The sequence below is a fragment of the Erigeron canadensis genome, chromosome 1 (genome assembly GCF_010389155.1).
Source record: "Erigeron canadensis isolate Cc75 chromosome 1, C_canadensis_v1, whole genome shotgun sequence".
Classification (NCBI taxonomy): domain Eukaryota; kingdom Viridiplantae; phylum Streptophyta; class Magnoliopsida; order Asterales; family Asteraceae; genus Erigeron; species Erigeron canadensis.
Genome location: NC_057761.1, coordinates 53110490 through 53181111, shown reverse-complemented (window position 1 = coordinate 53181111; position 70622 = coordinate 53110490). Strand labels below are relative to the sequence as shown.

General features: G+C 34.6%; 6 protein-coding genes across 6 annotated transcripts; 2 read left to right on the top strand and 4 right to left on the bottom strand.

Annotated features, from left to right (window-relative positions):
* Nucleotides 1-20211: 20211 nt before the first annotated feature.
* Nucleotides 20212-26484, top strand: LOC122605662. The gene is made up of 5 exons (XM_043778620.1): nucleotides 20212-20431; nucleotides 22126-22440; nucleotides 23514-23715; nucleotides 24678-24906; nucleotides 26056-26484. The coding sequence occupies exons 1-5, from the start codon at nucleotides 20333-20335 to the stop codon at nucleotides 26297-26299; spliced, it is 1089 nt and encodes a 362-aa protein (XP_043634555.1). The 5' UTR covers nucleotides 20212-20332; the 3' UTR covers nucleotides 26300-26484.
* An 880-nt stretch (nucleotides 26485-27364) lies between these two features.
* LOC122580310 (adenylate kinase isoenzyme 6 homolog) lies at nucleotides 27365-29072 on the top strand. The gene is made up of 3 exons (XM_043752589.1): nucleotides 27365-27666; nucleotides 28178-28323; nucleotides 28661-29072. The coding sequence occupies exons 1-3, from the start codon at nucleotides 27484-27486 to the stop codon at nucleotides 28845-28847; spliced, it is 516 nt and encodes a 171-aa protein (XP_043608524.1). The 5' UTR covers nucleotides 27365-27483; the 3' UTR covers nucleotides 28848-29072.
* An 868-nt stretch (nucleotides 29073-29940) lies between these two features.
* LOC122585221 (tRNA ligase 1) lies at nucleotides 29941-40230 on the bottom strand. Its single transcript, XM_043757335.1, has 27 exons — nucleotides 40028-40230; nucleotides 38776-39168; nucleotides 38627-38677; nucleotides 38458-38540; nucleotides 38072-38171; nucleotides 37898-37976; nucleotides 37673-37796; nucleotides 37347-37453; nucleotides 36974-37099; nucleotides 36789-36865; nucleotides 36540-36704; nucleotides 35713-35876; nucleotides 35554-35585; nucleotides 34994-35169; nucleotides 34831-34910; nucleotides 34476-34541; nucleotides 34110-34390; nucleotides 33909-34016; nucleotides 33465-33562; nucleotides 33298-33358; nucleotides 32618-32694; nucleotides 32457-32528; nucleotides 32309-32385; nucleotides 31840-31920; nucleotides 31648-31750; nucleotides 31332-31490; nucleotides 29941-30691 (listed from the first exon to the last, which is right to left on the bottom strand). Exons 1-27 carry the CDS (start codon nucleotides 40205-40207, stop codon nucleotides 30299-30301), a joined length of 3513 nt encoding a protein of 1170 aa, XP_043613270.1. The 5' UTR covers nucleotides 40208-40230; the 3' UTR covers nucleotides 29941-30298.
* A 3150-nt stretch (nucleotides 40231-43380) lies between these two features.
* Nucleotides 43381-49131, bottom strand: LOC122585302. Its single transcript, XM_043757430.1, has 6 exons — nucleotides 48606-49131; nucleotides 46913-47104; nucleotides 46543-46782; nucleotides 45660-45877; nucleotides 44732-44986; nucleotides 43381-43963 (listed from the first exon to the last, which is right to left on the bottom strand). The coding sequence occupies exons 1-6, from the start codon at nucleotides 48943-48945 to the stop codon at nucleotides 43664-43666; spliced, it is 1545 nt and encodes a 514-aa protein (XP_043613365.1). The 5' UTR covers nucleotides 48946-49131; the 3' UTR covers nucleotides 43381-43663.
* Nucleotides 49132-57570: 8439 nt separating this feature from the next.
* Nucleotides 57571-60075, bottom strand: LOC122594949. Its single transcript, XM_043767236.1, has one exon. It carries the CDS (start codon nucleotides 60073-60075, stop codon nucleotides 57571-57573), a length of 2505 nt encoding a protein of 834 aa, XP_043623171.1.
* A 6789-nt stretch (nucleotides 60076-66864) lies between these two features.
* On the bottom strand, nucleotides 66865-68200 carry LOC122603648 (pentatricopeptide repeat-containing protein At4g01400, mitochondrial-like). The gene is made up of 2 exons (XM_043776417.1): nucleotides 67874-68200; nucleotides 66865-67196 (listed from the first exon to the last, which is right to left on the bottom strand). Exons 1-2 carry the CDS (start codon nucleotides 67951-67953, stop codon nucleotides 66935-66937), a joined length of 342 nt encoding a protein of 113 aa, XP_043632352.1. The 5' UTR covers nucleotides 67954-68200; the 3' UTR covers nucleotides 66865-66934.
* Nucleotides 68201-70622: the final 2422 nt, after the last annotated feature.

Here is a 70622-nt window from a genome sequence, read left to right as displayed (position 1 = left end):
ATTCTCTTTACATGAATTTAATTACATGTATGTTTGATTTGTTTTTGCTGAACTTAATTACTTGTATTTTTGATTTGTCCATCTTATATTTGTAGGCGCAAAGGAGGGGCGAAAGAAGAACAAGAACCTTAGCCTTAAGGCGGCACACAAAAAGTCGTCCAAAGAAGTCCTTGACATTGACTTTGAAAAAGGGCGAAGAGGGACCTACATTGCTGTTGGTGTTAACAGCGATAACTTCAATTCTCTGGTCGGGAAAATCATCTCAAAGATCCCGTATTACTTTCCTTCATGGGCGTCCATTCCTCCCCAGCATACCTGCACCATCTATGACGAGCTGCAGGTTAAGTGTTTTTAGTGCAATATTTGTTTTATTTTGTGAAAGTATAAAGTTGTCTTACTTGTACTTATATTTTTGTAGGCTTGGTATGATGTGGACTCCCATATCTATGGCCCGCAAGGGAAGTTCATCAAGATTGGATTGAATAAGTACTTTGCAAAGATATATCGAGATCAGAAGTACAAGTTTAGCCAAACCCACTTTGAGGCCAGAGGGGGGGTAAAGAATGGAGTTGCACTTAGGACATCACCTCCAGGAGATGTGTCTGCTGATTACTGGGAAAAGTTTGTGGACTTCAAGCTTTCGGATGCTTTCCAGAAACGGTCTGCTGCTAACAAGAAATGTCGATCAAAGCAAACCATTAAAGTCCGTCATGGAAGAAAGAACGGGGCTCAGATCAGATTCAATAACGTAAGTTATTTTGTTTTTACAGGATAGTTGTGACATTGTAAAATAAATACTAACCTTATATTTTTTTTCATGTATTTACAGAAAGGCGTTAGCCCAATTGATCTGTACAAACGCCACCGGACCAAGAAGGGTAGATTTACCGAGCCCGAGGCTGAGGAACTTCATGTATGTTTTTATTACTTGTATAACGTTTATGTTTAACATACAATGTTTGCATATTTATAACTTGGGGTTATTTTTGTCTTGTAACCATGTAGAGGCGGATGGAGGAAATGAAGAATGACCCGAATTGCATGTTGACTGAAGAGGAGATCATGGAGGAGGTGTTGCAGCCACGCCGTGGGTGGACCCGGGGGTATGGACCAAAACTCCCCCAGTCCGCCTTTGTATGTGAGGCCTCTTGTAGCCGTTCTCAGCGCATGTACACGCTTGAAGAAATGCAAGAGTATGTGGCAACTTACACCGCACCCCTTTGGAAGAAGCTTGGTATGGCCCCGTCGACCTCGAAGAATGCAAATGACGAGGAAGATGATTTGGAGGATTATGGGGCTAGTGATGACGAGGAAGATGATGGAGAGGAAAGTGATGAGGAGAAGATGATGGCTCGGCGGATGCTTGAGTGTAGGTTGTGAAACTTTGGAACTTAGTGCTTTTGGTAAAACTTTGAAACACTTTGACATGTTTAACTCTTTGAATGTAGGTTCCCCGTATGATCCTAGAACTTAGATCTTTTGGTAACACTAGCTTTTGAACACTTTAGTTATGGTAACTTAGGTACTTTTAACTTAGCGTAACTTTGTTGATGTTAGGATTGGTAATTTAGTTTGTTGTTGATGTTAGGATTGGTAATTTAGTTTGTTGTTGATGTTAGGATTGGTAATTTAGTTTGTTGTTGATGTTAGGATTGGTAATTTAGTTTGTTGTTGACGTATTTGGTAATTTAGTTTGTTGATGGCGTAATTGTTTTTGATGTTGTAGATTGCAAGTTTGTTGTTGTTGTTGATGATGTTGTAGTTGTAGTTACTAGAAAACAGGTGTTAAAAATAGGTTTTGGAAGCTGAAAATTGCCCGGAAAAACCGGGTGGAATTCTGGAAATGCAGCAGAATGCTGCCCAATTTTCTGCAGGATAGCGACGCTTTTTGTCGTCGCTAAGTTATTTCACAAATTGGTTTTATGCACAGCGACGTAATTAGTGACGCTTCTGGACGTCGCAAATCACTTAGTGACGACAAATTGCGTCGCTAATTTATTTTCGATTTTTTTTTCCTTTATTATAAAAAATACATGGCGACGACAATTGCGTCGCTAAAACCGTCGCAAAATTTTTTTAATTTTCTTTTCTCTTTATTTTTTAAAGCAGCTGGGTCCCATTTCTGGCGTCGCAGATGGCGTCGCTAAACGTCATAGGAGACGAACTTTCAGCGACATTTTATTATCGTCACAATTTGCGTCGCTGATTTGTTTTCCGACGACATTTTGGGTGTTTGGCGACGACATTAGGCGTCGCTAAATGCAATATTTCTTGTAGTGGCAAACTTATTCCCTCAGTGGCTATGGCTTCCATAGGTAAATACAGTAAGTATATATCAACGAGAGATCCAATACTAAATCAAAGCTCAAATATGTTGTTGGTAATTTATTTTAACTTTCTGTGTTTCGTCTGTGAAAGGAAAATGACAAATCAATTGCCATGAATGAGAGGCGTTATCTATATCTATATCTGAGGGTGTTTGGTAGGAGTGAATCAAAGAGAATGAAAATTTAATAGAGAATAAATATAGTAGGAAAGCAGATGAGTATGTGGAAAGAGAATGAATTCTGTCGTTTAGTACAAGAACATAATGAATATATAAAAAATACAAAAATTTAAATAATAATTAAATTTAATACATATATAACATCACTAAAACCAAAAAAATAAAATAAAAAAAATTTCATTTCCATCTATTCTCTACTTTTTATAGAGAATTGAAGGAATGAAATCGATTCTCACTTCTCGATTCTCTTTCTCATTCTCCATAACAACCAAACATGAGAAGTCTTTCTCATTCCCTTTCCACTCTTTCTATTTCATTGTACCAAACACCCCTCTATACTAATCTTATAAAACATATTGTCCTTTTTGAAAATTTCAATTCATAATTTGAACTATCTAAAATACCCCTCTAGCTTCTTTATATTAACAGATAAATATATTACCTCCAATTCCTCAGATTTAAAATTTGTATTTAAATTTCAGTTCCTACTTTGTAGTTAGTCAAAAATACAGATCCTACAATTATGGATGCATAGACATGTATATATTACTCTCTTTACAATGAATAAAAGTTAAGTTTTGCTTTCTACAATTTATATGGTATCATACGCCTAAAGATCCTCTTCTCTTTCTAAAATCTACAACCCTACCTCTGCAATCATGTCAACAGAGAGTAGTCAAAACAGTTCATCTGTGAATTCAATCCCCGTCACATCTTCCACTCTAACTCTCGTAACTCTTCCTTCTTCCCTAAAACTCACATCAACAAATTACTTAACATGGAAGACTCAGATTGAGGCTCTCCTCCATGGTCTTGACCTTTACAAATTTATTGATGGCTCTCACCCTGCTCCTTCTAAAACAATCACCACTAGCAGTGCCACTGGCAACACTACAAACCCCAATCCAGCATACAACATATGGTTTCGACAGGATAGACTCTTATTTGGTGCCCTCGTGGGCAGCTTATCATCGCCTCTTGTACCCCTTATTTCTAATGCTTCATCTTCTCTTGAAGCTTGGACTATTCTTAACAACACCTATGCGAAACCCTCCAGAGGCCATATTAAACAACTACAACACAAACTCAAAATGTGTATTAAAACACAAAATCAATCCATTACAGAGTTCATGCAAACTGTTAAAACAATTGTTGATGAACTCGGCATCCTCGGCAAAAAGACTGACCCTGAAGACCTTATTGATCTCATTCTCGACGGTCTTGACGCTGAAACCTACAAACCCGTCATAGATGCAGTACATGCTCGTGACACACCCATATCATTTAATGAATTACACGAAAAGCTAATCAACCAAGAATTGACCTTACTTCAACAAAAACCCGCTGTTGCGTCTCTGCACCAACCAGTCACTGCCTTTGCTGCTCAAGTTCGACATCCTTCTAAACCGTGGCATTCAAAGTCACCCACTACATCACCTGGCATCCTCCCAACGCCTTTCTTCACACCTTCCGCTCGCCCGTTTCTTGGAAAATGTCAATGGTGCTTTACCAATGGCCACTCCCTACATTCTTGTTCTAGCTTTCATAAGCTACACCCCCAAATCACACCACCCCAATACCCAAAACCAACGGCCTCTAGACCACAATTCAACATGGCTAGCGTTTCTCCTGCACAACAATCTGTCACTCCGACAACACCTTACAACCCAAATATGCCTTGGGATTCAAGCATGTGGGACAGTGGTGCTTCACACCATCTTACCGAAGACCTCAACGCCATGTCTTTGCATGTTCCATATGACGACACTGACGAGTTGATCATCGGTGATGGTTCGTCCCTAATAATTACTCATATTGGTTCTCACACACTTAAGTTTCCCAATCTTACTCTTAAATTAAATAATATCTTATGTGTTCCTTCTATCACTCGCACAATTATTTCTATTTCTCGCTTATGCATTGATAACCCTATATTAATTGAATTTTTCTCTTATCGTTTTCTTCTCAAGGACTTTCGAACCCGCCTGCCACTTCTTCAAGGCCAAGTTAATCATGGGGTTTACAAGCTTCGTTCAACCAAGTCGCCCCATGCCTTTTCTTTCCAAGTAAATAAAGGATCACCTTGGCATCATCGCTTAGGCCATCCACATTCTCAGATTTTGAATACTCTTGCTTCTCGTTTTCCTTTTATTTCGAAAGTTTCTGATTATTGTAATGCATGTTGCATCAATAAAAGCCATAAACTTCCTTTTCATGTATCAACTATTACTTCCAATGAACCATTACAACTGTTATATTCTGATGTATGGTCGTCACCCGTCCCTTCGTTTGATGGTTTCAAATACTACATTATTTTTGTTGATCATTATACAAAATATACCTGGATTTATCCATTAAAACGTAAATCTGATTCACTCCTTACTTTTATTCGTTTTCAAAAATTAGTTGAAAATTATTTTCAAACTAAAATCAAACAATTCTTCTCAGACAACGGGTGGAGAATATCTCAAACTTGCTGCTCATTTTGCCACTTGTGGCATCACCCATCTCACTTCTCCTCCCCACACACCTGAACATAACGGCTATGCCGAACGACGTCATCGTCACATAGTCGAAACGGGTCTATCTCTCCTCTCCCACGCAAGTCTGTCACTTATTTTTTGGCCTTTCGCATTCACTACCGCCACTTATCTCATAAATCGCCTTCCCACACCCACGCTCCAGAACGACTCCCCTTATTCTTGTCTTTTTCACAAATTACCTAATTATGACAAACTTAGAAGCTTCGGTTGTCTCGCTTACCCATGGCTTCGTCCCTATTCACCTCACAAATTAATCGCGAGATCTAAACCTTGCATCTTTGTAGGCTACTCATCCTCTCAAAGTGCCTATCATCTTCTCGACACTCTCACTAATCGAATATACACATCTCGTCATGTCTATTTCATTGAATCAATATTTCCATACTCCTCTCTAACTCAATCCTCTCATTCCCCTATTCCCACACCTGATGACTTACTCCATATTTCTCTTTTTCCACAACTAAATACGGACCAGCCCACTGTTGACCTTTCCCCACAAGCGTCACCTTCTAGCCTGCCTAATTCCTCTCCTATCTCCCTTCAGCCCGATTCTGCTCCTACCGCTAATAATGTCTCTCCCTTGCATGATTCCTCAACCTCTCCAACTATATCTCACCCACGCCAAACTAGAACTAACCATAAACCCAACTCTAAATATCATAACGATGACTATCTATTGTACAATGCTACCATTGCCTCCACCCTTGAACCTTCAACTATCATCCAAGCTCTCAAACACCCTCAATGGCGTAAAGCCATGCAAGAAGAATTTGATGCTCTCATTCGCAATCAAAAATGGACACTTGTCCCTCCCGACTCAATTCCAAATATTGTGGGTTGTAAATGGGTCTATCGATCCAAATATAAACTTGATGGAACGGTTGATCGCCTAAAGGCACGACTTGTCGCCAAAGGTTTCCATCAACGACCGGGTTTAGATTATGTTGAGACTTTCAGCCCCGTTGTGAAACCTGCAACTCTTCGCCTCATTCTTGCTCTTGCCACATCTCACAATTGGTGTCTTCGACAACTTGACATAAACAATGCATTTTTGCAAGGCACCCTCACTGAATCGGTTTATATGTCTCAACCTCCCGGGTTTGTTGATCCTACCAAACCCAAACACGTCTGTAAACTACAAAAAGCCATATACGGGCTTCGTCAAGCGTCTCGTGCATGGTATGAAGAACTCAAATCATTCCTTAACCAACACCAATTCAAAGCTACCATTTCTGATCCTTCTCTATTTGTCAATTCATCTCTTTCCTCACCTATCTACATTCTTGTATATGTAGATGATATCATCATCACTGGACCAAATTCTAAACAAATAAACTCATTCATCCTTTTTCTTGCAAAACGTTTTTCCCTGAAAGATTTAGGTTCTCTTTCCTATTTTCTTGGCATTGAACTAATTTCTAATTCCCATGGTCTCTTTCTCTCCCAAACAAAATATATTCTTGATATATTACACCGTGCTAATATGAGTAACTATAAGCCGGCTACTACACCGATGACTACATCAACTCAACTCAACAATGTCGATGGAAAACCCTTGCAATCTGCAACTGATTATAGATCCATTGTTGGGGCACTACAATATCTTGCTTTAACAAGACCCGATGTTTCATTTGCTGTTAATAAGCTTTCCCAATTCATGCATAAACCCACCGATCTTCACTGGGCAGCTCTGAAACACTTACTACGTTATTTACATGGTACAATTCATAATGGTTTACTTTTCAGACGCAATTCACCCTTGCACCTTCATGCTTTCACGGATGCAGATTGGGCCGGAGACAAAATGAGTTACAGAAGTACCACTGGTTATATTGTTTATCTTGGATCAAATCCGATTGCATGGACTTCAAAACGTCAAACAACGCTCGCCAGATCGTCCACTGAAGCTGAATTTCGAGCAGTGGCAGCCACGACTACTGAAATTCAATGGCTTCTTTCGTTAATGCATGAGCTTGGTTATCATCCATCGGTTAAGCCCACCATTTACTGCGACAATCTCAGTGCTGTGCATTACTCGGCTAATCCAGTATTTCATTCAAGAATGAAGCACTTAGCCTTGGATTTTCATTTCGTTCGTGAAAAAGTACAAGCTGGCGCTATTAGAGTGACACACATCAAAGGAGATGATCAATTAGCATATTTTTTAACCAAACCTCTGCTTACAGACTGCTATCGCACACTATTAACCAAGATTGGCCTTCTCTCAAGATCGTCCATCTTGCGGGGGCATATTAACAGATAAATATATTACCTCCAATTCCTCAGATTTAAAATTTGTATTTAAATTTCAGTTCCTACTTTGTAGTTAGTCAAAAATACAGATCCTACAATTATGGATGCATAGACGTGTATATATTACTCTCTTTACAATGAATAAAAGTTAAGTTTTGCTTTCTGCAATTTATACTTTATTCATTAATTTAAACATCTTTAGCTAATATACCGATAATACCCTTAAACCGTAAATCGATAGTTTATAAAAATTGTATGGGTGTTCTTAAAATTTCATGCTCTTTCATTAGAGATGTCATTCGATATACTTTCGGCGAATTGTATGGGTGTTCTTAAAAATTGTAAAGCTATGGTGAATGTTATTTATAATCCTTTGTTTTGAATACTCGACTTTCTGTACATCTCATTGTTCTGCCTTAGTTGGGGTGTTACATACGAAACTCACCTTAGCTTGTTTGACATTAGAAATAAGCTTAAGCGGGTGATCGGGAGCACAACGTTCACAACCTGTTACATCAACACTTTATCATCACATTGTATCTTACGTTAAGTTACAAGACACCCTAGGCCAAACCAAAACACCCCACGATCGATAAATGAACCATAAACGAAAACCGGAGAAACTGAGTTTAGGGGATGGCGTCTCATGCCGCTGGAAACCAGCGTAAGAGACGCTGGGCCATTTGGTGCTGGCGTCTGGTATGGTGGTAGCGGCGTAAGAGATGGTGAGATGACCGGATTTGTTGTTGAATAGTTAGTTTTAAAAGTGATGAGATGGAAGTAATATGACAAAATTAATTGTTCATGAAAAGTAATGTAAACGTACGTCACCATTGGAAGCCTTCTAAGGGCAACATTCAACAAATTTATCTAAAAGCGATACCCTAGCCTATCCCTATGTATCGGTTATCAAAAACATGATCTAACGAAAGAAAAGGAAAAAAAAAAGAGATATGGGAGATCATACCTGGTCAAAAAACTTGCGATCACACACCAGCAAAAGATGCAATGAGCGGAAAGCAACTAATAAAAAGAGGCTTCCTGATTGAGCTGATCATTCCCGGCCGTATCAAGGAGCTTAACATCAGTCTTTGACACGATTTTGTATTGTATAACCTTTCCATATATGTCTATTACGAGGAAAGAATCCTGCTCTCTTTCTCCCACCACAATACACATGACAGATATATAACAGCCGCCGGGTGGGGCTAACATCATAACCTCATCAAGTTCAACGACCTATTTGACGGAATACTCAAAACGTGCATCATCCGTCACCTCATAGACTCTTAACAACCACACGTTGTTTACAATAACACTACGACAAGCTAGCAAGAAGCAAACAACCATGAGACGATCAATAATAATCCCAGCCACGTCATTGAGGAGGATTCCCACAGGAAGTTCTATAGTTGATACATTCAAAGTATTGACGTCTAACTTGGAAATAACAATAATAACATGACCAATAAATGGCATCATTCCAATATACCCCGGAGCCAAAACGTTGGAAAGAGATGTCGTAACTAAGTTTACATAGATCTCGACTACAAGTGCTCCAATTGCCGGCCCGTTTCAGAAGATCGAGTAACTAAATATATGTACCACGTATTCATCAGTTAGCCAACGATCATCGGTTGTATCCACTCCAACGCAAATGACTATAGTGAGGTGATTTGGTAGGATCAAACGCTAATTTCACACCCATGATATATGTTTGACGGAATATTTACGAGGTGGAAGCAACTTAAAGTTCTTAATGATTGGACTGTAGACGTAATAATACTCGTATTTCTGTTCATAATTACGATGTCGCGTACTGCAGAGAAGCAGACATTGCATGCATGCAAAATCTCGAATCTATGTTCGAAATGATATCGACCATGATCTTCCTTGCAAAAAGGGAAGGTACGTGGTAGTCACATGCACAACCGGATTTCTGATATCAAACGAAAATATATCACATTTAGTACGTACAAAAATGTTTTTTTATGACGAGAGCAGAAGGAGGATCTACGATGGTTTTGTTACGGCGCAGAGTAAAACTAGGATTTTTAATGAGAGATAACCAGCATTTGGATACGGTTTTGAAGTCAATAATTGATGCAACAGGTAATCGGATTAAGATTTCAATCAAAAGGTCGTCGTTCGACATGACTGAACCCACGGATGATGAAGGCAGTCTTTTGGATATTACCACGGTGGCTTCCATGGGCCAAATTTAATATACTATCAACGACATCTCGATCGAGTACTAAATTAATACAAAACATATCGCGCGTGTATTACACAAAATATAATACAAAGACAATATAAAACGGATTCAATGCAAATTAAATCCGGTAGAGAATAAATAATCGTAGAATAAGGTGGATCGAGTGGATTGATCGATTATCTCGTAGCGGAACCACATCAACCGAAATTAGAGCATAAATATGTGCATTTTTTAAACTAACTTAAGCTTTAATTTGTGATGAAAACTTCAAACTTTTCTACTGTTACAACCAAGTTTTTTTTAGCTCGCTCTTTTTATTTTTGTTACACATCAAAGCTTCTTATTTTAATTTGTCCCCTACCAATGTTTTAATTTTGTATTTTGTCATCAGAGTTTTCTATACTATATTAATAAATAAATTATCATCTCAACTTTTTAATTCTTTACCTTTAAAATACCCAAAATATCTTTAACTTTCAACATATTCTTAAATCACATATTAAATCTACCTAATATATCCCTAAAATATTTTCCACCCATATTTATCCAAACTATCTATCTTCTTTATTCATTAATTTAAATATTTCCACAAAATATCTCTATAATACTCTTAATAAAGTTATTTACAAAAGATACATTCCATAACCATAAAATAATTACACTACCATTTACATCAATCACTTTTAGATTAATAACCACATCCTTATCATCACCTCCACCAGCACCGCCCGTTGCCGCCACCGCCCCACATTGCGTGAGACCCCATTTCGTATGTTTTAAAAGTTACTTTGCATAAGTGCATTGGTTGACCAAAACTACAATTACCGACCTGACCCTTTAAGATAATTCATTCATTTAATTAGTCTTCTAGTTACACCAATTGGTTTTAAACTAACTTGTACATTCAAATATACTAGAAAATTGCATGTATCTGTGACCATACAATTTATCTTTATGATTACTTTTTAGCAAACTTGTTCCCCCTGGGCTACGGGATCAAGAAAATGACAATCATGTCGATGATCGTACGTGGATGATCTTAATTAACGAATATGTGCAGAGTAAGGTGTGACATTATATATCTATATTGCTACCGGTGAGTTTGTCTACTAATTAATCATGTCCATTCAATCAATTTTACTTTGAATCTGAGCCGCATAAACTCATCCATTTAAAACGGATGGTTAGTTAAATGGATATTAAACACGTGGTAAAAAATAGTTTACAGAGTATGATGCAAGTATATCTACCAAAATCCTACTTTGCTCCCAAAATCCTACTTTACTGCCATGAAATTCGTACGGTGATATGCATCAATTATATATATGTATTGTTTCCCGTAATTAAACTTACAACAAAAACAGGGCTGTTATTTCCCATCACCACCGTTTAAAATCATCCTATTTTGGTGGACTTCATCTCATTGTTAGTTACTTCTAAAACTCCATGTGCATATTATCATAGAGTACATTAGTTGCAGATGAAACAGATGAGTAGTTAGTCATATATATGAACGTGGACGAAAGATAAAAGAGCAAGATATAGAACAACTAAAACTCCTAATTTTGAGGCATCTAATAATGTTTCCCGGTATATATTTGGAGTCTATCTTCATATCTGTATTTGTCAAATATTTGCTCTTGAGATCTTTAATTTCTTTTCTATTTTATAGACTTGGTAATCTTAACCCAAGTGCTACAAAGTACAAACATGTCGATTGAGTTAAAGCATTCAACCCTCTTAAGTTAATTAGCGAAAAAACTAATTAAACCATTCTAACCATTCAACCTTTGTAACAAAATCACTCCCTAGCTGAAGATACGTAAAAATCGTTCGAGCAACCTACTAACCGCTACAAACATACAACTTTCCGATCAGAATTTAGAAGTCACCATCACTACCGCCGTAGTTGGCAATTTCTGATCTCGGGAAGTAAATAGTTGACGCGCAACCGTTGTTATAGTAAACAGTTACCTCTTACATGTTTTTGAGGCTAGGATATGATATTGATGTTAGAATATGAACACCTAAACAAACATAATCACGAGTATGCGCAACGGAAGAAATCAAAACATATATACAATCAAATTAATTAACAAAGACTAGAATTGAGTCGTGTACCTTATGCAAGCTCCAATAAAGATAATAATAATAATAAGATTATTATTAATGCTTAGGGTTTAAAGCAAAACCCCTCTACGATCGCACACTAAACACCCGGAATAACGTATGCTAGTACTCGATCACAAACCAAACAAACCTTTTGCTTGAACCTTCAACTTCAAAGTCGAAACCCTTCAAAAGGAAGGATTTTCGGCCACTTCAAAGCAAGGAAGAAAAAGGAGAGAATTTGCTTATGTGAAAAAGTATATGAAAAACCAAGAATTAAGCCTCTATTTATAGGACTTAATTAGGGTTAACATATCTTGGAAAATAAGCAACATAAAGGCTTAAATGAGCCTTCATGTGGCCGTCCCCCTCTATGGACTTTAGGTCCAAGTCCATTTTCCGATTTTCACATTTTAATCTTCCTCTTTAATCAATGAAATATAACTAACCCTTTAATTATGTTTAATTAATTATTTCGTGATCAAACTAATCAATATATTACTTTAATATATCAATTAATATTATCGAGTTACCGTGTCATTTCGTGTGACCCCGTAGGCTTAAACTATTTCCGGACATACGATTTATAATAAAATGATCACACTCCAACAATTGATATGGAAGCAGGTTCTGTCGCCTGTGGAGTGAGTTCAAGCGGCTACACCGCCGGTATTGGGTTAACCTTGATAGGTACGGGTCAAGTCGGATCATTTAATTATTTCGGATTACAGTTCAACATGTCGGATATGGATCAACATGACTTCGTGATTACTATTTACAGAGTAAAATGGAATCGGGATCAGATGGAGTTGATGTCAAGACGTAACGATTGAACTTCGGTTGAGTATTAGCATTATAATAGGAAGTATTTTATTAGTTTCATGGATGTTAACTTCTGTTGTGCTATAAATTTATAAGAGGTATATCTATTTTGTATTTTCTCTTATAAGCAAGTTCCAGCACTAATTTACCTTTGTAAGTGAGTGTCTTTTGTGTGAGTTTGGGGCCTGAAACCTTCAGTCGCCACTACCCACAGATCCGTATAACACCAAAAGCTAGCCAAGGGAAGAAAAGTTGCGCATGAACCCTCGCTCAAAATGGCCACGTGATCGTTTGCTTACGTCTATTTAATATTTTGTTGTTGTTGTGTGTCTATCAACGGTTTATTTGGGAAAATAATTATATTTACCAAGCTTGACTACTTTACCCATCTTTACCATCTCAAAAAGCTCCAAATGATTTTCATCTCTTCGAAAAGTCTTTTATGACCCATATGTTTGTGTGATTAACTTTTTTCATGTATCAATGCTTGTAAATTATAAAGGAAGAGTGAAGTATTGTTTATAACTTTTCTTCGTGTATCACTGCTTGTAGATTAACTTTATATTTGGAATTGGTTGCTTGGTATTACATGTATTTCGTGTATTATTATTATACATATATTTGGTGTCTTTTTTTTCGACGTGTTTCAGAGTTTGTGTAAAAATTTGAGGGCGGTTTGGTTTTAGATAATTAATTTACCTTTGAATTGTATAAAGTTAGTACTCGTACAAGATAATGGGGTTTTAGCTCATAATATAGATTGAGTAATGTAAGCTAATTACCAATTAATTTATGTTTAACATATTTTCTTTTTCAATTCGTCTATCAGAGCATAGATTGAGTAGTTTAAGTTGTAAAAAGTATTTTATTAACCCGAACAACGATCGGATATTGTACTAGTTATTGTTGCCTTCAACAAAAATCTAGAGATTTATCTAGTTCAAAAGAGCAATATATATTTGGAGATTTATCTACAAATTTAATTATCTAAATATATAGCCCTAATTATCTGTTTCCAAAAACAAGATCCAACTAATAAAGAAATTATTAAATGATAAGAAAAAGACATATATAGGATCGACATATCATATACCTGACAGAAAATTAAACATATATGCGAAATTATTAATCATCGATCACACACTAGCTAGCAAAAGATGCAACAAGCGGAAAACAGGTAAAGAGAGCACTAGCGGGTGGGTGGTGTGGTCCCAGATCACGGAGCATAACGAGAGTCTTTAACTCGATTTTGCATATATTGTATCACCTGTGTACGTACTCATATCACGACGAAAGAATCTTCCTCATTATTTTCTCCCACTACAATACACATGACAGATCACATATAGGGGGGGCTACCATCAAAACCTCATCAATCTCAACGATCTCGTACTTGACGGCCCATTCAAAGCATAACAATGCACCACGCACCATCATCCGTCTTCGCCTCATAGACTCTTATCAACGGCCCTTGTCACGACAAAAGTCGTCTATACGAATACGACAAGAAAGAAGTAAACAACCACGAGACTCAAACAGCTGACGATCAATAATAGTCCTCGTCCCCTCATCGTCCTTCAAGATTCTCTCGGGAAGTGGTATACTCGATAAATTCAAAGTATCGATCGACGTCTAACTTGAAAACATGCACGATCATTATAACCTTCAAAATCAGACCAATAAATTAATGGCATCATCATTCCAATATACCCCGGAGCCAAATTGTCTAAAAGGCTTGAATGGATGTCGACGACAAGTGATCCAATTGCCTGTTTCCGAAGAGTAAGCTTGTATATATTGAATGAGACGAATTGGGATAAATATTACTCGGTATATAGCTAGAAAACTAATGACTTTATAGTGAGGTGATTTGGCGGGATCAAACGCCAATATCGTGGCAAGGTGGAAGCGATTCATCATTGGGTTGTACACGAAATAGTGATACTTGGGCGGTGAATCTCCGCAGAGAAGCAGACCATTGCATGCATGCAAAATCTGAAAATTTTGCTCCTTCTTGCAAGCTGGTCGTGACAACCGGAAATGATCTGGTATCAAGCGGAAATATATCACATTTAGTGGAGTAATCTTCTTTAACGACGAGAGCAGAAGGAGGATCTACGACGGTTTTGCTACGGCGCTGAGTAAAATTAAACTAGGGTATCTAATGAGAGATAACACCAGCGTTTGGATATATTTTGAAGTCAAGAATTGATACAACAGGTAATCGGATTAAGATTTCGATCAAAAGGTCATCATTTGACATGACTGAATCCACAGATGAATTGGATATTCCCACGGTGGCTTCCATTTATATCAACGAGAGATCTGATCGTGTATTAAGTTGATAATTAATTAATGCAATATTATATATGCATGCGAAAACACAGTCGTAACATAAATTATCAAAGCTAGATTAAGGTACGTACGTACGTAGAGAGGATGATAGCTAGATTACCTCGTAACGGAACCACATCAACCGAAATTAATTAGGGTTTATATTTTATAAAGTCATTTAATTGGACTTGAGAGCACAAATATTATTGTTGGTAATATTTTTAACTTTTTGTGTTTTGTATCTGAAAAGAAAATGACAAACTCCTTTAAACTTTAAGTATTTGAGAAGTCAAAAATTATTGTAAACAAGACTCAACATCGGATATATAACATTTAAAACAACCATATAAACACTCTGTTGTTAGTTTGTTAAAGTTTCTTCCACTAAATATATAATCTTACTTTCCTTTTAATAAAAATCTAAAACCTAATCTAACCCTTAATGAAATAATTACATTATCCATTTACATTACTAACTTTTACATACCACATTGCTATCGTTACCCGTTTTCATCATCGACGCCGCATTATACGGGTATCATTATTATACATACGAAAGAAAAACTTCTACTTTTATTCAACAAAACATGGCTATATATATATATATAGTCTACACATATCAATTATTGCTTATGTCTCCGAACAAATCCTAAAAATATGATTGATTTTTTAAATATGGCTAATTTTAAGATAAGTTGCTTTTTATCTTCTAAAACTAGGATTTTAAATTATTTAATTCCTTTTTCATACCAAAACAATCTAACATTAGCATTTTTATGTGAACTTCCACGGAACATAATTTTAATTAAAAGATGGCTATATATATAGCCTCCATGGCTACATATATCAATTATTGCCTATGTCTCCGAAAAACTCCTAAGAATATGATTGATTTTTTAAATATGGCAAAAAATCCTAAGAATATGATTGATTTTTTAAATATGGCTAATTTTAGGATAAGTTGCTTTTTATCTTCTAAAATTAGGATTTTAGATTATTTAATTCCTTTTCCATACCAAAACAAACTAACATTAGCATTTTTATGTGAACTTCCATGAAACATAATTTTAATTAAAAGAGATTACAATATAAGATGGTAACTAAGGGTGTGTTTGATTTATACTGAATGGAATCATTCAGCATGGAATGCTGATTCGGTCAGCATTCAGGGCGTTTGTTTGACACCTCTGAACAATATAATAATGTTGAATGAAACATAAATTATAGTGAATGGTTCAGTCTTAAAACAGCTCCTGAACCCATTAAGCATCCACATTTGTCTCTAATGCCCTTCTCTACATCCTTTCTTTTCTTTTAACTTCTCTCTTACCTAAAACAATCTGGTTCTCCATGGTTCTTCTTCATCATGATTCCATATAAAGTCAGTTTTTTTTTTTCTTTCATCTCTACGAATCTTTCATTTGTTTTTTACTCCTCTATTTCTAACAATTTTTTTTTCTTCTTAATTACAATCACAACAAAATATTAAATAACTAATCCTTTAAAACCCTTTAAAAATTTTGGATTTATATCTGATAGATAACTTGAAGTTTTTAATTTTTAAAAGATAATAATAACAATAATAATGATAATAATAATAAAAGGGCAATTGATGATTGAGTTTTGAGAATGACAATGGAAGAAATTATCCGCGAAAATGAGATTTTCACATCATTATCATCTACATTTTGGTGGTGATATGAAGCCTTAAAATCCTGTTAACAAATCTCTTTGTTCTTATATCCTTTTGTGGTGAATAGTTATAATTTTTTTTATTTCATTCAATAAGGTAATATGATATAATATAAATTGGTACTTGTGGAATAGATATACTTTATTTTTCTTACTGATTGTTCCTGATACCAATATTTTGGAAAGAAGTTTGTTATTAATAATAAATTGATTATTGAAGATGTTTTGATGATACATCGATGGAACTGTATTGATGGAGTTGATGATATATCGAACCAAATGGTTGAATCCATGTTTGTGATATTGTATTTTACTTTTAAGTTGTAGAGTTTATTTATTTGATTGAAGGGTAATATAGTAATTTTATGTTATTCATAGTGTTCATCCAGAACCATTATCAAACAACTTTTTATTATTCAAAATCATATTCATTCAAAGTTATTGAATCATTCAGTCACTTGAATCATTCAGCACTAAATCATCTTGGTTTATCAAACACACCCTAAATAAACATGAAAGCTATGTCGAGAACGAGTACAGTTTCATTGATTGCGACCGACCTATCAGCATTGTCCACATTTACAAGACTTTTTGGGATGCTCGTGTCCATTTCACTTCTGATGTGACGTTCACATCTTCGCCCTTTCCCAACAATAACTTCATCACTCGAATCTGAGTTCGGTTGTTCACCAAACTTATTACCATACTCGTATCTATTATCATTAGGGGATTGAAGCGGTATATTGTTTGTGAGATGTGTAGGTACATTTAGTGTCTTAAAATCAGGAGATTTTTCATGAAATGAAGACAAAGTAGAAGAATAAAAAGGAAATGTAGGTAAGGAACTAACTTCAAATTACCCATGAGAAGATCCAAAAAATGGTGATTGTTCATGAAAACTTTGCAAGAGACTCGAAAAACTTGTATTACTCGAAAACATAAGATGTATATATGATTACAAATGAAAAGAAAAATGACTGAAAAGTCAATGGTTGGTTGGTTTGGTATGAAAGAGGAATTTTTTTTTTGAACGACAGAGTTAATATAAATTAATATAAATGGCAAACTAGCAAGGAGCTAGTCGCCCGAAGAATACATTTATAAGAATAGTCTAGAGTAATTTTACAAGACAACTAAAACTCGAGACTCTACTCGAAACATTAACTGAGGAGCCGAACTCTATATACCAGATTCACTATTGAATCTATAGAGCTTCCAGAAACGAACAATAAAGCTAGGAAAGCATCCGAACAGAACCTGACAGTACGAGACAAGCAGCCAACCCATGAATACATGTAGTGACGAGTGAACTCCAATAACAATCTCATCCAATAAAAATAGAATTTACTCTCCATAGACTCCAATCAAAGTGATGTTTAAATAATCCAAAATCTTAATTTTAGAAGATAAAAAGCAACTCATCCTAGATTTAGTAATATTTTAAAGAGTAATCCTATTCTTAGAATTTGGTTCATGTGTCCTAATTTCCTGCCATACCCAAGTAAAAAAAGCAAACCAACTACTAATATCTTGCAAAATATAATCAAACTAAATACGGACTTAGACACATGGTAAATAAACGAAACACTCGACTTAAACAAGTAATTAAAACCTACTAAAATGACCCATATATGTCTGATATTAATCCAACATCTTGACATTTACCAAGTTGCCCCTACATTGTGGCGGGCCGATGGTGGCGCCCGATGATAGAGGCGGCATAAGCGGTACTACATAGGAGTTAGGGGTAGTCCGTGCTACGGGTCCGTTAGATTTACGTAGTTTAATTTTTTCCGAAAACTGATGTATTCTTTATTAATGTTACGGGTCAAATGAAAATGGGATACCCATCGATGTAACTAACTCTAAACATTCGATAGATTTTTCTAAAAAAAACTTATAAAGACGTGGTTGAGCAATTGAATGAGAAATAAAAACTACAAAAATTTCAAAAAATTGTTAAAAATGACCAAAAATCTTTAAAATTTACTAAAAGTCGTAACATCCATTCGTTATTGTTACTTTTTCTAGTGACAATAATAATGTGTGCTACTGGTGACTTTCAATCCTGGTTCCGTCATTGGGAGACATTTGTCAAAATCTAGATGGCTGTAAAAAAGGGATGTTTACGTCAAAGTGGTTGGTGATCTATTGATAAGTTTTTTGACCTTGAAATGATTCACTTGGGTTTTAGTCCCACTATTTGTGAGGGTAGATTTTGGGAAGTATTTCAGAAGTTCTAGATTGCATTTTTAGTATTTGTGCATTTTAGAAATAAAAGAATGATAGATTGTCGGTCTAAAAGAAAAGGGATGTCTATAAGGGGGTTATATAATAACTTGTACGTATTTAGTTAACAAACTTTTTTTATATCAAAGTTTTGTATTTTAGTGAAGTTTAGCTTAGTCTTTAAACTTTCGCCACCATTTTTTTTCCTGCTCTAGAGCCATTGGCAATGGACAAAAGATGAGATGAGAGAGATGTCATATCTCCGTGGAACACTACCGTTGTTCGTGAGTGATGAGTGATAGATAGTGGTAGATGGAGTTGTTAGATAAAGCTTCTTTTGTGAGAGATTGAAAAAATGACCGTTTATTTGTTCAAATCATGAACACCTCCGATTTTACATTAAATACCACACCGCTATCGCATCCACTCGTCGTTGCCGCCACAGCCACCATTAATCGCTGCCACCACATAAGCATTACGCGGCTACTCCTTCTAGTATATTGTAATGTATTGTAAAATTTTGTTAAACTCTTAAGTATTTTAGGGAGGATAGATATTGTAATGTGTGAAAAAAGATACTTTAGACATTTCAAATTTTTAAAATTTAAAAGGAAAGTACGAAATTTTTATAAGATTTGGTGGTCTGTTGATATGATATCTGACCTTGGGGAAATCTACCAAGGTTTGAATCATATTTCCTATATTATTTGGGTTGGGGGTGGGGTGGGGGGGTGGGGGGGTTTAAGAGTCATGTGTTTCATTTCAGGCATGCATGGTTCGAGCTTTGCAAACTGTCAAATTGGATGTTAATGTGGTTTGTGATGTCTTGAATGTTAATTGTTAAAAAAAAAAGAAAAAAGTAAACATATGAGACACTGTTAGATACTTAAATTTAGGTATGAAACCCCTCACATTAATTGTTTTAATATTTATTGTATAATGGATAAATGATTTAGTCCCCATATTTTATATGAATTAAAATATCAAGGTATGAAGAGTTCTATACTCAAGCTTATGTATTCAACAACCACATATTCTCATTTCATTATTATAAATACTCATCTTTTGTTTATCAAAAATTAAACTAAACAACCTAAATGACTTCATATTTATAAATTATTTTAAGCATCTCCATCTGATATACAACATTTACTTGTCGTCATTATCACCACCAGTCACGACCATCACCGTACCGTCGTTATCGCTCTTGCCTTCACATCGTACGGATATAATCCCAAAAGAAATAATGTTGTTAATGATCCCAAAAGAAAGTCGACCGTCGACACCGATATATATATAATTTTGGGGGAAATCAACACTAATGACTAATGAGTTTGCCTTTCAGTTTCAGTTTTAGTTTTAATTCAACTTTTATTTGGACGCGTGTGACAGCGAATAAGACGTACACCATATACACACCTTGTCGATATATACACATTACCTTTAATCGCATTTTTCAACAAACAAATCACGAAACTGAAGAAAACCAAAACCCACCCTTATATACTACTACTACTACTACTACTAGCACTTAAAATTAAATTTATTTTGTTTATTTAACAAAAACTAGGTCTAAGCTAAGCAAAGCATAACAAAAATTAAAAATTAAAAAGAAAGAAATCGTGTGACATGAAGAAAGCCGGAGCCGAGAAGAAACGGGCCCGGCGATCCTCCGCCGCCGTTAAAAACTCCGCCGGCCGCGATCCGAACACCGATACTCCACCCAGGGTATATATATTTACATAATCTATCTCTCTACTTTTAATGTCTCTATATATTATATGATTTTTATTTATTATTATAATTTCGTGTTTATACGCATTTCTAGATCTGTATGTATAAATTTGTACATTTTGATTCTTCTGCATTTTGTGTTTGTGACGTGATCATGATTTGAAGTTTGTGTTGGTGTGATAATTTTGTTATCATTGTGAGGTAGTGTAATTGTTTGTGCTTTGTGAATCTGTTATTCAAAAAAATTTTATGTTGAATGTTTGCCTAGGGTTTTAATACAGTTATTTCGTTAATTTTTATTTTTTGTGACGGAATTATAATCTATATATTTTCGACATTTATAGCGATTTTAAGATTGTAAGCGTTGTTATTTTTTTCCACTGTAGTATATTGTATCGGAATGTGTATGTTAGGATACATCGATCAAGTGAAAAAGGAGAAAGTCAAGTGGATCATAGTTACTTTGGAAGTGTCTGAGTCGGTCGACCTGGAATGTTGTTGTTACTTTGTGTTCTATTGCTACGTTTAGCGTTACAAACTGTGTTAGTTGGGTCAAATGTAGGTGTTTGGAGGAGCTCACTATCTTTTCTCTTGTTAGACGAAATGTTTTTTTCTTTTCGGTATGTTTGTATTCTTCTAGAGAGTATGGAGATATTTGGTCTGTGATTGGGATTTCATAGCCGTTGATTCAGAAAATGCATCCTTGAAAGATTAAAGATAGGGTATTTAGACACGAGACATCTTTGTTTTAGCTTCAATCCATAGTTGGAAATTAATAATCTGTGAGTATTGATCAATGGCACCAAAATATTTTTTTTTGGGAGGAGTCTGTCAGCTGTCTAGCTGTCATCGTTAATGTTTTTTTGGTTAGCTATTCTAGATTTTTCTTGAGACTCTAGAGATTTGTTATCACTCATAGGACTTTTCTAACAACTGGATCACAAAAGGCTTTCTTATGAGAGTGTGAGACTGTGAGGTGCAATGCTGATTTCAAAAGAGACTTCTGTTGCATTAGTCGTGGACTTTGCTATTCATTTTGATAGTTGTTAATTCAGTTGTTTGTCCTTTGGGTTAGATCTCTGTGTAGTTTGAAAGATTGCATTATTGATCATTGTAATGCTAAACTTGAATTTTTAGTGTCAGAGTTTGTAAGGTTGGTCGAGATTGAGACTATTCTGCTGCAAACAAGTATTTAGAAGTGGAACCCACAGTATTGTTTTGTAACAAAAAGTATTATCGGATAAAGCTTTATCATCATCGAGGCAAAGATTGAAATGTGTTCAAATTGTTTGCTTGGGTGCTAGTTATTGTATAATTAACAGCGAGTCAACGATTATGGTAGCATGCCAGCTTGTCAGCTTGTGTTAAAATTTTAGCAAAAGGATATGCACTATATATGGTTAATTGCTCAAGCTTGAGCTGTGCATGTAATCGAAATTTATTTATGCACTGTGATATGCGCTTGAAAGAAAACTACACAAGTAATTGTGTAGCTGTACTTACCTTGCAGTGTTTCTGTGAACTTTGTCAGATTGCAGTTTATAACCACGCTTGTTTACTTTTTGCTTACATCTGATCTGACATCAAAATCTTGACCAACATGTATTATGGATACTAACTGTTAACCTGACTTCAATACGACCAAAGTTACCCAGTTGAATAATGTTTTATCTTTTACTTTATTCCAGAAGCAAGCAAACAAGAAAGACGTTTTTCAGTTATTTGCGGAGAAAGTTAGAGATCATAAAGACTTGGTTTCTAGGTGGGCTGTATTGCAGGAGACCCGTGTTGAGTACTTTAGGGGAAAAGATTTTGTTACATTTTTGAAAAATCATCCAGAGCTCAAAGACATTTTAGAATCAGATAGGCATCTAGAAGTAGAAGATATCGTCAATGTGCTCCTGAGCAAGAATCTTTTAGTTCGTTGTGACCGTGTGGTGAAAACAGTACGTCCTGGGAAGAGAAAGTTGTCAACGTGGCCAGCACATTTAGAAATATATCCTGTAAGTTTTTATATTGCTTTGGTTTTTAACTATTTGTAGTTTTTCTTGGACGATATCTATGTGTTTAAAAAAAACCTAGTTGGGCATATTGTGTTTGCATTTGTATGCTTCCGCCAACAATATCTTTTTGGTTGTATAAACTCTCCATCCTAATGCTAATAAGATTAGGATCAGGGTATGTTTGGCGAAACTAACTGGCGATTGTAGCTTGAGATTTAGTTTATATAGCTGTGTTTGACAAAGCAGGCGTGAAGCTTAGAAATGTAAAATCACATAAAAGAACAAACAAATAATTCAAAAGCTCGAGCTTTTTTTAAAAAAATACTTCACGTAGCTGATGGTATCCTAAAGCTCTTACAAGCTTTGTGTGCCAAACAAAGCTTACAACCACCATAAATAAAATTTTTGTTTTGCATTGTGGAGGATAATGTAATTCACTTTTTAAAATGATACACAGGAATCTAATAAGTAATAGTAAGAACAGAGTGATCTCTTAGGTATTTATTAAAGACTTGCTTTTTCGAGAAATTTTTCAAAATACATTACAGTTCTTAGAGTTTTGAAGAACCATTACTCTCACAAGTGACAAGACGTTGCAGATGATTTCACAAATAAATTGTCAAATAGGATGCTAAATTCATTGTATGGTACGGAAGTTTTGAGATGCTATGACACTATTAAGCACAATAATACTTGATCACATCAGTTTGTCCTAATATATTTTGATATTTTCAAGGGCATAGTGAGCCAAAGGTGATCTAACAAAGGACCATTGATGTCCTTTAATTAAAATAATATTTGCTCAACAGCACTGTCTTCTCTATAGCTGATGTAGAATCTTCTGCGCTTCATGTCTTTTTCTGCCGGCATAATGCATATATACACTTACGTTAGCAGGCATCTGATATAACTGTCATCATAGTCATAGCTTTTCACTTCTTAGGATTTATTAGGAATACAATCAGTATTAATTATTAAACACAAAGTTTTTGCCAATATCAAAATTATATGTGTTTTGTGTATGCTTTTTACATTGGTCTCAAGCTGTGTCATTTGTCGTATGTTGTCTACAGGAGCAGGAATTCTCTGATAATGATGCGTTTTTTGCATGGACGTTTGTAAACAAGCGGCCACTATGGCAAACACTCTTGTCATTGTCTTGGCCTGTTTTGACTCTTGCAATCTGCTTATTCCCTGTGTATCCTCACCAGGCAAAGCTGCTTATACTCTACTCATGTGCTGGGGTACTACTCCTTATACTTTGTCTGCTTTTGGGTAAGCATACTATTATTATTTTATATTTATTGTTTGAAGCCTTTTTTGTCAATTTAGAACTGCTGCAGCTTTATTATATGAGATTTTAGTAGCATTGCAACTATCGATAGTATGTTGCTCTGTCTATATCATAATTTTTGGTTTTCACTGCTGTTCTTATTTTACAACAAACTCTTTGGATAATACTGGTATCTGTTGGTAATTATATACTTGCTCAAGAACAAATACAAACTCATGAGTCATGAAGTCTAATTATGAATTAACTACAATGCCCTTTGAATTGGAAAATTAGTTATTGATTATTCCTGTATATACGGATTTACTCATTTACATGGTTGTAAGTCACTAATAAATATTTGTCTGTGAGTTTGAAAAAGTTATTATTGATTATTCTTGTATATATGGTTTTACATGCTGTAATTCACTAATAAATGTTGACCACCAAAAAGTAATTCACTAATAAATGTTTGTCCATGCCCCTTTGTACATCATAAAAGAAACTTTTAGATTAATATGTAATGTGGTTGAGAAAATCCTTGTATTTCAAATTTCACTTATGAGTAAAGTTCTGAACTAGAATGGGAGAGGAAAATAGGAGTCACTGGCAGTTTACTGAATTTGATAGTAACACATGTTTTAGTTTTGTGGGATTGAACAGCATTGCTTCACCTGTATCCTAGTTTCCATGTTCATTCCCAATACATGATCTGTATGTTTATTTATCAAGTCAGTCTCGAGAATCACCACTTCCAGAACACTTCTTTGATATTATAACAGAAAATTTATCTAAGAAATATTAAGTTATTAACTTGAAGTAGGTTAGTTATATTCTCTCATACATTGGTGTTACTTCTCAATCTAGCTAGCTTTATTAAGGATCGTGATTGGATCGAATATTAAGTTATCAATAATGAACCATCTTTGTATGATTCTTGTGTAAACATATATTTCTATGTTGACAGTGAGATCCCTGATATTTGGTGCATCCTGGATCTTACTTGGGCGGCGCATTTGGATATTCCCAAACATTCTTGCCGAGGAAGCAACACTGAGAGAACTTTTCCGTTTCTGGCCCAAGAAAGATGAGGAGGAGAAACCAAAGCTAACTGCAAGGTTCTTTTATGCTATTGTGGCTGTTCTAGCCATATTACTTTTGAGGCATCATGCTCCTGATGAGGCTGCTAGGGCCAGGTTTGATTCTCAACTTCTGTACATGAAATTCACCTACCTAACAAGTCATTTGTCTTCATTTAATATAGACTCTCCTATGAAAGTATGACATATAATGAGATTAACATTTCTTTTGGAGAAGTTCTCAATCTCTTATGTTCAAATTACCCAACTGCCCATAGTTATTGCTACTTGAAAGTTGCTTGATTTGTTCTGCTAGATCCCTCTAATTACTAATTAATGAAAACGTGAAGTTGGCTGACCAACAGTCAAAAGAATATGCTTAATGTGTGTCGAGCACAAAATCTAAGTATACGATTGTGAGAATATCATGATTTCAGGCAGTTAATTATTCTGTTGGGTCCCTTTTTTTGGGATGTCCTGTGAAATGATTGACATTTCTTGCTGGTTGTTGATCGGTTGATCTTGGTCTATAAAATGTCTCTATTCACCGCATAAGTTGTATCTGATCTCTGACAAATAATAATACATTTTTCTTAAATCAAGTACCTAAGAAGCTACGACTAAGCAAAAGTTTGACAAAAGCCTGTTTGAGAACTGCATGATTGTAGGAAAATTTATAATTACTGCTGGAGTTCTTTGTGCATGTTTTTCCCACACTGATTAGCCGGTGTTAAATATGATTACAAATTTACATTGTTCTAATAATTTGGGTTTTTGTTATGAACTTAACGGTCTAGGATCTATGCCTTTGAAATACGCTTTGGGCAACGTTTAAACTCTTTACTTACCCAGTCCTGTTATATTAATCGTGGATCTGTTAGAGACAAAATATATCTAAGTTGACCCATTGGCCATTTTAAAGTAAGTGTCTAACTTTTCATATCTACCTTATACACACTTTTTAGCATACAGGTTCAGTTTTCATTTATTTTTTTATAGCAATACTCAAAATACGCACACCCAATTAGCACCGTGCACTCTGAGTCTCGAACCCACAACCGGTGGTTCAAAAGATGCAGTTACTATTAGCTAGGTCAAAAGCCACCAGTGGTACTGATACTGTTGTTCCATAATTGAAAGTTATCCTTTCGGGATGTTCTTTCAATGCGGTAACGAGTAAACTAAACCATCCAGTCCTGTTATTTTAAATCTTCCAACATTATATTATTTGCGATTGCTGCTCATGTTGTTATTTATGTATGGCAGGTATCAAAAACGTGTATCAAACATCATTGATGAAGTTATTGAGTGGGACCCACGATTGGCGTTGTCTGGCATGATGGATAGTATGCAATCGGAAGTCAATGGTACTGAAACCAACAACAATGTGACCGATGGTGGCAGTGAAAAGGCAGCATCGCCTGATGGCTTTGCTGGGGAACATGATGATGAGAGTGATGATGCTACTCAAAGTACAGATGAGAAAGATCTGTACAATGATAATATATAGGAAATGTAAACAACAGATTACAAGGTTTTGAAAAAAGGCATATTATGTATTTTCTTTTATATTGTTGAGTGTTAGAATCTGTGATTGAACCTTGAGAATAATTCAAGTGGCTAGAAGAAAGTATCTCCACTTCGCTTTGGAGTCCAAGGGTTTTGCAAAATGTAATTTTCATGTCAAGTTGTCAACTAACCTTGTGGAGGTGACAAAATGGGCGAGTTGGGTGGGTTGCATTGCCAGAATTCTTCTTTATTTACTTGGTTTTTATATTGATTATACAAAATACACTGATTGTTACTTATAACGGTGAGTATGATGTTATGAAAGACAGTGATTGTAGGAGCGTGTACTATATAATCAACCTCGGCTGAGGTTAAAGAGTAAGATCCTATCACTTTGAACAGAACGGTTTCGAACCTTAATGCCTACAACCTTGGATACTAAACTTGGGATTTCCATTGTCCATGCTCGACAAACACAATACATGAGCAAATACATGTGATTAACAGTTTAACACTATCATCCCCACAAAAGCCGTACATATTAATGCAATTAAAACATACATGTTTACGTATGAACGCAAATAATGGATTAAACGAATCAACATCCACATCAACGAAACATGATCCACAAGAATTGGTTATAGGTTTGAATCTAGCCTCTTGTCACACTCTGTCTAGAATCATCTGTGGGATATATGATGGCTGCCAAGATGGCACCAAAGGTTAAAGAGGTCGTTGTCAATCTACATTATTTTTGTCAAAAAAACAAGAAAGCATCTTCCCCAACAGAAACATGGGTTTGTGAGTGTGAACCTATATATCTTTAAAGTACTTGCAAACTGAGCCGGTCTCAAGTTTGATAGGTCCCGACCTCGAATACACAAATATAATAACTAAAGTTAAAATATCTCAAAGTATTACTTAGTTCAATGTGCAATATAATTCAATACGTTTTAAAAAACGCCATTAAAAAACACTCTTTTTGATGTGTTTAAAAAACGACATTAAAAAACTGGAGGAGGTAACCAAAGGTCGGCAATATTTGAGGGTTCTAACTGAAACATGTTGCTGTAAAACCAAAACAAAGGTACCAAAACAAAAAACACAGCGCCGCCTACGAAACACACACACACACAATCTTTTATTGAAACAACAGTGTGAAAGAAGCAACAGCGGCGGGGTTCGATGAGGAGTAAACCAAACATACTAGTGACCGGAACACCGGGGACAGGGAAGACTACGACGGCGTCTGCGGTGGCGGAGGCAGCCAATCTCCGACATATAAACATCGGAGACCTAGTCAAGGATAAAAAGTTGCACGATGGTTGGGATGATCAATTCCAATGCTACATTCTTAATGAAGATCTTGTAATCCATTCTCTATCTTCATTATCTCTTTCTCTACTTTAATATATATTATGTTTATATAGAATTGATAATCTATTGTAGTATTATTTATGTGCTTAATTGTTTATAGACCTTATTACATGATAGTCGTCTCAGTTTCAAACTTCACTTACCCTTATGTTGCAACATGCGAAGTTTAGTCAAATTCTTAAGATATTCGAAGACCGAATTTAGTATCGAATCAATTAGGTTAATAGAAACAGTCATCAAATTGGTACTTTTAGCTTGGAAATCTGCCAAAGTACAAAATGTGCCGAAAGGGGAGTGTAAAGGGTGTTATAACAACTATATGAGCTAGAGATGAAACGATTAGAAAAAGAGTGTTTATATCTTTATCATACAGAATCTGACCAAGGCCACACTTATAGACAATCTCTCAAGTGGTTGATATTTTCTAGGGAGTGTAGACGTGTAGTGATGTGTTGAAAAATTGTTGCTGGACTGTTTCGTGCTCATATTTATGTTTTTGCAGGTTTGTGATGAACTTGAAGATATAATGGTACAGGGAGGGAACATTGTGGACCATCATGGATGCGACTTCTTTCCAGAACGCTGGTTTGACCGTGTGGTCGTACTACAAACAGAAAACTCCGTTCTTTATGACCGTTTGACCAAAAGGTGTGTTTCTTTCTGTATGTATGTATTATATTATTATAGGTTATAGTTACACCGTAGATGTAGCGAATGTTGGGTGGGTGAAGTTAACTGCAGGTTGTAACAAGTCTAGTTGACCTGCACACATTTGTTACTTCATGTATTTTAGTTTTGTAAATAGTAACACCGGTTCCAACCCAATTTAATACTAAAGTTTTCTCATTTAATGATTGAATTTCTACTTCCCTCTTAAAACCAATTTCATATGAAAAGTGTTCAGGATTCCAGGTTTTGTAAAATGATTAAATTTTATGTATAATTTATCTTGACAACGTTATGGCAAAACTATTGATATATGTAGGGGCTATTCTGGTGCAAAGCTTACCAACAATCTCCAATGTGAAATCTTTCAAGAGCTATTGAATGAAGCAAACGAAAGTTACAAAGCGGAGATAGTGGTGGCAATGAAAAGCGATACTGTCGATGACATGAACACAAATGTAGCAACGTTAACTGAGTGGGTTAGAAGCTGGAGCTCAACGAGCTGATATCAACAGTAGTAGCTAGTAGTAATATTGTGTAAGATGAAGTAGTGAACCAACTTTATATATCATATTTCCTGTTGCGATTTTTATCCACTCTCTTTATCATTAGAATTTTGAGACATGAGGGATGCGTATTTGAAAGATGATTGATAATGTTCAGAACTTTGGTTATGAGGGAAATTATGTGGACCTTTTTTTTTGTGAAATTGTTGAGGAAACTTTACCAGATATTGAATGTTATAGCTTATCTTCACTTCATTACAGGAATGAAAACTGTCTTGTGAAAGGTTAAAAAAAAAAACAAGTCAAAATGATTTTGGAATTTATATGCTTTTTGATGAATGTTTGATCTTATGAAATGGATTTTGATCGAAGCGAATGTGAAAGTGGAGACGAATGGTCCTTCCACGTAGTTGAACAATGGAGTTCGCCGGATATCATGATTTGTAAGCTTGCGTGGCATGAAGTACATATGTGGCAGCTTATGTGGAAATTAAAAAAATAAATAAAATTTAACCGTGAAGATTTTAAATTCTACAAAATCCAAATTTAAACAAACTTTCCAGTTGAGTGCCTTCTTAACAGATAATGATTATAAAAATACTAGAGGAAGCAAATACGACTATACGAGTAATAGTTTACCCAAAGGAGGGTGACAATTAGATACGACTCCGTCAATCTCAGCTAAAGTATGTTGCTAGAAAATATTCGGAAACTATGAAAATACATGAAACTTTGGTCATCAGGAATGTACTCACATTTGAACTATTCACAATTTCACATTGATTAAACACATTCAAATTAAAAAGATAGAACTGTTGGGGAAAATGAAAGGCAAATCTGTCATTTCATCTAAATTTTCATGCAATACATGATGAGTTCAGGTCCAGGAGCCTAAGCATTACACAACCATAACCCGATATTTCAACTATATTGTATAATTGTTAGGAAAACCCCACAAAATAAGGACAGAAAAACTAGTGAATACATTATAAACCTTACAATTCTCCACCAATGTGATAAGAAAAGGTTACCGCATTTTCTCTATACATCCTTTTCTAAAGATCGTATGAACTTGTAGAAAAACATATATCACTTGTCCAACAAATACCAAACATTGACATAGCAGAGATTAAATGCTACACCAGATACCATTTTGATTCATTCTGTTACAGCCTATGAAAACGTTCTTGCTACAAAAGAAAAGACGGTCAACATACATTTGATTAGTTCTGTGTACTACCACTATTCTAGAACAAGCTCATAACTCATGTTCTACATTAACTGACTCTCTTTTTTCTAGTCAGCCTCTACTCTTTTGTGTAAACCTGGCTAAACAATCCTACTTAACTTGCACCGTGTATAATTGATGTGTTTTCTAGCATAGATTTGACTTGTCAAAAGATACTGACAGTGTTTACCTAGCAAAATTGGCTAATATACAAAAAAAACCTTCAATGGAACTGCAGAACCCCCATAATTCTTAAAGGTGGGTCGATCTCTACACGAGTAGCCTTTCCCTGCAAAACCAAGTTGGGTAATGTATTGGCTTCCCTAGGCGGTATGCCTTCAGCGGTCCATAGTGTGAGATGGGGCCACTCGTTTTTAGAGTTTATTTTCTGATCATTGATGCAGCCAGGGTAGGTTTCCAACGCAGCCAGATGATCTGAGAAGAATAGTGCGGTGACATCCACATAGACCTTTTGGTTTATGAAACGGCCATAATTGGCCACAGCAGTTACCCCATGACTTCTTTTGTGAGCGAGAGTGATGTGAGCTTTCTTAAGGCTGTTCTCTATGTCTTTGTTCTCCAAGAATAATTTAACCTTCGAATTGTTCTCAGATATCTGTTCACGGGAAAATAGTTTAGACCTATCTTCCCCATGGAAATATATAACCTATAATGTGATTTCAAACTATAGAACTTAAATCTTGTCAAGAGTTTTATGAAGGAGACTTAGGCCATCACCATAACAAACTTGGCATTCACACCATCCTAGGTCATGAATGACTATGAAAAATGACGATAACTTTTAGAGGCGGCAATCTTAAGTGATATAAGTTTTATGATACAACCAAGAATGGGTTGATCTAAGTTCTTTTTAACTTGAATGGGTCAAATGGGTAAAACAAATTGAAAAAAGAAAGTAGCCAACAAAAAACCATGTCAAATGGTTGAGCAGGTAAAACAGGGTAAAGTTGACCAATGTGTAGTTTCAGATTTTGATGCCTAAAACCTAAACACTTTCTTCAATAAGGTCATTGTTAATAAAAATAATTAGAGGATTCATATGTGACACGCTATCTATTAATTAATAAAAACATTGGACCAAAGGTTTTGCGGGTCAACCTAGTGCAGAAAATTTACCATATCACCCATATCTGTGATTGTGACACTGCATAAGTCAGAGCATGTCTCTAAAATGTCAAGGGCGGATTGCCAGCTGATCGTGCATGTATATGGAACGAAGTAGATATTGTACTTACATTTGAAAGAAGATTCTGAACCTCAAAAATAGGAACATCAATGGCAGCATATACAATAGTTCCAAAGTTCCTCTTCTCGCTTATGGGTGTAACATACTCTCCCTTCATAATTCCTTTAAGCTGATCCAACACTTTATTTACGGCGAATTCAAAAGGTACCTACAAAAAGGAGCAGCATTGAGAACCTCGATGAGGAAACATTGATGATAAAAGCAGAGTTCTTACCTTGCCATAAGAAAAGATGAATGAATACAAAGACTAAGCTATTTAGTTCTAATAATCAACATAAAATAGTTGGTTAATATAAATACGTTACCTGAATCGATGTCAAATACTTGGCATTTCTAGATAAAACCTCACGCAGTTGTTTCTCCCATGCAGCCCATTCTCCTTTGTAGGTTCCTTTCATGGACTCTAATCTGCACATATAATAATAAGTTAACACGCTTTCTTAAAGAATTACCAAAAGAAAATTACAGCTGAAGTATTTGACTGGGAAATCACCAACCTTCCATGCCTACTACTATGAAGTCTGAACAGACTTATTCCCTCTTCCAATACTGTTCTCACTGAATCGGGTAGTGGGCTCCTTTACATACCAAAGAAAAACAAGGTCGTGTTAGTTCAACAGCATCCAGTATCATTTATAAAGGTAGCAAAGTCTGTGGGTAAGATGGGTTGAGGGATGGGTTGAGTCAGGTCTACCAAAAATGCATTCTTTTCAAAAATTTCATTTTCTTCATTAACCTAGTATTAGATATCTTCAGAAAAACTTATATCATATCATCAACAATGTAACTTCATGAATAAAACAAGTAGGGGACATTATGTGAAATCACTGTGGGCGATTTTCATTCCGTTTGACACGTTTCATTAAAAGCTGTTTGAACCAAAAGAGGGAACATAACCCTAATCAACACATTCATAAGTAAATGCGTGAAAGTTCCAACTCCATTACTTAACCTTATTGTCATTACCTTCCAGATTTCAGGAGAGGCATCTTCACAAGGGAGCCAAAACGCTCTATAAGTTCACTCTCAAACTCTGCACGATTCTGAAATGTGAATAGTAAACACTATAAGCAACAGTCCTGGAAAACAAATCAAGCATGCACACGTGTCATACCTTTCCATCATAGAGGTGATAGAACATTAGCAACACATATCCAACATTAGGAGAAGATTTATCAAGATTGCCCTACAGATTCAACAGAAAGGGATTTAATGAGTAATTAAATACCAAAAAAGGATGAAGAAAATACAAGCCTATGTATAGAGAAAACTTACAGGATGATTAACTCTATTGAGTACACGATATATAAAAACTGCTAATGCATCAAGAGAGAAAGGATTCAATTCAGTTCCTGCATGTTCAACCACACAAAGTCATTGGTTAAAAAAAACATATCGACTGGTATTGGATAACTTTGAAGAGTATTCTCCATTCCCAAAAGACTGCAACAGTTTCCATTTTATGCTGTCCGAAGACATTCCAGTCCAAATTTTCCTATTTGCCTCGTTACTAGTTATTAAAAGACATGCATAAGATTATGTTTGGTATACAGCCTTTCTCAGAATCATACTTCTCATTTGATGACGATGCTCATTTACACAAGCACCAAAGCAATACATTGCCTTACTTTTGTGGATATAGACCAATAGTGAAAAACATGAGAAAAACAAAAGATAAGCAACATTATTATAACAGCATAATTACACTTGACAACAGATTACCAGAACAAAGTCAAGCTTTTGGTATAGCAATTTCTGTATATTTCACAAAAGCTGTGATATTTTGCAAAATTATTTATAAAAGACACCTAACTTATTTCTACTATACAGCATTTGTGCTATAATTTGACCAATAATAATGAACTTCCTCGAACATTGAGCAATTCACAAAACCCAATTTCAGATGCATTTCTGGTGATTAAGAAAAAATAATTAGCAAAGTAAAGAGTATGAACCTTCTGAGTCAGATACAATCGGCACTGCAGATGCTTTAGTTTTAAGGGACATCTCCTCAATCTACAAAAGTGGAAACAAGATCAGAATAAGGTTTATTCTAAGGAGTTAAACATATAAATAGACTGCTTCTTGTGTAGTTTATGTACTATCTTTAAAAAAAAGTTACCTGCCTCCAGACTTCTACATTGGGTGCATTTTTGTCAGCCAGCACAATAGAATAAGGTTTCTTCTTCCGCTCATCAGCAACTTTTTGCCAATATCTCCCTGTTGAGATTTCAACAAGTGATGAACCAAATAGATTCCTTTAAAAGTTATTACATGAAAGTGAGAGATAACTTGTAAACTATTGCCTTTGCTAGTGTACAAAACTTGATTCTGTTACAAGAACATATAGTGGATGCTTACGAATATCCCTATATGGCCAAAAACTTCAACTACTAAATGTAGTTTGTGGTTTCAAAATATGACACCCACTTATAAAGCTTAAAAACATATACCAAACAGTCAAAGTTAGCAGTATGCAGTGGTTGACAAGGTTGGTAACCACTATGGTCATAAAGAAGGTCAGATAGCAAGAAATGTACAAAGTTTAGCAAGAAAACATAGATACCTTTTATAAGATCACCCATTAGACTATGAATTGGACGATCATCCTCAAGAGCTCCAGTGGCGCTTAATATTTCCTTACAAAGAGCGGATTTAGCACAACCAGGTATTCCTGAAGGAAAAAAAAGGTGAAGCTTGTATCAGTGAAAACACATGCATATAAAAAAAAACAAGTATTTTAGGATCAAAATTTTAACCCTGGCACCTGGAAAGAATACTATGAGCCCTTCCTTTTTCTGAACAGCATCAGAACTTGGACTAGAATATTCTAAAACATCCTCGGTCTTGAGGTCACCTTCCTCATCTCTACCTTCCTCAACAATGACCATGAAATCTTCAGTTCTCACTAGGTCCCCAGCACATCCTATCAACGCTTGATTTTTTGGAGAGCGTTTTGCATATTGTTCAAGGAAAGGTACAGCTTCACTCAAGTAATTAGATGATGACAGTTTTCCTTGTCCAGATTTTCTTGTTATGTACTCCGCCCTGAAAAAATATAACTTTTTTTTATCTAGTATTCGGTGAATAACAAATGGTAAGCATATAAAATATAGACTGAATCATTCATTACCATTCCTCCAGCATCTCGCAGAGATGTCTTTGCTTTACTGGCGATGTATTCCATATTTCCATTTGCCTACATCATGCAATTAGTAAACCTTAGAATATAGCCCTACAAACAGATTATATATATGAGATACAGACATCCGTAGTTTAACATAAACAATAAGGAACCATACTAAGAAAGAGCTAGTGTGACTATAAATTGAAACAGCTACAATGTAACTTTAGGGAAGCGTTCTAGAATTAATAATAGCATCAATATCAAGAAAAACACACTCGCAGACTATTCTAGCAATTTCATTTATCAGTGACATAAATGTAGATGTGTATGCGCATACATTTAGATGCATCAAATATGTTACCTAAGGTAGTACTTCTTGTAGGCAGATCGGCCATCTTTAAAAAGAATTGATAGCCCATTGCGAATTAAAAAAGTTCTCAACTGCACCATAAGAGTATCAAGGTCAGCAGAATGCAAAATATTATATACCTAAAGAAAATGAACAGACACATAATTAAGCATACCTTATATGTGAGAAACTTCAGCTTAATCATCAGATTTGCATCTTCATCTGCTAAACCACCTTTGGTGGATATATTGTGACTTTCTTTGTGATTATTTCCAACATCGGTGCTAGTGTTGGCAAATGCAGCTGCATTCTCTTTACTAGCCTTGAACAAGTTGATATCAACAAAAAAACCTGAACATGAAGTACTTATGCATAAGTAATGGCATTGTGGCAGCCATCAAATCAAATATTTAGAGGTTATAAACTATAAAGATGGTATTAAGAATGTAGAGAGAGAGTCATAGAGACAATAGTTTTACATCTCAGTTAACCCTTTATAAACAGAAGATAAAATGTAGATTCAGAACATCAAGACAGGCAAATCTCCCAAATATAAATGAAAAACAGATATAACATACCCTGTATGAAAACAGGAACTGGCAGACCTATAAAACTGCCCCACTAATTATTACTTAAGGGGCTGATAATTAAAAAGAGTGATGAGAATGGGTGAAACACTGAAACCCATTTAATGATTCTACTATATTAAATCAACAGTGGGTTCTTATCATTTACCTCGATACAATGGCCACAGATCTGGTTTGGACCTGAGAAGCATCAAGTACAAGTTAGTAAGCAATTACAAACCGTTCTTTTTATGTAAGAAGACAAAAAAAACATAAATTTGTGAAATTGACGATTGAAAGCAATTCAAGGGTAAAGAAAATGCAAGACCTCATCTCTTTCTGGTACTGCCGGAATGCAGAATCACTGCGTACATGAATCACCATCTTATAATAAAGATTGTCACCAGATATCGTATTTATTTTGTGGTAGTTATGGTAACACTTGAAAACAACAGCACGAGAAAACTTTTCACTCATCAAACGGACCATTTCCTGAATAAAATAACATGTACTTAAATAGTAGCACATCTAACAACATAAAGACCGTCACACTAGAGGTGGAAAATTGGGTGGGTTGTGCAAGTTAGGTAACAGGTCAAAAGAAGTACTCTTGATAAGGGCCGTGTTGGTCCGCGACACCCAGTATTCAAAAACTGATGTTTATTGATGAATGATGTGTTCAATATGATTACAAAATGTCTACAACTTAATAAAAAAAGATCCAAATGTATATTAGTAAAATGATTTAAGAAGCTTGATGCACGAATAATACACTTTGATCGACTTCAACCCATTCCATATTAGGTACTCTTTTACTCATCAGTTTGACACATTAGATATAAAGCATAACCTCCACATGGACCATTTCATGATAAATGGGTGGAAATTGCCACCTCTATCAAACAAAATCTTCCACCCTCAATGGGTTGACAAAAAGTAACATAACACAGGTAGGCAAAACATGAAATGAAAAATGAATTATATATTGTATGTAACCTAAAATGGGCAGGGTGAAACAGTAATAAGGTATTATTGGTTGTGAATTTGTGATATGTTTAATTACACTGTTACTAATTAACAGACGCAGCAATTTGACATATTGCCCGTGTGCTACTTGTCCATAAGTTTGACCCTCTATGGAAAAGATGGTTTTACCTTTAACTTGGTAGTAGAATAGTTCGAAGGATTTGCTTGTAAGAATTTAGAAACTACTGATCGGTCGGAATTTCTTGGAAGTACATCTGAAGCTTCAATGCCAAACCAATCCACATAATTGGGACAAAAAGAAGTACCAGTATGCTGAAGAAGTGCCTTTATTTGCTGCATAGGTAATATCAAATTATTAGAAGTATCCAAAAACCACATGGTTTAATACGTAAATAGGGATAGCAATATTAGCATTACCTGTTTCTCATCAGATCTGTTTGCTGCAAATATTTCCCGCAGACTCGGTCCCAAATCTTGATGGATTGCAACATCAACTATAAAAAAAACAATTTTATAGAAAACTCTACTATGTTGCTTGAAAATAACTCCATGTTATTGTATACCAAACACGACATATGTGGAAGAAAGTAAGGCTAGCAAACCTTCCTCTACAGGTGATGGATAATCTTTTAGAACGAGTTCCATCTCTTTAGTGCTCTCATGGCTTACAGTACGTGCAACAAGGCCTTCCAAAATCTCCCCCTGCAACTTTACATGGTCTACTGATCCTGTAATCATTCAATCTCATTTTAGATAATGCATGTTTTAGAACTTTACATTGTTCTTTAGTTGTACATGTTGATGCATTAGTGATTCTTAAAGCTCCACCTACTTTCTTGAACAAGGGCCTAACACCCATAACATACCCTAGTATATCAACCATCAAATCTTATGGCAACATTTAATTCAACCCTTTCTAATTCAACAGTTAAATTCCAACATAAGTATATGTCCAATGGAGATAAACTGTTGCACCTGGCACGGAGATATCTGCCATTTCATCAAGAGCTTTACATACGGATGTAGCTGTGCCTTCCTCACATAGTGCATCATAAGCAGCAAAAAAAGTTGTAACCGAGTTCCTTCAAAAAAATACAGACTCTTTTAATTGGATAAAAGTAATATTCATGAAAAGAATGATTAATTTCTTATAGAATTCAATGGAGCACCCATAAAAGAAGAGCAATGTTAGAAATGATTAAGAGTTGCTAACATAGAAAATGTCATTTATTTTGGAATGGAGTAGGGATAGAAGGTAGTGCCATAGTGCTATCCATGTATGTAACATTCTAGATAATCACCTTGTTGAGAACAACCAAACATGATTCGTAGGCAAACGCCACTTTCTGCAAAAGGCTATAATCTCAGGAGTGGAATAGAACTTGGGCTTCCCATCCCCCAATTCAGTGACGGCAGTCACAACAACTGCTCAAGAAGACATGCAATTTCCATAAGCACCAGAAAGCCAAAGTTTAACCATCGTTGTCAAAAAAAAAGATGGTAATCAAATGAATTAATTCTCTCACCATAATCTTCACGAGGTCGCTGGCCATGGTCTCCTAAAACAGCAGTCACCAATTCCATAGCTATATTCATGTGCTTTAACTAAAAGAACACATCCATGAAAAGAACGATAAAAAATGCCTAATCTTTCTCATTGTTCATCAAATACTGGTCATGATGTTTAATATGATGAGTACCTTCAAGAACTCATTGAACTCTGCTTGCTTTTTGCTTGCTTCAGTGCCCCATGCCTGGCGAAATGTTCTTCCAAGAACAAAAACCCCAACCGCAGTATAACTGCATGACAAAAACAAAGTACATAGATAGAATGCAATATGTCTAAACTTTATAATGTGCTGTGCTGATAACTTTTACTTGTGAGAATATATCTACGCTGCAGTTTCATAGACGGAGGTAGTTAGTAACTGAAGGTTATCAAACTTAACATAACCATTTTGGAAATGGAAGTAATATATATGTAGATTCAAAAAATGATGATGAAAATAATATCTAAAAGATAATCAGACTGATGATGGCACGATGCAGCTAACATAATGCCAAAAACAAAGGGGTCTAAACATACATATTCCCGAAGCTGTTCTTTGCATATGCCCCACCTTCATGACCAGCATACATGAAAAGTGATCCAGAGTGTTTAAGAGAGACCTAATAATATCATGAAAGGATATACATGTAATAAAAGGGGCATCATAATAAATCAATATCACTGAAAATAATACACACTCACATACCTCCAATGTGGCCTTGCCTTCCGATACCTTATCAATAATCTTTATCCTAACCTGTATTAAACAAATGTAAAAGACTTTATTCACACCAAAGCTACTCAATATAAATGACAACCAAAATCATAACTACGAGAAAAACAATAACAGTTTACCTCTTGATCAGACTTCTCATTTTCAAATTTGGGATAGAATACTGCATTAATTTTGGCATTGGCATATGTATATTTATCCACAGTGAATTTCTCCAACAAATTGTTTTTGAACAAATTACTCGACACAGCAGTTTGAGCTGCAGTATTAGTGGCATCAACCTTAGCAGCAGATGCTGTCCCGTAGGACTTTGGTCCACTAATTTGACCATGCAGCGGTGCTATCTCATCTAAATTAATACTCCCGAACTGTGGCACTGGAACACGGGACTGTGCACTATTTTCAACAATGTTGAGCTTACTAATTCTATTGGTGATAGCTTCAGCGGACAGTCCATCCGTCTTGCTGCTACTTGGCTTTTGAATCGACTTCTGATCCGAACGATCACTCTTTTTCTGGAAATTATCAAATTAACCCAATTAATGTACAATTCTTTTTAGTATCAAATCATAGGCAGGTTATAGAAACTGAGACCTAACTTTAAAAGAAAAAATAAAAGAACCTATAGCTTGGACATTCAATCAAACTCTAATGTTCCTCATAATATAGAAATCAATACACACTTTGGAACGCATAACCCTCATATCAACACTTACCAACTAGAACATAAGAAGCGAAAAACCTAGTCTTATGCTTCATGCACTTATCACTTGATTAACAAAAAGTCGCATTGAACAGAATAACTGCAGCATAAATTACATCACACTTTACAAAAACTAATCGGATTACCGAATAATAACCACACCATTGTATAAAACATATATCTTGTCTCTTGTAGAAAACCTTGATTTTCAGACAACGGTTTTAAATTGCCCTTCCGTTCCTTTATATGAGTCACCGCCCTCCATTTTGAAATTTTGAGAAAAGTACCAACGTTTTTCTAGGGCTAAAACCTCCTTTAGGTGGCTAGAATTATTTTTGGGTGACGTGGCAGCCAAAAAAGTTCTCCGTGAATCGGAAAAGCGTCAATGGTTTACATTCATAAAAGGTAACCAGATACATAAAACCTAAACAAACACTTAGATACACAGAAATACAGCAAACTGTAGATGCACCTAACCTGATCACACACACACACTCCCTCTACAACTAGTAGTAAATATATTTAAGAAAAATAGTAGTAACAAATTGTTTACTATCAACTGTATACTATTGCGTCACAAAAATAATAAGCAAGTAACAAACAGGCAAATATATAAGTAAAAATATAGAATAAGTGTTATAAGTTTGATTGAAGTAAATATAGATATATACCTGTTTACGGTGCGGCATGATGATGAAGCGAGCAGAGTGATTATTATTATTATTATTATTATTATGAATGAATTTGGGACAAAGGAATCGAGGTAAATGGAAGCTTCTAGAAGAATAAGAAGAATGAAAGGCAGTGCGAGTAAAAGATGAAGAAGAAATGAACAGTGACAATGATACCATTCATTCAATCCAATACATATGCACAACTGCAGGAGAAGCAGAAGAAAGACGAAAGACCGACTCCTTTATTTTTCAACTTCAAACTGTATATTGTGGCTTGTAATTTTAGGGAAAAGTATTTGTGTGTAACTTACAACATGAAACAAATTTTAATCGGGTTCGTGTAAAATTCAATGTGGCTAAAAATCAATGTGGCACTACCAGCCATCTTATATATGATCTAACGAGAGACCTCTACATCAGCTTATTACACGATTCATTCAGTTTAAACAAGTTACTTACATACAATGAATCCGACTAAAGTTTCTTTTATACAACAGTAGCTAGTCATAAGTTACATTTTCCCGTAATTTTATTGGTAAGTAACTAGTGATGTTGGGCCCGTAGGGCTCTAATTCTTTTATTAATATGACTCAGTCTATTTGCATTGAACTTATTTAAAAATTTAAAAATAAAATTATAAAAAAAACAAAATATCACTTAAAAGAAATGTTTGTGGGATAAAAACTAAGAAAACCATATTAAAAAGTATGTAATATTGAATACATGCATTTAATTTATGCAATAAAACCAAAATCAAATAAGAAAAAAATAATGAGTAAAAGTTTTGAATATATTGGTTGAAAACACTGAAGTAAAAAACTATGGAAAAAAGCCAAGAAAATGTCGAAAGAAAAAACCCCAAACTGGATTCGATGTAGCAAAATGTAAGTAGTGATGTGAGGTATAAGATGTTAGAAAAAAACACAAAAACAAAAAAATTGTGCAAGAAACCAAGAAAAACCGAAAAAAAACCAAAACCAAATCCGATATTACAAATCCGAGTAATAACGCAGGGTGTAAGTAAACCAATAGAACAGTGCAGTGATGTGGGTATAATTGTATAAGATGTTAGAAATGCACACAAAAGCATTAAAATTGTGCAAAAAACCAAGACAGCCGAAAAAAAACAAAATAAAACGAAATCCGATATGACAAAATTCGAGTAATAACGCATGGTGTAGGTGGACCAGTAAAACAATGTCACATGGCGGTGGCATTGTTCATAACTTTCCCTTTTAATATTATACTAATATAATTAATATACATTTGAGGGTTTAAATCAATTTTATGATAACTTGTTTATCATATTTATATCTATCTATGAATCTATGTTATGATCATCATATTGATTAATTTAAGTTATTGATTATTAATAATTACCATAAGAAAACATTATGAATTATTAGTTTTTATATAGTTTTTATAAGTTATATTCTCTTCTACGACTTTAGCTTGGGGTGAACCAAATATCTCAAATCCCGATTTTATGTTTGTGCTATCTCGATCTCGGTACCAAAAAATAATATCAAATCCAAGGTAGAATCGGTAACTACCAGGAAAATCCAACAACACACCAAAATAATTTTCATCCTTACTTTTAGCATCCTTGATATACCACCAACAAACAAAACTGATGGAAAATCCAAAAATTACAAATATATTGATTTCACAACATTGCACGTTTATCATCCTAATATATATTGAGATTGGTTAATTTAGATGTATCATCCTTAGTTAAATACTTTAGATTTGTTACATATGATTAATCCATGTGTTCTAATTGTTATGATTTTTTTTTTTTTTCATTTGGCCCATTAGATATAGATATGAATGTAAGAAACCCAATTTGGTGAAACTCTATACGGAAACAATAAAACATGAATAAGTTATTACAATAATGGTGTGGTTTTGTGGGTTGAAGTTATTACTCGTGATATTCTTTTAACTTTGTTTGTGAGCTGACCTAAAAACTTAAAAGGCTACCAAAAACTTTTAGACTTTAGAATTGGTAGGCTACAAAAATTGTAACACTAGTAAACTACCAAATTTGTTACCTTTAAATTTGTCATTTTAAAGAGTCGAAACCAAGATATATTTGATAAAACCCGAGATGACTTTCCACAATTCCTAATTGTGACTTGGTTTTTATTTCATTGTTATTTTGAAAAGTAAATTACACATTGTGGATATTAAGATTAAGACCAGTTAATATACATGGACAACTCATTAGATACAGTATAAAACAAGATTAAAATGTTAATACCATATTTGCCTTTTGCAAAAAGAGATGGGTACCCGCGTAATGCGGGGGCGGCAGCAGCAACAGGTGTTGTTAGTGGCAGTGGTGGTAACGATGTGGTTATTAATCAAAATATAATTGACGTAAATGGTAGTGTAGTTATTTTATGGTTAAGGGATGTATCTTTTATAACTTTATTATGAATATTATAAAGATATTAAGTGGAAATATTTAAATTAATTATTAAAGGAGATAGATAGTTTGGATAAATATGGGTGTAAAATATTTTAGGGATATATTGGGTAGATTTAGTGTGTGAGTTAGTTTTGTGTTAAAAATTAAGGGTATTTTGGGTATTTTAAAGGTAGAGAGTTGAAAATAGAGAAGGGTAGTTTGTTTATTAATACGAGGGAAAGTGTTCGTGCATTGCGGCGATGAGATGGTAGGGGTGATAGGTCATAGGAGGTGATAAGTCATAAAATGTGATAATCAAATGCTTTATCCGTACGGGCTTCGCACTCGCATTTAAAAAATCGTCGAAAGTATATCGATTAACATCGCTAATGAAATAGCATAAAATTTTAATTTTTATAATTTATCGATATACGGTTTTTGAGATAAAAGATTTTGAATGAATTAGATGTATAAAATAATTTATTCAGGAGAGAGAAAAAAAATGAATGATTGATATTTGAAGAGAGAACAAAATGAGTGGTTAGGATTTAAAGGTATTATAGGTATATTAGCTATTAGCTTAGTATGTTTAAATTAGCAAATAAAAAGAGATAGGTATTTTAGATACTTCAAATCATGAATTGAGATTTTCAATAAAGGCAAAATGCTTTATAAGTTAGTATAGATATAGATAAAGATAATCTTTTCAAATCAAAATCCCGAACAGTCAAACACCCTCCAAGTTTTTGACCTGTTTGGTTCTAATGACCCGTTAAATCAAGGGCTCAACACCTTAGTGATCAGGCATCCAAGAAACAGTGTGAAATGTACATTATGTAGCTCATTTATCTCACGGATGAGCTAATTGTTTGAATTTAATCAATGCTCAACGTGTGATGTTTATGTCAATTAACTCATCTAATGCAAAACATTATACTTGACAGAAATCCACATTTCATAGCCGTTTTGTTTCTTCGATCCTTTTCACAACCACAACCCTTAATTGTGGATGAAAAGTTATACCCTACCGGTCAGATCAAGAGCCGGATATACAAATCTAATCTTTTACTATGTATAATCATCATTCAAGTATCTTGGCTGGTGGGTTTGCTGATCTCTTTTCCAGCCTACAAAGTGTTATTAGCATGACTGCATTGGGATCAGTCATCGGCTCTAACAAAGTGTTGTGTATGCATCTAAAATTCGCATCTCAAGCTGAACTAAAGAAAAGTAATATCTGAATTGTAGTCTGAATAACTAACTTGTATCTCCTCTTCTTCCTCTGTTTCTTCAGTTACTTCATTAGTATCGTTCTTCATGGGAATTACTGGTTCAACTGTAATTGGCAAAGGACCTTGCGGGTTGCCAAATACCGTGGTGAGCATCTGTCTATGACATTCGTCACAAAAGTAAAAGTAGGTGAAATGGCCCTCATAAAGAAGTTTATGCACCATTGCTCCTGGTAGCACTCGATGTACATAGTCACTCATTGATGGTGGCACCACCCTATCTTCCATCCCCTGTTAACATTATAAGCAACATATGAATATGATTGTTAGCATATATGACTCGGGATTCCAAACAATTCAAAGGGTTACAAAAGATGATAAACGCACAGCGTTTATAGACACAATTAGACAAATACTTGAATATTGGAGCTGGCGAGATGAACGGACCATGTAGTGGTCCAAACACCTTTTTAATACATTTTTGTAAATAATTTTTGTGCGTAATAACCGTCCATATCTTTGAATAAAAATGATTTAGCAGGTTTTATGCACTTAAAAGTAGTATATGGTGCCTTTTGTTTCCCTTTTAACCAACCATTTGATTTTGACCCATCTGAGATCAAACACATCCAAATCGACCTATTCAACCAGTTTGAGTTGTATACAAATGGTATCTACTCAAAGTTGGCAACTTCAACCCCATTCATTAACGAATGGTGCACGGTATCTCTTAGGTGTTGTTAACTGCACTTATGATTTTCCCATAAAAGCTAATTAGCTAAAAATAGAAGCAGTTCAAATGGGTCAAAACTCGAAAGTCTCGTAAATTATATTATTATTAGAAAAAGAATTAGACTGTTAATTTAATTAAAGTTAAGTAGAATTGTATCTGATAAGCTAATTATTAATTATAGGAAAAAGAATTTGTCAAAAGTATTTTGGGTCAACCTGACCCATTTCGATTTGCTGTGCCCAAAATAGTTGGTTTTGACCAGTTACCCAACCCGCCTATAGTCCCCACCTCTGCATACAGCATAACGAGAAAAAAATTGCACTGACCTGCCATATATGTATTGGACCGAGAAAGCCAGTCAACTCTTCTCGAGGTCGTGTGTATATAGACTTGAGCCAGAAGATGATTCCTTTTCCTTGACGTTTCTTCTGGACATTGAGATCACTGATGCTAAAACCCCAATTTGATACCTGCAAGACTGCTTCCTCTACAAAGGGTTTTACATTACCCTGTCGAACTGACTCCCCTAAATCCCTCTGCCAGAACTCTTGATATTTTACTTCTTCAATGAAAATATTGTCCTGCCAAGTCATAGAATTCTCCAATCAGACATCTACAGAAACAGAAGATACAAGTAACCCTGAAACAGTGAAACAAAACAGATAAATCCAACTTCAAGTGCTAAATCAACTAATATTTACTTTTTAACACTTCATAGTATCCAGATCTATATAATGAGTAATAATGAAGTTGTTCCACTTCGGATGTTATTTTTTGGTACAAAAAACCAAGAGAAAGCGACAGTTGTATATTACTCAAATTTAGCCTTATACACAGAGGTGGTGGCATTTTGGCAAGATGTGCGACTTCGGTCATAGGTCAAAATATGTTTCTTAGGACAGTCAAAGCTGTTAAGGATGGGTCAAATTGAACTGCAAACACTTACTCGTCCTTTTGATTTTACTTCTTAACAATTAACTAAAATGTTAGTTACGTTAACAAATACAGTATTGTTATAATACCATTAAAAAATTTTGAACTAAGCATTTTAGGAGACTGTATGCATTAAACAGACTTTGGGTGACTTTCAACTAATTTGGCTCATATAACCCATTCCTTGTTTAGCTAAACCCATTGATTTGACCATTTGACCTGTTTTCAGATAAACAACAGCCCAAATTGGCCCATTCAAATGATTTGAAAAGGCCACCTCTGGTTTTGCCAATAAAGTGATCATCATTCAAGATTACTAACCCTTTTTCCAAGTGACATTGATAGCCACTTATCTATTTGATCAAGGTTTCCTGACAAGAAGCTGCTGCGGTAGAAGTATGGAAGAAGTGCCGGAAACTTCCGTGCTAAGAAGTACATAAATTTCCTTTTCAATGTCCATTTTTCCCAGGCTCTACGTTTTTCAATCTTGTTCATGCTTGGTTCATATGGATTGAGCAATGGGGCTACCATGAAAGCGCCTGTAATTTGAGAAAAGAACAAAGAAACCACCTTTTATATCATGGGACGAGTGGCTTAAAAACCCTCTCCTTTACATGTAATACTTTTTTAACCTTATCTTCGTGTTGAATCCTTTTCAACCTGTAGATTTTCTTTTAATAAATTACCGCCCAAAAAAAAACACTTGTGATTCTTAATGATAACTTAATCATGAGACACTAGTAGTATATATATCTAGAGATGGCAAAGGTGGAGGAGGTGTAGGGTTAAAATGACTAGTCAAAATAGATTCACTTTTCTGTCCATTCTTCACAATTTTTAGTACTACAACTAGTTGCATCAAATATAAATAAACAAAATTATTAAAGTAATGATATAAATTCTCTAATATACAGATTCAGGCCATAAGCCTTTGAATATACATTAGACAACATTTGACATGCTTAGCTATCCAACCCTTCTAACAACTTTTATTTTAGCTACTATTTGATATTATACTAATTTGACATGTTATCGAACAAACAGTCTGAGTTTACCCATTTTCATATAAATGGGCTGTAATTGACACCTCAACATATCACTTCGCATAAGGTGTATATGTTAAATGATGTTAAGGTACTCAGTTTTTTGTATAGATGCAACATTGGTAGTGAAAATGCATGCATCAAAAAAATGCAGAATATACCTGCAACTCTATCTGGAATATACTTAAGTGCAGCCCATGTATGTAAGCTTCCGCCAGAGTGTCCAACCACCCAGAACTTGTCAGTTATATGCACAGCATATGATAAGTACAACATGTCCATTGCTGAAGACTCAAGGGTCCTGCCAGGATGAGGATCACTTTCCCCAAACCCAGGAAGATCATATGTAACCAAACGAACACCAAATTCTTCGAGTAGTGAAGCCTTAATCCCAGGTATTCCTATTTTAAATATATAAAAAAAATGAGAGATAATAAATTATGCAAATCTATCTTTTCTCATCATTTCTACTTTTCTAATAGTTCCAATGAGAGGATTTTGTAGAGGTTATCACTTGTATTAAATGTCTACCTGCAAGTCGTGATGAAAGGAAAGAATGTGATATGACCAGAGTAAATCGAGCCCTCTCAGATGGAACCCCTTGCTCTAGGTAAGCCAAGTGTCTGCCATCCGGTAATAGTATACGAGTAGCATTGGGAGGATGCATGTACAATTTTTGTATCATGGGAGGGGTTGTATCAGTTTCAGAAGTTGCAATCAGAACTGCATATAGTTGAGCACTGACGGTGAGATATTTAATACAGTAACTTTCTTGAAATACACACATGTTAAAACAAAAAATATTCAGAGGCTACCATATTATCCACTAAACTTCCAGAAGGCAGAAGTTTAGGGAACGATATTAATTAATACCCTGCTAATCCGTAATATTTATGTATGTGTGTGTGTATAGATCACAATCAAATCAGAACCTTCAACGCTTAACATATTTTCCAGCTATTAAAATATTGAATTATTCTAAAGTTTATATATAGTGTAGTTTGTCAAATTCCACTTCATCAATTTTATAAAGTTTGTATATTCACATGCAACCGCAACATCGAAATCAAGTACATAAACGAGAAGCACGAAAGCAGGTATCTGGAAAATAATTAACAAATCTACGTCTAAATCAAACACTTAGCTTATATAGAAAAATTTAAAAAAAAAAAAAAAAACAATCAGCTGAGCTAAATAGCTAATTCAGTAAGTCAGCCACACAGACTTAGTTCATAATGCTAAAGATTTAAATGCTTAGTGAAGTCATCATTTGAAACGGAAATTTAGTTTATTAGGTCTTACCATTTCCATTTCTCTCCATCAACTTTTAGACATTTTAAATTCTGATGTATTACATTCACAAGCAACTACAACATCAAGATCAACAACAGGAATGACAAATTTCAATCTTTCAATACAAAGTTGCAGCAAAAGTTAATAAATAATGAAAATAACCAATAAATATCCATCTCATCAACATCTATACATACTACTACAGTTATCGATATCTATGCATTTATATAAAGCATATACCACAAAAATTAAACACCACCTCACATTTCGTCATATCCATGTTACCAAACACCATCCCTTACACCACCCCCTCCTTACATCACTGTCGGTCACCATTAGTCACTTTCTGGCCACTGCACTGCCACAAGCCACCGCAGAAAGGCTATATCCAAGTGTGGCATTATATATATATATATATATATATATATATATATATTAGAATGCCCAATCAAAATCATCACTATATTAACAATAAGTCTAGATGTTGAGCTTAGCATATCTGTAACTTACACATGAATATAAAATCATAGATAGAAATAAATAAATAAGACTATATATAGAGAGTGAATCAAGATTATGTAACTATTTTTTAATCAAAATAAGTATAAATATAATTTTAAAAAATACACAAGAGGATATTCATCATCTCAACAAAAAGTCTGATCCAGAATTCCAGATCAATTTTATATAAAACTATAATTATAATATAATGGTTATTGTTATTGTATTATATCACATCATATTATATTATATAGATATATCATAATCAACAATCGTTTATCCTTTCAATTCCTATATATCTATATTTATATTCATATATGTAGATGTAGATAGATATTGATAGATTTAGATATATGTACACACACATGTGTATATATATATACACTACAGTAAAAAATGAAAATCTCTAACAAAACGGAACCAGAATTACCTGCAAGAACAACGGCGAAAACGAAGGAAATGACACTCCACGAATGCATCGGATCACGATCTTCAGGTAAATACTGATTCAAAAACTTCAATTTCACACACGCCGATTTACACGGACCACTGAGATTCCGTACTATAAATGAATCATCTCTCAATATACTCTGTTTCACTACATCTCTACATCCTTTCCCAAACTCAACGCTCAATTCCGCCACTCCTTTCGCAAACTCCGTGACATGAAACCGCCAATCCTCCGTCATCGATGATGCTCTCGGAACATTTCCGCTGCCGGAAAATCGTACTCCGGCGTACGGCGGCACCGCGCCGTTGACGTCATCCATCGCTCAATTATGCACTTCTCAGTTTCTGCTCATAATTGTGTGCGTGTGTGATAGAGAGAATAAGTGTATGTATATATCTAATCTATATCTATGTGTGTTTTTTAGAGTGTGAATTATATAGATGTGGACTTTGCAGTGGTTGCATGAAGGGCTGATTTGGCTGAAGAAGAGAGAGAGAGAGAGTGATAAGTTGGTTAAGTGTAAAGATGTGGAAAGTTTAAGGGGTGTTTTTGAAGATATAATGAAAAGGTAAATGATTAGGATTCGAGGGAATAAGAGGATCGACGGCGGATATTCAGCCAGGTAAGCACAAATAGTGGTAGTGGGACGGTAGGTGATGGCAGAGGTGGTTGGTTTTTTTTAAGTGTGGGTCCCATGGAATTGCTGGAAAAAAAGGTAACGGTTGTTACCTGATTTTGTCGGTTTAATGACCGGAAGAAGGATTAAGTCTAAAAATAAAATAACAAAAATGTTACTCCAGTAGTTAATTAAGTCTAAAAATAGGGAAAATTACACTTTTGGTCCCTGAACTTGACACATTTTTCACTTTTAGTTACTAAACTTAAAAAATTGCAAATTATACACTGAACTTGTCACTTTTTTTCATTTTTGGTCACTGCGTCAACTTTGTTAGTTTTTCCCCGTTAACTTGCCCAGATTCGTTAATTTTCATTCACTTTTCATCCTTCCCATTATTCCATAACTAAAATCGATGATCGGTCCAACTTCAGGTTTTATATATTGTTTTGGCCGATTAGTGAAAATACATATTCATTTATTATGTCTTGAAACAAATTTTTTATGTTTACAGTTACTTTCTATTTGTTATACAGTAGTTAGATTAGTTGAAATAATTGTTTTTTTTTTAACGATGATGAAATAATTGTTATTGAAATTTTTATTTATAAAGATAGATTTATTTAGTGACTATGTTTGAATTTCGAGTCTTCTTATGTCTACTTTAACTGTAATTTTTTTTTGTGATATATAAACTTATATAGTTTTTCTTAATTCATTTTATTAACTATTAATAAACGAAAATAAAAATAAGATATTGTAATGTTTATCTGAAGTAACGTGTTGTAGGTTTTTCTGATAATCTATAACGCCTTATGATTTAACTATAAATATTTTTGTCTATGTTATATAAATTTGTTATAAAACATATAATAATGAACTAATTTTTAAATATATTTTTCATTGATAAAATTTACACCAACTACTATATGTTATAAATAAAAATGTTTAGAGTCAAAGTTAAAAGTAAAAATATTAAGAAAAAATCAAAATAATAACATTTAAAATTGGACGAATGAGGTATATATAAAAAAAAATTAGGTAAATTACACTTTTCATCACTGAAGTTTGTCGATTATTGATTTTAGTTATGGAATAATTGAAAGGACGAAAAGTGAAAAAAAAACTAACGAATCTGTGCAACTTAACGGAGCAAAACTAACGAAACTGGGCACAGTGAAAAAAAGTGACAAGTTCAGTGTATAATTTACAATTTTTGAAGTTTAGTAACTAAAAAAGAAAAACGTACCAATTTCAATGACCAAAAGTGTAATTTTCCCCTAAAAATATTCACAGAAATAAAAGAAATATTTTAAATCAGAAATAATGATGATGATTATCAAGACAAAAGAAACTATTTTAAATCAGATTGACATGACGTTGGAAATTGGTGTATAGTTAATTAGTTATTTAATTTTTCTAAAATAAATAAGTATTACTGTAAAATTTAAAGTAAATTAGCTTAGTAACTCGTATATTACGCGGGCAAATCAAAGAAAAATTATTTTTATATACCTACTAAAAACGAGGCATAATTTATGAAAACAAAACTAAAATAAGTATAATGAATGACGTAACACATGTTTTTCGAAATAAGATTTAATTCTAAAAAAATGTTAGTATAAATAATCTTCAAATATATATATATATATATATATATATATATATATTATTTACATTAAGTTTGGCTATTTTTAATAAACTTTTTAATGGGGGATTAAATTTAATATGATGTCATAAATATAATTATATAAAAAAGATTATTAATAAGAAAGAATCTAAAAATGCCAAATAAAGTTTTTTCTAAAAATAATGATGTAATCAAAATTTTGTTTATTTATATAATAGATAGATATGAAAGAGCATGGATTGATATATGAGTGAGATAGTGAAATTTTGGGTTATGTGAGCAAATTGTTCCTAAAAATGGAGATAAAGGTTTTCTTAGCGGGAAGTGGTATAGCTACAACAAGTTTTAGTCATATACAACAATGTCTGTTTTATACATTTGTGCATTGTGCAGTAAAACATGTACATTTGTTGCAGATGGTTAATAATTGTTGTAAATTTATCATTCCCTTTTCCTAGCATGAGTTTTCTTTAAAATTTTAGTTAAGTATATGAAAAGACATGTCGTTGAGCCTAAATTTATCGTTCATAAAAAGCATGGAACAACTACTGAATATCTATCGAATTTGTTAAAGGATATTGAGTTATTAAAATTAGAAAATTGAACTATAATTCATTTCATAAGATTCCATTGGTTATATAACAAATATAAAGTGTTCAAAAAATATATATATAATTAATAAAATTAAATGGTAGGTTTCATAATTTCTTAGTGATGATAAATTTTAACTTAACAGCATATTTATTTATATTTACAACTTATTATATTTACAACTTCCATAGTAAAGTGTAAACCTATTATAATAAATTTTTTGTCTTTAATTTTAAAAACATTTTATTCACATGAAAATTTATTCATGATATCTCAAAGTCTTAATTCCCTTAAACATCAATTTTATATATATATATTTTTAACGTTCGTGTTACAGGACGGCTATCCGTTACATCTATACGGGCAGACAGTCACTAGCGACCGATCCACGAAGTCAGGGACCGTAGGGGAGGGAAAACCTATCAATTTAGCCGCTACATAAGGCACGACGTTAAATTAGAGGTAAAACCTCGCCTGCTCAGACTTGAACGTTGGTCTCTCAAGATCCAAACATCATTGAAGGACTTCAGAGTTTTAACCCATTGGCCAATTTTACATTTAATAGAGGTTATAAATGATGTTCTTTAATTTACTAGGTTCTATGTTGTATGAGACAATTACGAGTGGGACTTCAAAGAAAAACAAAGGGCATTTTCCGTCATCTAGCGATGAGCTTCAAACAAGAATTCTCTTTAAAGTGAGACATCTTAAGTTGTCCTCATTTATTTTAAGAAATCTAATGATTCTTTTTAAAAAAATTGTTCTCATCATAAAAAAAAATTATATATATATACTTTTTTATTTTGAGAATTTCTATTTTTGCAATAATTGTGAGAACTTTAAATTATTTATTGGATCATGTGTTTTTAAAGTTGAATCACATCTAAAACGTTATAAATGTATGTTGTAGAAAAACTTTTTTTTCCAAAACTTTCAAATTAACATTTTGTGAACTTTTGAATGAATCTATTCACGTTTTTGTTCACATGTAACAAATGACTATATATAAAGTTTTAGAAGTTTTCTTCCACAATATATTTTTATAATGTTTCACTTGTAAATGAACTATAAAAATATGTGATCCAATCATCCAATACATATTTTATGAGTTTTCATGGTTCTTGTAAAAAAAAGGGTTCTCGAAATAAGGCTCCAACTTTCAAGTAAAAACATGTTTAAAATGAGAACGGTGAGAACAGATGATAAAATAGAAATATTAGCATTGCCATGTTAGTTTTCTTTTCAAACCTCTTATAGATAATTTAAAAAGAAATAATTAATCCTCATAACTAAATAGCTTAAAAAAAACTCATAATCATAAAATGATGACAAGTGTTAAAAATCTAAGAATAAGATTTGGAAAGAGAATTAATGAAATTCATATGTCACCATCTTATAATTTCAGACGAACTTTTAGGCTAATTTTTAAAAGAATATATCATTTCCCTTTAAAAATGTAACCATGCTACGAATGTCGTTCCATCCATGTCCCCTTTTTAAGGATTTTATATTCGATCTCCACGTTTGCTACATCAAACAAAATTATACATTTGCAATTTATCCAGAATATTTAATATTCAACAATACATAGCATATACTATTACTTATAACTTTAGATATGAAAAAATTATATATCCAATTCATCTCTTACTGATTTTACATAACTACAATATATGCACACTATATATTATAATGTATCTTACGTTTGAATTTTGAAGAAAAGAATGTACAGATTATAAAAGAAATAGATATGGATGCAAAATGTATAGTGCGAAGTACTATTTATATCAAATTTGATGGATGCACGAAAAATAGATGAAATATTTAAGGAAAAAAAAAAGGCTTGAATTGGTTGCATAAGGTAGAAGAAAGGAAAATGTTGTATTAGTTGGATTTCAAACACACCAATCATCAATAGATGGATTGATATATGGTGAAAACTAGAGTTGTTACCGAGCCGAGCTCGAGCTCGACAGGGCTTGAGCTTGGTTCGGAAAAAAACTGGTAGGCTCGAGCTCGCCCCGTGAAAGGACCCGACTCGATAAACCGAAAATACAAGATTTTTTTTTTTATAACCCACTGCGCCGCAGTGGGTCGAGAACTCCCCACTACGCCGCAGTGGGTCGAAAACTCCCCACTACGCCGCAGTGGGAATCCTCGGAACAAAATGGGAAAAAGCCCCACTGCGCCGCAGTGAGTTTGACACTCTCCCACTGCGCCGCAGTGGGAGGAAGCGATAATAAAGATGAAGAAAACCACTGCGCCGCAGTGGGTGAAATCTCCCCCACTGCCCCGCAGTGGGCTACCTGATCAGCAACCAAAAACCGACACTTGAACCAATTTGCAATCCATACCATGACACAATGAACTTCAAAGCTACAATCCGAAAGTTTCTAACAACATTATAAACACATTTTGACTTTCACACAACAATAACTAGTTTCAAAACCCATGAACATCACCAAACGGGTCATTTACCCAAATTGACACAATTTTCGTCCAAATTGCAACTTCACAACTTTCTAACAACTTTACACCTGCTCATCTACATAATTTAACAAGGAATATGACCATCACACCAAAATGTACCAAGAGCCAAAGGAGAAGGACAACTAGGTATTTACACCAAAGATCGTCATCCATCCAAGGGTGACCTAAATACCTTCAAGAACTTCCAAAATTACTTCAAGCTCTAATTCAACTCTCTTCAACTCAACAACACTAGTTCCTTCTTCCGGAACTACCTATAAAAGTGTAAACAACTAAAATATAAGCAAAGGCTTAGTGAATATGCTTGCATACATTTACGAATACGAAGGAAAGCAAGTACAAAGACTTTCACATGTAACCTATGACACTGTCGTGTCACATTTACATGCTCACTTTGCACACTATCAAATACATATATGGATCCATATAAGCTAAATAACATAATCATGATCATCTATCGGGGTTCTTAGGCCACCGGAGGTTCTTAGGCCTCAATCGATCAACTATCGGGGTTCTTAGGCCTCATAAACTATGCCCCACATGGGCTTAACGCCAAATCAATTACCATGCTTGGAACATTCACATCTCATGGTAATTGACCCAACGTATACATAAAGGTATGCAAATATACTCACCTCCTCCGCAACAAAGACAACAATGCTAAACAATAATGCTCAACAAGCTCAACCTATGATCATATCATAAAATGCATAAGCTTTCATTCACAATTTGACTAGCTTAACCTAGTCATACTCAATTACTAGCCTTTTCTAAACCCAAAACCAAACCCATTTGTCATTGAGTTACTTTCATTCTTATAATAACACTAGGTAGCTCATTCTACCATTTTCATCATCATTTCAATAGCTAGCAAAACTTCTTCTTTTCTCATAAATTCAGTTTATCATAAGAACTTATCAATTTCATAATCAAACACATTATATAACCCAATGACAACTAGGTTAACTAAGGAATTGAGGAAAAATTAACCACAATCCAATTTCTAGCAAAACACCAAATTTGGTTCCTTCATGAACCCTAATTTCAAAAGAAAAGATAAAGTTAAATTGGGGGAAATTCCTTACCTCAACAAAGAAGACAATTACTTAGGATTTTCAATTCACAATTTCTTCCCCTTTTTTCTCTTAAATTTCGGCCACCTCTACCACAAATCCACAAACCCTAACTTTTTAATCTTGTTTGATAAGAGTTGTTAATGATGATTATTATTTTGATTTCTACCTTGGGCTTGGAATATTAATCTTTGATTTAGTGGAAGTAAGAAGAATGCATGAAATGAAGAAGAAGAAGAAGAAAAAGTGAAATGGGAGGTGACTCAAAAGAAAAAGGAGGGTTGGCACTCTTTGGAGATGCCACGTCCCATATGATTTATTGGTATTAAAATACCCGCTATCCGCTAAAGTTCCGACTAAAGTAACCCCATATCCAAAGATAAAATACTAGAAAATTAATTTAATGTTAAAACTATAAAAATGGGTTAATTTCTTTTACCTTAAAAATCTTTGGAGTGTTACAACTCTCCCCCACTTGGAACGGATCTCGGCCTCATGATCTAAGCCATATGCAAAGACGGATAGTAAACTAGGACGTCATGCTCAGATTCCCATGTACAATCGGACATCCTACCATGCTTCCACAGTATCTTGAAAGTTCTCACCGTCTTATTTTGCACTCTTCTAAGCTCTTCCTCGACTATGGCGATCGGCTCTTCAATATAGTTCAACTTATTATCGACTTCAATCTCCCTCAATGGCACATAGGAAGACTCGTTGGCAAGGCATTTTCTAAGATGTGACACATGAAAAGTAGGGTGAATTCCCGATAACTCTTCCATTAGTTCCAACCGGTAAGCAACCTTGCCAACCTTAGCCAAAATTTTGAACGGGCCAATAAAATAAGGACTCAATTTTCCACGCTTCTTAAATCGTAGAACGCCCTTCCAAGGTGAAACTTTCAACAAAACACGATCACCTACTTGAAATTCAATCGGTCTTCTCCTTTTATCCGCATAAGACTTTTGCCGATCCTGAGCCGCCTTAAGTCTTTCCTTGATCACATCAATCTTTTCGATGGTTTTCAACACTACTTCCGTGCCCCCTATTTCTCTTTGACCTACTTCTCCCCAACAAATTGGAGATCGACACTTTCTTCCGTACAACATCTCATACGGTGGCATTTGAATACTAGAATAATAGTTGTTGTTGTATGAGAATTTTACCAAAGGCAAGTGAAGATCCCAAGTGCCTCCAAAATCGATTATATATACCCGAAGCATGTCTTCAAGTGTTTGAATGGTTCTCTCACTTTGACCATCTGTTTGTGGGTGATAGGCGGTGTTAAGCTTGAGCTTGGTTCCCATATCATCGTGGAATTTCCGCCAAAAGTGAAAAGTGAAACGAGTGTCTCTATCTGAAACGATGGAGATAGGAACTCCATGTCTAGCTACAACCTCTTTCACGTAGATCTTTGCCAACACTTCGGATGATGATGTCTCACAGATAGGAAGAAACAAGGCACTCTTGGTCAATCTATCTACTATTACCCAAATCGTATCGAATTGATTTCTAGGCATCTTAGGCAATTTAGTGATGAAATCCATGGTGATTTCCTCCCACTTCCATTTGGGGATTTCCAACTGTTGCAACATACCATAAGGCTTTTGATGCTCCGCTTTCACTTGTGCACAAGTCAAGCATTTTTCAACATACTTCACCACATCTCGCTTCATACCGGGCCACCAATATTCCACCTTCAAATCATGATACATCTTTGTAGCACCGGGGTGGATGGAGTACTTGGATTTGTGAGCCTCATCAAGTAGAACTTGCTTCAACTCACAAGAAAATGGAACCCAAATCCTCCCAAAACATAAGGTAAGGCGACGAGAATCCTTAGAAAAGCATTGAATTTGGCCTTGAATTCTTTCTCTTTTAGGATCCCGTTGTAAAGCCCGTTCTTGAGCTTCCTTTATTTGCTCAAGGAAGTCATTGGTGATCAAAACCCATAGGGGAGAAACAACTAAAGCATGATGAGAACTTTTCCGACTCAAGGCGTCTGCCACAACATTAGCCTTCCCGGGATGGTACAAGATCTCACAATCATAATCTTTCAAAAGATCTAACCATCTTCTTTGGCGATTATTGAGATCTCGTTGTTCAAAGAAATATTTGAGGCTTTTATGATCAGAGTATATGGTGAATTTGACTCCACAGAGATAATGGCGCCAAATTTTTAAAGCAAAGACCACTGCCGCTAACTCCAAATCATGGGTAGGGTACCGTTTCTCATGCTCTTTCAATTGCCTCGAAGCATAGGCAATGACTTTACCCCGTTGCATAAGAACACAACCAAGGCCATTAGATGATGCATCACAATACACCACCATATCTTCAAGGCCATCGGGTAAGACAAGAACCAGTGCTTGACTTAATCTTTCTCGAAGTTGTTGGAAAGCCTTTTCTTGCTCGCTTTTCCATTCAAACTTGATGTTCTTTCGAGTCAACTTGGTCAATGGAGAAGCTATTTTTGAGAAGTCTTGGATGAAACGACGGTAATAGCCCGCTAGACCAAGAAAACTTCTAATTTCCGACGGATTCTTACTTCATCACCGCACTAATCTTAGCCGGATCCACCATGATTCCTTCACTATTAACAACGTGGCCAAGAAATTGCACCTCCCTTAGCCAAAACTCACATTTGGAGAATTTGGCATAGAGTTTCTCCTTACGTAGAATTTCCAACACTTCCCTTAAATGAGCTTCATGGTCGAAGGAACTTTTAGAGTAAATGAGAATATCATCAATGAAAACGATCACGGACTTATCGAGCATAGGACGACAAACACGGTTCATAAGATCCATGAATGCCGCGGGAGCATTCGTGAGGCCAAAAGGCATGACAACGAATTCAAAGTGACCATAACGAGTCCGGAAGGAGGTTTTTAGAATATCTTCATCACGTACTTTGAGTTGATGATAACCCGAACGAAGATCTATTTTAGAAAAATATGAAGCTCCTTGAAGTTGATTAAATAGATTGTCAATTCTAGGCAAGGGATATTTGTTCTTTACGGTGACTTTGTTGAGTTCACGATAATCGATACACATCCGCATGCTACCATCCTTCTTTTTGACAAAAAGTACCGGTGCACCCCAAGGAGAGTTACTAGGTCGAATGAAACCCTTATCAAGTAACTCTTGGAGTTGCTTCATCAATTCTTGCATTTCCGTATGAGCCAAATGGTAAGGAGCTTTAGCAATGGGGTTAGCCCCCGGCATGAGATCAATGGAGAATTCAACTTGCCGTTCGGGAGGAATACCCGACAAGTCTTCAGGAAAAACATCGACGAACTCTTTAACAATGGGGATGTCTTCGATAGAAAGGGGTTTCTTCTCAACATCAACGATGTGAGCAAGATAAGCATGACATCCATGGGATATGTAACGTTTGGCACGAGCAAAAGTGCACACGGGTATAGAACGTTCTTTCCTATCACCATAAACTACTAAGTCTTCGCCCTTAGAGGTCTTCAAATATACCGCTTTCTCGTCACATGCGATTTTAGCGTTACAAGAGCTCAACCAATCCATCCTCAAGATTATGTCAAACTCTCCCATTGGAAAAGGAATTAGATTAGCTTGGAAGAGTTCTGAAGAGATTTTGATTTCACACCCTTTATACACATCCTTCACTAATTCCATCCTACCATTACCAACCTCAACTTTCAAAGTATTTTCTAAATATGATTTAGACACGGGAATATTATGAATTACTCTAGCTGCAACAAATGATCTATTTGCCCCTGAATCAAAGAGAATTCGCATGGGCACATTATATACAAGGAATGTACCTGTGACAACATCATCCGCGTCTCTTGCTTGCTCCACAGTGAGTTGAAACGATCTTCCATGCGGGTTTCCATGAGCTTGAGTATTTCTCCTCTCCGCCTCTTTCTTCCTTTCTTCCAGTCTTTCTTCTTCGGTCAACTTAGGGCATGAACTTCGCATATGACCCTCTTCAAAGCATTTGAAACAAACAACGGGCTTGTGAGGTTTGGACCTACATTCCCGGCTAGTATGCCCCGGCTTCCCACAAGTGTAACAACCTTTCTCCACCGCCCTACATACTCCCGAATGATTTATATTGCATTGGCGGCAAAATGGAACTCTTTTATTAGAGTGGTTTCCGGAATTCCCTTCTTGTCTGGGCCTCTTGTTTGGAAAACTCACGTCTTCATGCTTCCTTTTTAATTCATTATCATCCACCCTTGCCATCTCAATTTCGTGATCTCTAGCCACATCCGCCAACATGGAGAAAGACTCCATTTGGCGTAAACTAATCTTCTCCCGCAAACTCTTCTTCAACTTCAAGTAAAATTGCTCCTTGAGCAATTGATCATTTTCTAGAAATTTCGGACAAAATTGTGCCTTGTCCAAGAATTGAGCCCGGAATTCATTTACGCTCATGCTACCTTGACAATCATTGAGGAATTCACTCCTCAACTTGGTTACCTCGGCCTCCGACCGAAACTCTTTGAAAAACATTTCTTTGAATTCGGGCCATTCAACATCATCTAGTGCCCCCTTCTTAATCGCTAACAAACCATCCCACCATCTCTTCCCACTATTTCTTAGCATACCAACCGCAAAGATCACCTTCAAGTGTGAGGGGCATTGACTTGTGCGGAACACCCCTTCGATTTCCGATATCCACCGTGTACACACGATAGGATCACGATCACCGTGATACTCCGGTGGGTGGCACACTTCAAAATCTCGGAAAGTGAACTTCTTTTTATAGATCCTTTCCCCCGTCACCTCAACCTCTATTTCATCTTCAATTTTCTTGCCTTTATCCTTAGCATCCCCCTTTTCAAACACCGGTTGCACATTGATTGCAACTTCTTCTTTGATCATTTGAGCAATGTGATCATTCACTGCTCCTTCTAATGTAGCATTCAACCGTTTGAGTAAAATAGAAGTGTACTTTTCTAAGGCTCTCCCAATTTGGTCTGAGATATCCATACTATCTTCGGCAAATAAGGGCTCTTCATCTTCATTTTGACTATGGTGCCCATCTTCGTCATTACGTTGATCAGCCATACTATAATAAGATTGAATAAACAAATTTAATTTCATAACCTATCTCCACACGCTCGAACTAAAACCAAGCCTATAGTTTTATACTAAACCGTCACAAGGTTTGATGTCGTTAGTTTATAAATTGTTAGTACTTCAACCACAATAAGGCCGGCTTCTTATTGTGCTTTAAATACTGACAAGTGGATAAATTAGCATCATCAAACGCATCTTTCGGTCCCATATAAAATTTCGGACACCTAAGGTCGAGTCTCAACGAAGGTTTAAGTCTAGGCACTCTCTACACGGGGAATACCTAAATCCCTTAAACCTTGGCTCTGATACAAACTTGAAAGGACCCGACTCGATAAACCGAAAATACAAGATTTTTTTTTATAACCCACCGCGCCGCAGTGGGTCGAGAACTCCCCACTACGCCGCAGTGGGAATCCTCGGAACAAAATGAGAAAAAGCCCCACTATGCCGCAGTGAGTTTGACACTCTCCCACTGCGCCGCAGTGGGAGGAACTGATAATAAAGACGAAGAAAACCACTGCGCCGCAGTGGGTGAAATCACCCCCACTGCGCCGCAATGGGCTACCTGATCAGCAACAAAAAACCGACACTTGAACCAATTTGCAATCCATACCATGACACAATGAACTTCAAAGCTACAATCCGAAAGTTTCTAACAACATTATAAACACATTTTGACTTTCACACAACAATAACTAGTTTCAAAACCCATGAACATCACCAAACGGGTCATTTACCCAAATTGACACAATTTTCGTCCAAATTGCAACTTCACAACTTTCTAACAACTTTACACCTGCTCATCTACATAATTTAACAAGGAATATGACCATCACACCAAAATGTACCAAGAGCCAAAGGAGAAGGACAACTAGGTATTTACACCAAAGATCGTCATCCATCCAAGGGTGACCTAAATACCTTCAAGAACTTCCAAAATTACTTCAAGCTCTAATTCAACTCTCTTCAACTCAACAACACTAGTTCCTTCTTCCGGAACTACCTATAAAAGTGTAAACAACTAAAATATAAGCAAAGGCTTAGTGAATATGCTTGCATACATTTACGAATACGAAGGAAAGCAAGTACAAAGACTGTCACATGTAACCTATGACACCGTCGTGTCACATTTACATGCTCACTTTGCATACTATCAAATACATATATGAATCCATATAAGCTAAATAACATAATCATGATCATCTATCGGGGTTCTTAGGCCACCGGAAGTTCTTAGGCCTCAATCGATCAACTATCGGGGTTCTTAGGCCCCGGAGGTTCTTAGGCCTCATAAACTATGCCCCACATGGGCTTAACGCCAAATCAATTACCATGCTTGGAACATTCACATCTCATGGTAATTGACCCAACGTATACATAAAGGTATGCAAATATACTCACCTCCCCCGCAACAAAGACAACAATGTTAAAGAATAATGCTCAACAAGCTCAACCTATGATCATATCATAAAATGCATAAGCTTTCATTCACAATTTGACTAGCTTAACCTAGTCATACTCAATTACTAGCCTTTTCTAAACCCAAAACCAAACCCATTTATCATTGAGTTACTTTCATTCTTATAATAACACTAGGTAGCTCATTCTACCCTTTTCATCATCATTTCCATAGCTAGTAAAACTTCTTCTTTTCTCATAAATTCAATTTATCATAAGAACGTATCAGTTTCATAATCAAACACATTATATAACCCAATGACAACTAGGTTAACTAAGGAATTGAGGAAAAATTAACCACAATCCAATTTCTAGCAAAACCCCAAATTTGGTTCCTTCATGAACCCTGATTCCAAAAGAAAAGATAAAGCTAAATTGGGGGAAATTCCTTACCTCAACAAAGAAGACAATTACTTAGGGTTTTCAATTCACAATTTCTTCCCCTTTTTCGTCTTAAATTTCGGCCACCTCCACCACAAATCCACAAACCCTAACTTTTTAATCTTGCTTGATAAGAGTTGTTAATGATGATTATTATTTTGATTTCTACCTTGGGCTTGGAATATTAATCTTTGATTTAGTGGAAGTAAGAAGAATGCATGAAATGAAGAAGAAGAAAAAGAAAAAGTGAAATGGGAGGTGACTCAAAAGAAAAAGGAGGGCTGACACTCTTTGGAGATGCCACGTCCCATATGATCTCTTGGTATTAAAATACCCGCTATCGGCTAAAGTTCCAACTAAAGTAACCCCATATCCAAAAATAAAATACTAGGAAATTAATTTAATGTTAAAACTATAAAAGGGGTTAATTTCTTTCACCTTAAAAAATCTTTGGGGTGTTACACCCCGATAGCTCGACGAGTTTTCAGTATGTAGGTTCGAGTTCGACTCGGTATAATAAAAATATGGCTCAAACTCGACTCAAAAACCTCGAAAAAGGCTCAAGCTTAGCTTGTTATGTCAATAAATATGGCTCGAGCTCAACTTGAAACTCTAAAAGCTTGAAAATCTCGACAAGACTTGACTATTCAAGTATTATATATACAAATAAATACATAATATATTGAAAGCTCGAAAAGCTCGATAAGTATTCTATCCGAGTTGTGTAAAGCTCGAGCTCGACTTGATAATTATTTTGAGTTTGATTTTAGGGCTCGGGCTCAAGTTCGATAATAGCTCGACTCGATTGAGCTCGGGTTGCTCGAAAAAAGCTCGGCAAGTTGGCAGCCCTAGTGGAGACTAAAACTGAGATATCTTGGATTTAAATTATGGTGTGAGCAAAATGCTCCTAGGAATGGAGACAATCGTTTTACCATAACGGGTTTCTTCTAGAATTGGAGTTGGGTATATAAAAAGTCATGCCACTGAGCCCAAATTTGCCGTTAAAAAAAAAAGAGAAAAGTTGGATTTCAAACAAGTAGGGTGGCGTGGTGGTTATTAAGGATTTATTTAGTTTTGATTTTCTCTAGAGGGTATTTGGGATTTACATTTTAAAATAATTACCTAATTATTACGTTTATAAAAAGTAAATGATCTAAAAAAATGTTTGTATGAAAAAGTAATTTTTTTATATGAAAACGCAATTTTATATAAGCATGTACAAACATGTTTGTTTAAATCGTAGTTTTGAAAAACATATAATCTATTTTGATAACCCAAAATTTATTTTGTAATCGCAATACCAAAAACCCCCTTAATATTATTAAAAAAGCTTCAAATTTTCTGACATATTGAATAATGTAACCAACGACTGCGATGTATGCTTATTTGGTTTATATTTTAAGTTGGGATGTATTGTATCATTAACCGACTATATATATATAGGTTGCCCTTCAAATAAGAATGACTTGAAAATGCGAACGGGTGAGAATGATTATGAGCCCTTCAATTTTTTGATCGACGGTTGAAATATTTTCAGTAAGTTAATGAATTAAATTTATAGTAAAAGGGTAGTTTTGTACCACCACTCCCCAAATATTTAATCACTACGATAAATAAATACAAAGAAAAAAGAGAACCGCCATCCATAACCGTCATATATTATTCCTTTCAGTTTTACAGTTTTTCCTTTACTATATTAAATAGTTTTTATTGGTGGAGTTACGATTAATATGGTTGACTTGAGTTTTACTTGCTTTCATAATTTTTAAATTTATATACTCGTATTATCTTTTCGTGTTATGAATGGATGCAGAAGCTACATATATCAATTACTAGTGCTTAGACCCCGTGCGATGCACGGATAACCCTAAATAATTTTTCTTAAACTTTATTTTAAAATTGTATCAATGAATATATATAACTGAGTTGGACATAATAAAAATATTCTTATGAGTTGATTAATTTAAAGAAGAAGAATGCTAGATATACCTTGGGATTTATTAATGATACACAAGGGCTTAAAACACGTACATTGCACGCCAGAGAGAAATTATAAAATTGATTGCTCATAGTAGGCGCATATAAGAAGGATTATGTTGGTTACCTGGATGTGATAGGTATTATGAATTTTCTCCCACTTTGATATATAGACCCACGTGGATGCGCTATAACCTTAAATAATTTCTTTAACACCAGTTCAAGCATGCATGTAGCGAAGTAAATGTACTCCTATTATAACTAATGACCATTTTTAAAAAAATTAATGACTTAGCATAGAAAAGTCTTATTTAGCACTAAAATAAACCAAATATACCTCATAATTTTCATCACAAATTTGATAGGCTGTTCTTTGTATAAGATTTGAAATTTGTTGATCATTCATTTTAACTCCAATAGCACTAGTGGCATCTACAATCTTAACTTGCACATTAAACCTACCAAAAAAAAAAAAACAGAAATACAATTTTACCACACAACTTAATGATTATAGAGTTTTAATATGAAATATAAATATATACCTAGGATTGATGAGAACTCCTTCCTTGTTACATGAACAACAAATCCACATTTTGTTGTCCCTTAAAGCATCAATAATGTCGACTGCATCCATATAGAGATCGATCAACTTAATTTCTTGAGAACCGTTCACACATTCCATTGAATACCATAACTGGCCTGTTGGAATAAAACCGATTGTTGCAACAACCACTTTATCAAACTGTCAAAATGAAAATGTTTATACATTAGAATGTTAAAAAGCTAGTTATAAATTCGAAAGAAAGTTATGTTAAAAAGTAATCTAATCAAAAAAGAAAAATTCACAAACAATGAATACTTACATATTCGTCCATCAGGATCATCTCAATACTACCTATGTTATTAACATCTCCATATAGAGGTTGCTTCCATAGCCGCAAATTCTAACCGTTATCGTACATGGCTTATCATTTGGACGCAAATTTCTAATTGAAACATGGTTTAGTGAAGTCATTCTAAAATTGATCTGTTATGTGTTTACGTTTTGAAATGCCTTAAAACTGAATGGAAGTGGCCTTATATAGACATAGACATGTAAGAAAGTAACCGCCACAAGCAATACACGAACGGTTACATATTTAAATTTTCAAAAATTTGAACTTCTTGAAAGCATAACTAATCCGTTTTCGAAAATTTGAACTTCTTATAAAAATAACTAATCCGTAGACCTTCCAAGGAGCAATATTGTAATGATTTTTGAGCTTTCTTTTATTCTTAAGCATGCCACATAAGAAATAACTAACAAATTTTGAAGTGAAATTTATATAATGTAGGGATGTTTGGACTTTGAATTGCATCCATAAAACTTGAGCATCCACATTCTTTTATACATAGAATCCATAAAAAAAATTTAACCTTCTTTTTTCGTTTTATGAATGGATGCACAAGTTGCATAGTTACAAGTGTATCCATTATGTTTGAATTACATTCATAAAACTTCATATAAATATTACTTTCCTGTATAGTGTGCATCCACATATATAAATTTTTTATATATGGAATCCATAAAAGTTTTTCATAAGATCGATGCCCAACCTATAAATTGTGCATATAGTTTAGCTGTGTAAAATCAAATAGAGATGAGTTGGATGCATAATTACTTGGTTTGTGCATCCATGTTTTTTGTATTTAATATTATATAAAGATCTCAAATTAAATAAAATAAAAAATTATAAAAAATAGCATGCTATAAATGGTTAAAGATTGAACATTCTATTTATGTATTCAAAAATTGCAAACGTACAAATCTTTTGGATGCAGGAAACATGTAGATCCATGTAAGCACCTTAAAAACGGATATGGATGCAAAAATAGATATGGATTGTACGACAGTTACATTCAATATTATTGATAATAAAAGGGAAAAAAAAAAACCTTCATGTAAAAATTAAAATTCCTATTTTATCCCTTGTTTTTACCGTTCTTATTTTAAACTTGTTCTCACCGGAAAGTTATATATACCGGCTATATATATTTATGTGTTACCCTATAGAAAAACACAACCCCGTTAAAAGTTACATAGAAAAATTTATCTAAAATACCCTTAATGATTAAATTACACTACCACTCCTTTAACTTTTAAAATATATCCATTAACCATTTACGTCAATTGTTTTTATATCAATTATCTACACTGCCGCCGCAGCCTCCACCACCAATAGTCGTCCCCCATCATCACACTGTCGCCGCTACGACCACCGCCACATTATACAGGTACCATGCTAGTATATATAGAGAGGTGTTAGAGAATATGTGGTTGTCCTAAGCTTGAGAGGCCATCATATGTGTTTTTTCTAATACATTTAAAAGTAGTATCTTTTTCCTTTTGTTTATCTTCATTTTTTTCCAAATAAAATCACATACACTCTATCAAAACACTCAATGTGTCAATCTATTCATTCAAATGTAGTGTCTTTTTCCTTTTGTCTATTTTCGTCTTCTTCCTTTGAATCAATCTCTTTCTCTTGCCTCTCTCTTTTTTCTCGTATTATCTTTCAATGAATGTGGAGTCACCAGAAAAAATGTCAAAGCTTTTTCTTAAACCTTAAGACCGTTAAATACCATTATTTGACCGCTAAAGATTAGACCTTTAAAGCTACCATACAAGCATGGTAACGCAACGACAACCCTCTCTTACCCGTTACAATGGCCGACCATTATTTTGAACATTGATTGTGGGCCATTAGATATTCGTTCGTTACTGTGTTGACATGGGAAGGTATGCTGACAATATAAAATGATGGAAATTGCTTTAGAGATGAATTCCATGCCAATGCTTACCAAGATGGGACGGATACAAAGGTTCTTTCTAATCTTTCTAAATCTTCTTAATAAGTATGTATGATGGATTTTCAATCCTTTCTACTTTGACATTGGGTAAAAAATAAAAAAATCGAGATATAACTTGTCAAATGATATAAGAAAGACATATAAAGATTCCGGGAATTAGGCACTTTAATACACATACCCCTTAAACCTTTCCCCTTTTTGATATGAACTTATCATTAGCTCGACCCTTCTTGAATAAATACTCTTGTAAACTGACACCTGTGTCCACTATTCTCGTATGAGGCTCTATTTCAACCTTCAACACTTCCTCTAATCTTTCGGTTTCCACTTCACAAATCCTATTAATTACATCCATCCAAGTATCAAGATGTGGAGCTTCCCCACTCTTCAACATCCCCTCCAAAACCTCACACGCTTCCTCAATCTTCCAAATATTAAATAACCTATTAATCAAGATATGCCAAACTGACACATGAGGAGAAAAGCCTTTTGAAACCATCAAATCCAAGTAAGTTTTCGCCTCATCATACAACTTGTCAAATAAGTATGTATGATGGATTTTCAATCCTTTCTACTTCGACATTGGGTAAAGAATAAAAAAATCGAGATACAACTTGTCAAATGATATGAGAAAGACATATAAAGATTCCGGGAGGCAATTATGGTTGATTAATAAAAATCGATTTCAATGTCATTTTATATTTGTTAGTTTAGCCAATTATCAAAAAAGGTAAAACGGGCAAATGAGAAGTTAGAATTCATATGTTTTCACCTAGAAATTCTTAAATTATGTCATGAGCATTTAACATACTTTTGAAGTTTTTGCAGGTACTTATAAGCTGTGGAATTCTAGGCTAGAACAAATGAACGCTAACTTCTCAATTGCCCCTTTAACCTTTTATGATAAATTGGCTAAACTAAAAAATATGAAATGACATTGAAATCGAAGTTTATTAATCAATCAAAATTTCCTCTCATGATCTTTATATGTCACTTTGTCATATCATTTGATAGTTGTAACTCGATTATTTATTTATTTTTACCTAATGTCGAAGCAAAACGAATTGATAATCCATCATACATACTTATTAAGAAGATTTAGAAAGTATTAGAAAAAAACCTTTGTATCTGCGTCCTCTTGGTAGGCATCAACATAAATTCATCTCTAGAAGAATTCCCATCATTTTGTATTGTCAGCATATCTTTACATGCCCACACTGTAAGAAACCGATATCTAATGGCCCGCAATCAGTGTTGTATATAATGGGCCGCCCATTGTAACGGGTAACAGAGGACTGTCGTTAAGTTATCATGCTTGTAGGGTAGATTTAAAGGTTCAACCTTTAATGGTCAAATAACGGGATTCGATGGCCTTAATGTTTAAGATAAATCTTTGATTTTTTTTTTAAATGGAGACTCCACCTTTAGTGAAAAAATAAAACAAGAAATAAGATAGAGAGAGGCAAGAGAGAGAGAGAGAAAGTCTCAAAGGAAGAAGTTGAAAATACACAAAAGGGAAAAAAAATTACTACTTTTGAATGGATTAAAAAGATACATGGAGTGCTTTGATAGGGTGTATGTGATTTCATTTGGATAAGGAGATAGAAAAGTACTACAATAGTACAACATGAATTTTTATTTTTATTCATGTGCACCTAATTTAATGATATTTTAGATAAATTATATTATAGGGGTCAATCAAATAAAAACACCTTAAATAAGAGCACAGTGAAAACACTTAAAAACTACATTATGATGTATTAAAAGTCCATGAAACTAACATAGTATATAACTAATTATCATTATTTAAGTGTTTAACAACACATTGATATGTCAAAATCCGAAAAATCATGTTTTTTGTTTCGTGCATTCATCTTGGATGCATATTCATCAAAAATGATGCATCCAACAAAGACGTGATTTTTTTTTACATATCAATGTGTTTTAAACACTTAATAATTCACCATATCAGTTTTATAGACTTTTAATGCATCAAAATGATGTTTTCAAGTGTTCTCATTTAAGGTTGTTCTTACTAGAAAAACACCCTAGACTATTATAAATAGTAAATTTATATAAATAAAAATAAATATAGGTATATAATTATTTTAAATTTTATGGTTATTGACTAATTTTGTTAAATTTCATAGTATATTAATCTCATGATAACTGATAAAGATTCATTAGTTTGTTTTTATTTCTACGTAACAAACTCACCGAACTCCCTAACTCTATGGTAAGAATGTTCCCAAGCCATTGAATTGGCTCATATTGAGTTGCTCACTGCTTTTGACGGTTCAAGCAAAATTGTACCCATTTATGCGAGGTTAGGAGACTATTTTTTTTTAATTTTTTTTTTAAGGTGAATTTCGCTTGAAACTTCGTGTCGCAATTCGATAGCGAGAGGTCTAGCATACGTTGTCTTAACCGGGTCCGCGCTAGAGAGCTCCCTTGAAGTAGAAATGCCTATTTCAAATACCCAATTGGGGGGATAACCCCATACTTATCCGCCCGAAGACACAACGATTAATAAGTGTAAACCCTGCCCCTCAAACTTGAACTTGGGTATACCAAAGTCAAACCCTCATAGAAGCAGTGGCAGAACCACTTTGGACTGAGAGTGGGCCAAGGCCCATCCTAAGTATACTAGTGACATTCATATTTTATACACAGTCTGCTGTATTTTGATCTATCTTAATATCTTATCATCTTGGCCCATCAGTTTCAATTTTCAAAAACCAAGTCAGTCAAACATTTGGTCATCTTATATCTGTTAAAGTTTCTTTTTTTAAAGAAAATGTTACAAGTCACGAAAACTAAAAGGTAAAAACAGCCTATGTAATGTAGCTATATACTTTCAAATATAAAGTAAATTGTTTTCCACGAAACAAAAGTTAAAAACAAATGTGTTTTACAATAATGATTGGTTTATACTCATTATTTTAGACTAAAAGCATCAAAATAAGCTATATTATGTTTCTTAGATCGTTTTTACTTGTTTTCTGTAAATAATAACATCATGTTTTTGTTGAAAAAAATATTGTTGACTTGTTAACTGTTTTCATTCTTTGTAGAGATTGTTATAATGATTTTGTTCAACTACAATAATGTTATTGTCTTGGTATTGTTTTGCGGTTCTATTACTCGATATATATTCTATTGTCGTTATTTGTTAGTGATATGTCTAATATTTATTAACTAAATGATGTTGCGGCATCACCATTGTTCGGCTAGTGTTCACTAAAAAACGAGAATTTGGCCCTTTCTAAGTCAAATTTCTGGCTTCGCCACTGCATAAAAGGACTACCTATATCTCAAAGTTGATAGAATGGGGATTTGATTTGAACCTAAGACATATAAATTACCAGAGGAACTTAAAACCACTAAAGGACTACCTATATCTCATCATTGATAGGAGGATAGTTAATACACAAAACTTTGGTCACCTAGCCGGCAACATACAAGCCATTTATGAGCTGCCACTAAGTGAAAAGAAACGAAACATCTAAAAACAGAGAATAATTGAACAAAACATTGTTCCAAACTTAAGATAAAATATTGATTTAGTAAACATCTAACTGTTTTAATAATAAAAAAAACAATTAGATGTTTAGAACAAATCATCACTTTTTAGATGTTTAAAACAAAAAATCTATAATCACCCACTTTTTATTTTTGTCAAAATAGGATGCAACTTTTACCTTTTTAACATTTTAATAACCAACTTTTATTAAAATGATAACTAATATTTATCCATTGTCTATTCTTTTTAACATAAAATTAATACCTATTTTAAGTTTAGTTGTAACCATTAAATTCTTAAAAAGTATTATATAAAAATATATATGATGCATAAATTAAGATACATA

Coding starts and splice junctions, on each gene's coding strand:
- LOC122580310 (XM_043752589.1), top strand. CDS start 27,484: ATGAGGAGTAAACCAAACATACTAGTGACCGGAACACCGGGGACAGGG. Junction 27,667..28,177: donor ACATTCTTAATGAAGATCTT/GTAATCCATTCT, acceptor ATGTTTTTGCAG/GTTTGTGATGAACTTGAAGA. Junction 28,324..28,660: donor TATGACCGTTTGACCAAAAG/GTGTGTTTCTTT, acceptor TGATATATGTAG/GGGCTATTCTGGTGCAAAGC.
- LOC122603648 (XM_043776417.1), bottom strand. CDS start 67,953: ATGCTGACAATACAAAATGATGGGAATTCTTCTAGAGATGAATTTATG. Junction 67,197..67,873: donor AAGAGGACGCAGATACAAAG/GTTTTTTTCTAA, acceptor CTTGATTAATAG/GTTATTTAATATTTGGAAGA.
- LOC122594949 (XM_043767236.1), bottom strand. CDS start 60,075: ATGGCTGATCAACGTAATGACGAAGATGGGCACCATAGTCAAAATGAA.
- LOC122605662 (XM_043778620.1), top strand. CDS start 20,333: ATGAAGAAAGCCGGAGCCGAGAAGAAACGGGCCCGGCGATCCTCCGCC. Junction 20,432..22,125: donor ACACCGATACTCCACCCAGG/GTATATATATTT, acceptor ACTTTATTCCAG/AAGCAAGCAAACAAGAAAGA. Junction 23,716..24,677: donor TATACTTTGTCTGCTTTTGG/GTAAGCATACTA, acceptor CTATGTTGACAG/TGAGATCCCTGATATTTGGT.
- LOC122585221 (XM_043757335.1), bottom strand. CDS start 40,207: ATGGTATCATTGTCACTGTTCATTTCTTCTTCATCTTTTACTCGCACT. Junction 33,359..33,464: donor ATGTAGAAGTCTGGAGGCAG/GTAACTTTTTTT, acceptor CCACTTTTGTAG/ATTGAGGAGATGTCCCTTAA. Junction 31,751..31,839: donor CATAGTAGTAGGCATGGAAG/GTTGGTGATTTC, acceptor TTATATGTGCAG/ATTAGAGTCCATGAAAGGAA.
- LOC122585302 (XM_043757430.1), bottom strand. CDS start 48,945: ATGGATGACGTCAACGGCGCGGTGCCGCCGTACGCCGGAGTACGATTT. Junction 45,878..46,542: donor TATTCCAGATAGAGTTGCAG/GTATATTCTGCA, acceptor CTCAAATTACAG/GCGCTTTCATGGTAGCCCCA. Junction 44,987..45,659: donor CAATGTCACTTGGAAAAAGG/GTTAGTAATCTT, acceptor ATGACTTGGCAG/GACAATATTTTCATTGAAGA.